Source organism: Camelus ferus, chromosome 17, assembly GCF_009834535.1.
Source record: "Camelus ferus isolate YT-003-E chromosome 17, BCGSAC_Cfer_1.0, whole genome shotgun sequence".
NCBI lineage: Eukaryota > Metazoa > Chordata > Mammalia > Artiodactyla > Camelidae > Camelus > Camelus ferus.
In genome coordinates, this window is record NC_045712.1 from 38471336 (window position 1) to 38534458 (window position 63123).

The following is a 63123-nucleotide window of genomic DNA, read 5'->3' on the forward strand; positions in this document are numbered from 1 at the left end:
ACTATATGGCCAATACTCGGTTCAAAATTGGTTTGTTTTTGGCCACAAATGTTTGACCATTTTCCAGGCTTTTTGATGGACATCCTTTTGGTTACTGACCACACTTTGTGATGTATTTTGAGACTTGTCTTATCTCTCAAAGAACAAAGTCCATCAAGGAAAAAAGAAAAGACTCTTTATACAATAGTGTCACAACGAAGCAAGCTGATGGGCACTGTGAGCGTTGACTGAGGTGACTAAGAATAAAGGGAGAACTGGGCTCTGGATTCAATCCCCCTTCCCCTAACAAAGAGCCTTGAACCTCGTCTGTAGCCAGAATCTCTGCAGAGCCACCGGATTTAACCTCGTACCTTATATCGAAAGCCTTTTGTAAGGCTGCAGCCCCTTTCCTATGCAGACACTAAGAGTCTTTCTCTTTTTGGACTCAAGTTTTGTGCTTTCTCCCCAGGCCTGATCTCACTCCTTGAACCTCTTCAAAGAACATGTGAATTTGTCTTCTTGGCAGCTCCACCCACCTATGCCTAAGGACCCCCAGACCCTCAGCTGTGGTCTCAGCTTTCCTCTTATACCACCTTCCAGCTTGTTAGCAGAGTCAGCTCAGCTGAGGGTGTGGTAACATGGGGCCTGTTAATAACTTGGTGCTGGGTGAATTCTGAGTTCATCTTTCTTCCCTCTTCTTCCTTCAGTGTTGAGACCCTAACTTCAAATTATGTTCCATAGTTTCAGACTGAAATTCTCATGAAGGGAGGACTGATTTCCACTTGTTATGAATGACTTCATGTAAACACCTAAAAGCAAATCTCATCAAATTGAACACAAAGGAGAACCAAATCTGTTTGAAAAAAAAAAAGTTACAGGGGAGAGGGTATAGCTCAGCGGTACAGGGCACACTTAGCATGCATGAGGTCCAGGGTTCAATCCCCAGTACCTCCATTAAACAAACAAACAAACAAACAAATCTAATTACCTCCTCTCCCTAAATAAAATAATTTTTAAAAGTGTTAAAATTATGCTTTTAATTGTGAAATGTAGCATTCATAGATAAGACGAATATTTTAATCCATAATTGTAAAGCAGACACCTGTTGACCCCTGGGGGCCAACAAAGGGAACATTTCCTGATTACTAGAAGTTTTCCCCCACTCCCATTTTTTTCTTGCCTCTCTGATAACCATTTCTTGTTTCCTTTATATTTTTGCTCCCTATGCATCTATTCGTAAGTGACGTAGTGAAGCTTGGGCTCTTTTTGAACTTCATTTAAATGGGCCACACTGAGCCACCTTCTTCTTGCCAGACTCACTGCTAGCAACCCGGCTGCCATTTTCACACCAGCCTCATTCTCCGTATGACCTTTTTTACTTCTGTGATTTCACTTCTCTTTTTCTTGGGTTTTTTTTTGACTCTGGCTGAATATTCTTCTTCCTTCTTTTGCCTATATTATTTCAGCTCAGTATTACAGGTCCTGCTCAAATGCCAGCCCCCCTCCTTTTTAAAAAAATTATAGTCAGTTACAATGTGTCAGTTTCTGGTGTACAGCATAATGTTTCAATCATATGGATACATACATATATTTGTTTTCATATTCTTTTTCATTATAGGTTGCTACAGGGTATGGAATATAGTTTCCTGTGCTATACAGAAGAAATTTATTTTTTAATCTATTTTATATATAGTAATTAAAATTTGCAAATCTCGAACTCCCAATAAACGCAAGCCCTTCTTGAACACGTCTCCCACTGGGAATCCTCTGATCTTCCAAATCTCTCATGTGCTACCTACTTCCCTCTGTCCTGTATTCAGCTGGTTGCCTCTCTCTTTAGACTGCAGTTTTCTTGTAGGTGTCTTTTTACTCATTTTACTAACTACTGCCTGGTCTAGCACTGTAATTGGCTTTAGATGCCTTCAGTAAATACTGGTTGAATAAATGGAGTTAGTCATAAAGAGATTTTAAAATCCTCTTCATTTTAACGAAGATGGAAATTATAATATAACATTAGATTCTTAGTGTTACTGTTAATATTTAAATTTTTTCCCCTTATGATTAGCCAAAAAAAGGCATGTTCTATTTTTAACTTGTGCTTCGTTGCATATTATTAAGGTTCAAAGTATTTCATGTATTATTATGGTTGTTTCCTTTGTGAATGTGTCTTCCTGTCCTTTGCCCATTTGAGGGTTTTGCTATTTCTTTCTATGGATTTGTAGATTCTCTGTATTATTATATTATTATCTTCCTGGTTGTGTATATATTACTGGTACTTTCTCCTATTGGTAGCTTGTCTTTTAATTCTGCCTACAATATCTTTCATTAAACGAAGCATTTGGATTTTTATGTGTTCAATCTGTCAGTGTTTTCCTTTCTACACTTGGTTTTAATAAGAACCTCTGTTCTGTGAGAAGAGAGATCTGGAGGAAGGAGGCCCCCTTCCTGAGAACAGGTATTTTATGGCTCATAAAGAGATCCTTAAGTAGGATGCTGATAAATCTTCCCACGTATTTTAATTTGGAGGTCCAAATTCTTGTATGCACACTATAGGTACATAATAGTATGTCAAGATAAATTTTTTTATGTTTCTATACATTTTTCTTCATCATTGGCTGACATTAGCATTCACCACTTGCTTTTGTAATTCCCTAAATTTTTCAGATGGTTAAATAATTTCTATGTGAATCAGTAAGAACTTCTTCAGAGGTAACCCCTTGAGGGTGTGCATAGTCTGTCAAACTCCCGCTGATCCTTCAACTTCTAATCTAACCAAACTAATCAAAATTTACAAAAGAAAATTGCCTATTTTTTAGGATCCACGGTCCAGATTTCGTGACCATACTCCTGTAGGACTGGGGTCCTTCACTGGCCTGGGGTCTAGTATGGATTTTTTTTTTTTTACTGAAGTACAGTCAGTTACAAAGTGCCATTTTCTGGTGTACAGCACAATGTTCCAGTCATGCATATATATACACACACATATACTCGTTTAATATTTTTTCATTAAAGGTTATTATAAGATATTGAATATGGTTCCCTGTGCTATACGGAAGAAATTTGTTTAGTATGGGTTGTTGTCATTCTTTTTTTTTTTTTTATAGTCAGACGTCATTGTGCTCAGGACCTGTCAGCATAATATTATGAAGATTTAAAAACTGATCTTGCTTTCAAGTTTATTCTTTTATCTCTTTCCCTACTGGCGCAGGCTCACCAGGTCAGGACTCACCCAACAGTACTTGCGCTCATAGCTCCGGACCTTATGACCTTGCATCTGAGGGATGTTCATCTTAGCCACAGGGTGAACAGAGCCTTGGAAAGTGCAAATGGGAAAAATGGGAGTCACTGAGCCGTTCTAAAAGTGTGATTAATTGTTTCATCATCAACTGTAGCCCTCCTTCCACATTCCTAACAAACATTGCCCTGTTGTGGGGGGCATAATTGTATTCACTGTCCTTTGAATGCATGGATCATTTGTATGTTCCTGAAATCTGAATTTGCGTGAGGACATAACCACCTTGAGTGGTTCCTATTAGCTGTTTTCCTTTGTGCTTAACTTGTTTAAATGTTTAACCTGATGTAAATCCTGGGCTGTAAACTCAGGATGGATAACCTGGGTTTCTTCTCCAGCAGTAAGGTCTACCTTGGCATGAAAGGGTGGATCTAGTTTGCATCTGATTATCATTGGAGTTTTGTTTTTTTTTTTTTCTTGTAGCAGCAACCCATAAGAGTAAGAAGTATGATCATAAGACCATCAACAATATTTCCATATTTGGAACCTAACCTAATCATAATAGCAAGCATTTACGTGGTGCTTACTATGTATGTACCAGGCTCTGTTCTAAGTCTTCACGTGTAATAACTCACTTAACCTTCACAACAATCCTATATGGTTGGTACTGCTGTTAACCCATTTAACAGATGAGGAGACTGAGGCTCAGAGAGATTATAGGGAAATGATGGAACCAGGTTTAAAATCCAGATGATTGGCTCCAAAATCAGATTCTTAAGCACTAAATGATGCTGTTTAATTAGTGTTTATTTAGAAAAATTGAAGTCAGGATAAGAAGAAACCCATAAATTGGTAGCCAACACATTGGAGTGGATCCCTCCAAAATTCATTCCAAGTAAAATCTGGAATGTATAATGAAATGATCATAATAGCAAACACTATAATAATAGCAAGGTAGGAACTAGATATTTTTCTAAAGCTCTTAAGATATATTAATAGTCACAACAACTTTATGAAAAGGATACTACCATTTTGCTCAATTTACAAATGGATAAACTGAGGCCCAGAGAAGTAAAGTCATTAGCCTAAGGACACACAGCTTGAAGTGCTTTACTAGCAACTCCCTAATTATTTCTAGCTATCAAATCTTTTGTTCTCTATAAACATTCAAAGTGTTTTTTCACATGTATCTTCTCATTTTATTCTCAAAAATAATAAACAAAGCTGTTCAGTAAGCAGGGTTTACTTTCCTTTAGCAGTTAAAGTGTGTTTTCTATGTTAAGCCATCAGGGGATAATTAAGAGGTTTTTTTTAACACTTAACGTAAACTCCAAATCATTTTTGTTGAACGGGAATCATGGCAATCAATTGTTAGCAAGAATCACAATCCAGGGTTGCAGGGCCTGGGAGGAGACAGATGGAGTCCCCAGATGGTCAGTACAGTCTCAGGAAGCAAATAGAAATGCTTCAAACCCAACCAGGAGGAAGAGTGGGGTTTCACATCCATTCTGCCCTTGGTGTTGGCCTTCTTTTGTGTGCCATGCATTTGAAGGGGAATTGTTTAGGGGATATAGGTGAGTTGGGCCATCTGAAATGGGAAAGAATGAGTAGAAATGAAGAATAACCACTATTTGATTGTGGACACAAAGGGTTAAGGGCACAGGTCAGCTCTGCTTTCCTAGGCCAGAAAGTATGCAGTCCGAGATGGACAGTCCGCTTGGACAGGGTTGCTACATACCGCTGAGCGTACAACCTGCCCAACTGTACAGAGTGGACCTGCTTGTATGAAATACACTTGGAAGAATCTCTTATCCGCTAGGTCTAATTGTAAACAAATCTGCCAAAAGAGATTTTTTGAAATATAGAATAACTTTGCTCCCTTAGACCTTTTCTTGTCCATTTTATTGCAGTGGGTTAAAAAAAAAAACAACAGCTTTGTTGGGGTATAATTCACATACATACAATTAACCAACCCATGAAAAGTGTACAATTAAATTATTTTTTAATATATTCAGAGTTGTGCAACCATCACCATAATCAATTTCATCATGCCCAAAGAAACCTCATACTCATTAGCCTATATTGGACATACCATGAAAGTCAAATCATACAATATGTCAATTTTTGTGTCTGGCTCTTTTCACTTAGCATATTTTCAAGATACAGCCATGTTGTACATTGTACAGTATATTAGTACTTTCCCCCTTTTAACTGCTGAATAATATTCCATTGCATGGATATACCACATTTGTTTATTCATTCATTAATTGATGGACATCTGGGCTGGATCCATTTTTGGCTATTATGCATAATGTTGCTTTGAACATTTGTGCACAAGTTTTTGTGTGGACACATGTTTTCATTTCTTTTCACTCATATATTTACGAGTGGGGTTGATGGGTTTGTTGGGTTTTTTTAAAAAACATCTTTTTTTTTTTTCTTGGTGGAGGAGTTAATCAGGTTTGTTTGTTTGTTTGTTTATTTATTTATTTAACAGAGGTACTGGGGATTGAACCCAGGACCTTGTGCACGCTAGGCACATGCTCTACCACTGAGCTATTCCCTCCCCTCTCCAATTGCATATCTTCTTTGGACAAATGTCTACCCAGATATTTTGCCCACATCTATTCAGATACTTTAGTGGCTTCAGTGTAAATGAGAACCTCTTGGATGTGGTGTCTTTTTGCAGTGAGCACCCTGTGCAACCTTGTGTGGCAGCTCTGACTTAGGAGGACCTAGCATTAAACCAGATCCATAAATACTTGGGGTGTGCCTTTTAGTGTTTAAGGCACTGTGCTTGCCTATAGGCATTTGGGCAAGATTTAGGGGATGGGTGAAGGTGCAGAAATGAATTGTAATGAGTTGTTGAGCATCTACTACATGGAATGCTCTTCTGGGGCCCTGAAATGAGTAACCCCCAGTCCTGGTCCTCAATGAGCTTAGAATCCAGTGTGAGATAGACAAATTGACACTTATAACCATTGTACAAATCAGCTGTCTTTGTGGGTTACGGCCATTTTAGTGATAAAGTCAGAGTCCCTTGCCCAACAGTCAGCATCAGCCCCGTGGCAAGCTGTCCCAAATAAGCACATTATTTAAACCTAAGTGATGCTCCCCTGTCCCTGCGTCCAGCATCCGAATCCCTGCCTTGTGGAGAGGTTCTGGAGCCACCACTGTTCGTAGCACGGACATAGGCTTGGAGTGAGTGGAGTGGATGGTGGTATCTCAGACGAATCATGGAGTGGACAAATTGTGCTGTGGCATCATAGGTAGGGCTCGCAGAAGTGTAAGGTCCAGCCAGAACCTTGGTCTCAAATGAGGGGTTGCATGTTGGGCTTTCAGATGTGTGGACCACGGAACCCTGGCATGGTTCTTAGCTGGGTGCTGGATACAAATACAGAGTCACAGGCTACTGAATCAAAGCCTCATGGACCCAGGAACTTGCACCTTAACAAGCTCCCCAGGTGGGACCCATGTACAGTGAGGTCTGAGAACCGTCTGCTTAACCCACGCTTGCAAGTGCTGTTTCGGCAGCAGTTTCTCCCAGTGACACATCTGACTCCGCGGAATGACCCTGCACTTCCTGAAAAATACAGCCACTCCAAGTTTTCTTAAGAACCCACCAAGCATATTCCTTGGAATCATAAGAGGTGTTGATTGCAGGTTAAAACAATGCAGCAATGCCCAAACGAAGCCTCCCTCACGTGCGGCAGCTGAGTGGAATTAAGGGTCTCCGCCCACCTCGGGATTCCCTGAGCAGAAAATGCAGTCATAGGTTATAAAAGCTCTCTCTGGGCGGCAGCCTCTGCCTGCACGTGGTGGTGGGGGAAGCCAGCCTGTGGGGTGGAGACTTTTTTGAAACCTGCTGCTTGGGTAGCTGTGAGGAGAAGCTTTATGGCCTCTGGAAGGTAAGCCCAGGATGAACAAGTGGATTTGTAGGAAAAGCCGAGTTTCCAGGAATGAAGAAAAGTCAAGGTCAGCTGCAAATCTGGTCTCTGTGCATTTAGTCTGCTCTTCGGAGACTACAACCCCCAGCCCCGGCCCCAGCCCCATCCATCCAAACTCGCTCTGCAGGACCATTTTTTAAAAAAATGCAGTTTCAAAGGGGAAAAGCAGGGTCCTAAGCCGATTGTTTTTGTGGGGTGTCTGAGTAGTGCCATGTTAGGGACTGGGTATTTGCAAGTGCCTCAGTGGAATAACTTTTGGTTTCAAGCTATTCTTTTCTATTTTAGATGGATGGCTTTTCTAAAGTTACTGAGAGGCTGAATCGTAGTTCTGTTTTTAAGCCCTAAGTAGGGGGAAAGCTTGCATCTAACGTTAGTGTATACTTAAGCCACGTAGCCTGCCCAGGATAATGGCACCTGAAGGGAGGTTGGGCTATTGGTATATTTCATGGGTCCTGGAGGCTGTGGTTAGAAACAGAAGTTTGAAATTGAATTGAAAAGGTTAGAAAAAAAGAAGTAAAGTGCAGGACCATGTGGGGTTCACGGGGACCCTGTCACTCTACCCACGGGACAGGCCAGTCCGCAGTGGTAACTGAATCACCATGGCAACACCACCCAGTCACTGTAATTTTGGTCTTGGCTACAAAGAAGCCAGATGGAAGCTATTTTTGTTGATAGTAAACTCTTAGGTGTCTGTTTTCAATTCATTTCAGGTGTTGGGTGTTGACGCTGGTTGCTGGCTGTAACGTACCTGGAGCAGGCCAGGACTGAGTCCTGTCAAATGCGAGCACTACTAAATAAAAGACAGTGCTTCCCTGGGCATCTGCTCTGGTGTGTTGGCCCTTGATTCAGGTCACCTATTAGCCTGGAACACCTCTCTCCTTGGCCACCCAGCCTGGGGCATCAGTGCAGTCTGCCAAAGCCCCCAGAATGACTCTGCCTCACTGAAGTCCTGCCTCAAAGCTCCATCTACTTACTGAGACCTCATGGACTGTTTCTAATTCTCTTCCATGGCAGGCCACCACCGCTCCAAAGAAAATGTTTGGTGAGAGAACCCCCTTGGCTTTGAACCCAGAGATGTCCCTGTTTCTCTTCCCCAGTGTTGGGTTGGCTTAGGAGGCTGCACCTAACTTAGGAAAAGGTGGGTGGGAATGAAGAAGCCAAAGAACCTGGCTTTTCCCGTGTCTGCTTGGGATCTGGATGAAAAGTCGTGAATGCTGAGTTTGATTTTTGATAAAGGGAATTCGTCCCCCACCCCTCCCCAGTTTTTAAGATGCAGTGAATTCCTTGCCTTCAGATGGCCAAACACATTGACAGTAGGGAACAGTTTGTACATTCTCATGACTCACGCTGAATTAACTCAGCGCCTCGTGCGAAATAGCTACTCTGAGTGTTGATTAAAATGAGAAGCAGTTTCTCTGGCATTTGAAAGTCTTCAGAAAATGGCAGGTATGTGTGTGAGAGGACTGTAGCCTCTGCCGAGTGCTACAGCAAGGGTAGGCCACGCGTGACCCTGACTGGGAGGGAACTAAAACAGGCCTAATGTGCCAGGCGCCTTGATCTGGAGAATCTGAGCTGAGAGGGGCTTCGTGGTGGTCTAGCCAGCCCACCTACCACTCTTGCTCTTCAGCAAAACGACAGGAGTACTCTTTTTCCCTTACAGGCGCTACAATTGAAACCCAGAAGTAAAGAGTTTTCCATAATTAGTTAATGATTAGGTGGTGTTGGGAGGCGCCAAAACTGGTCATATGGGCTGTCCCATTTCATCCACTTTCCCGTGGCAGAGACAGCTGTGGTGAATTAGAGAAACTTCAGTTTTATCTACTTCGCACCTTCCTGCAGAAGAGTGCCAGCCCTGGGAGCAGGCGTGGGAGGTAGGAAGAGCTCAGGGGTACAGAGCATGCTTAGCATGCACGAGGTCCTGGATTCAGTCCCCAGTACCTCCATTAAAAAAAAGGAAACGTTAAAAAAAAAAAGTGTAAAAAAAAAAAAGTTGCTAGCCTGGACTATAGGAACAGTTTTCTTTGGATTTTATTTCCAGTTCTCAGTGTGTGTTCTCTTAGGCTCCTTAACAATCAAATGCTTCATGTACAGATGCAGCTGGTAGGGCCCCAACTGGCTGGTTTATTTCTCCACACAGTCTCTCTTTCAGAGGGAGTCACTTCCTTTTGGCCACTCTCCAGCTGTGGCTCCATCAATCTCTCTCGTCTCCACAGGGCACAGATTCAGAAAACCCTAAAAGACTCCTTCGTGATCCCAAAGGCTGTGTTGGTAGAGGAGCCCAGCTTGGTCTGCCCTTCCATGTTGATTAAATTATCATTGCTTTTGGCAGAAAGCCTTCAACCACATTCATTCTTGGCATTGGTCCCCAAGAGCCAGTTGGCACACTTAAAGCTAGAGCTTTGAGTGGCACCTCTGTGGGGAGCTTCAATCCACCTCCATCACCTTTTAATTATAACCTTATGAATTATGCATCCTTGAAGATGGCAAACACTCTGTGTCAGATGCACGATTTTTCTCCATCTGATTTTCTCTAACATAGAACTGTGAATGACAGGTTTGCTCCCTTGCCTTTTACTATTGGTTTGATTCCTTGGTCTTTTTTTTTCTAGATGTCTGAAGGCCATTCTGAATAATAGGAGTAAGAAGATTGAGGCAGTTTGTGGAAGGGAACTTACTTGGTATCTGTTCTCTGCCAGACTTGTGCTAGACTAGATTCATTTTCTTTAATCCTTATAACCCGGTCTGAAATGTCTTCTCAGTTAAGGCTCATAGAGGTTTAAATCATCCTGAGTCTTTTTTCATTGCATCCCTCTGGGAGCAGTGTTTTCTAAATGATTATATATATATATACACACACACACACAGATATATACATATATAAAATAGATATACACATAAAATATATATTATATATACACACACATATTGTATATATAGTCTATGTGTAGTTACTGCATTTCTAAAACTGATTGTGGGGAAGTGTTGGATTATTATGGCACATAAAATAGAAGCCAAAATTTCCACATTTTCCATTTATCTCCTTTATTTTTACTCAAGAGGTACATTGTTGCAGTTGCTGGTTTTAACGTTGGGTTTACTTGAGATCAGTCCACCAAGAGCTGGACTTAGAATCCTTGGCTGTAGCTCTGCTGGTCCTGAGATGGAGTTTCAGGGTCTCTGTTTTATTAAGGTCAAGAGGGTAAGCTGAGTGAACTTTGAGTCTTCTCAACTGGTCGAGACTAGAATCCTCCATCTAGGGACTGGGAGCCACTAGGATTTGTAGCAAACTGTTGAGTTACTGATCCGAATCATTGTGCATGGACTGGCGCCTTTATTGGAGCACACACAGAGCTTATATTTTGTAACAGAGCTTGGAGCTTGCAATTAAGTCCATCTTGGCCCTAAGGCTCAGAGCCTGATGGGAGATGGATTTGAGACCAAGCACACCTAGAAGCAGGTTTCATATTCATCTCTTCCCTTCCTTTGTTCTTTCTTTCTTCTCCTCTTTCCCCTCTTCTGCCAGTAGCATCCACACCGTTTCTTTGGTATCCCACTAAATCCCCAGGATAAAGAAGTTGGCTGTGTGGAAGTACTCACATCCTGGCGGGTGCTGCATCCCGGAGGAAAGTCAGTGGGACTGACAAGTAATGCCAACAAATAGGAAGTCCCATTTCTTCTTCCCACGCAGTGGGCAGGCTGAGTCCCAGCCAGCCAGCAGTCCAGGCACCTTATTGGCAGTTTGCCTATGATTTCCCCAAATCTTACCAAATGTTTTAGAAAATGAAATTAAGTTTTTGGAGACTCCAAAAGGTACTTGGGAATCTGTCGATTCTTTTGAAATTTCAACATCAGATTGTTCCTAGGTACTTGGGAATTTGGGATATTCTCAGTCTTCTTCAATCGAAATACGAACTGTCTTTTCCAGCAAACAGGATATGTGTTGATATTTATTTCCTTTATTCACCTTAAGAACAAGCAGGTCACTCCTATCAAATCCAAATGAACAGTGTGGACCATTGGCCTCTCAAGAAAAATCAACCCTAGAGGAGTAAGAAAGAAAAATAGAACCTAAGAACTCACAAAACAGCTGAGAACCTCCTGGGGAGAGGTGGTGCCCACTGGCAAATGGGGGGGGGTGACTAGGGGTGCTTATGAGAAGAAAGTGTTTTTGGTTCTGCACACCCTTTTCTTCATTGCCTGGGGGCAGTCACTGCCTGCCCCATCCCCGTCGGAACTAGGAACAGCAACCCAGACCCCAGTGAAGTTCAGATGACACCAGGGCAACAAACAGACCAAACTCCTTTCTGCTGTGAGGAGTTGAGGAAATAAGGAGAAAACTGACCAGCTACCCGTGGGCTGTACCCTGTCTATTCTTCGCCTCTAAACACATGGGTAGGGGTTCCATAGCTCCTCTCAAGGCTGCCTCTCTGAGTTTAAAGGTGACAGTTGCCAGGGAACAAGATCATAAGTGGTTCTGTGGTGCCCGGGGTTCTTCTTGGCTCATCCTGTGTGCTCCCCAGAACTCAGAGAACCTTATTCAGCCCTCCCCAGGACCTCTCACCAGGCAAGGTAGCAGATACCTTCAAGGAAATAGCTCACAGCCTCTCTAACTAGACACTGGAGAAGTGCTATTACACAAAAGACCACAAACTGAGTAACACAAACCCTCTGAAATAGAAGTCCTGGAACAGACAGGTCAAGGGCTTGCAATAGGCATGAGCAATACACATGAGATAAGGAACAGTGTGAGCAGCAAGAGCAAGAAATCAAAGAATCAAGGACAAATAGAACAGTACAGATAAAGGGCACAGACGTAGGACAGTCATAGTTGTAGCCAAAGAGTGAGTGATGCAATGAAAGCAGAGAAAAGAAAAAAAAAAAAAAGGAGGAAGTAAACGTAAGATAGGAAAGCTGGCACAACTTTTGAGTTGGGACAAGTTACACTGATCCAACCAACAGCTGCCACGGTCCAGGAGTGATTGATGCTGGGCAGGGAAAGCCCTGAGCTTCCCGGTGGGCTGCAGCTCTGGTCACCCTACTTAGGCACTTTTTTAGCAGAAGGTGTGACTTTCGGGAAGAGATGGGTAGTCAGGCCTGCTGGCAAGCCTGGACAACTGTTCATCTTACTGTTGAAAATTCTAAGTTACCTGGCAGATGGCTGGAGTCTTAATGTCAGTGTATTTCATAAGCATTTCATCCTCTGCTTAGAGCTGTCATACTGCCCAAGGGCAGCCTCCAAGCGCATTTTCCTGGTTGGGAGGAAGGAGAGAGGAAAGCTTGAGGAGGTGTCTGAATGGTACTGCAACTTTAGAGGATGTCAGCTTTTTCTCAGGGGGCGAGTTGCAGGCCCAGGGCAGAGATGAGCGCACACGTGGTGGTGTAGGCTCTGTATTCACCGGTACCGCTTCCCCCAGTGCCAGAGGCAAGGGGCTCAAAACGGGGCTGGGGGTGGGAGGTGCCACCTCACCTATTTCCACATGATCCTGCAACCTTGGGGTTCATGGAAGTAAGCCCTGGGGGGTCAATGAAACACTCACAGTCAAATGTTAGATTTTAAGATTTTGTGTGCATTTTTCTGGTGAACCAGAAACACTGGATTCTCAGAGGTGTGTTTTTGAAACCAAAAATGGCCAAAACCATTTTTTCTATTTGGAGGTCATGGAATGAATACTGGTCCTGAGAACAGAGGAAAGAATGGAAGTTTGTTTTCATCTCCTTTTGCCCTTGTTCAGTGGAAGCACTGCTGCCTCCTCCACTCTTCCTGACCGCCTGTGTTTGTGCATTTGTGCATGGTTGTGCTAGGGCGAGCTGACAAGCCCAGATGGCTTGGTTTAACTCTCTAAAAAAAAAATTATTTTTTTTGGCAGGGAGGTAATTAAGCTTATTTTTAATGGAGGTGCTGGGGATTGCGCCCATGGCCTCTTGCATGTTAAGCCAGCACTCTACCACTGAGCTATACCCTCTTCCCCCAGGGAGCTGTTTATAAGCGCAGGAATGTCACTGGCTCTAACACTGATTGCTGGTGAAGATACTGGAGTGCTTATTCTACATTAGGCATGGGCATAAGCGCTGCACGTGTGAGCACTTTTATCCTCGCGACAAACTTGGGGATAAATACTATTATCCTCACACGAGATGAAGAAAGGTGGTTAGGTTCCTTCAAATGAGGGCATTCTGCACTGCTGTCGTTAAAGTCCAATGGAGGGTCTTCCGTTCAGGGAGAGCCCAGAATGCATCAACTCCCCCTTCCTCTCTTCCAATGAGTTTAAAGGGGGAAAAAAAAAAAAAAGAGCTTTTTGAGTTCTTCCTGGACGCCACTAGATGGCGGTGTGCCAAAGGCTATTTCCCACCAGGATGCTAACTGCCGAGGAACGCGCTTAAGTTTTGCTCCGGAGTGTAGAAAATCTGCCTAATAGTTTGAAAGAAGAATTTTAGGAGTGAGCCAGAAACCTCTCCTAAACTCCTGATCCCCACCCCGCCCCCCTTGTCCCAGAAAAATTCAAAGTGAATGTTTCTGGTTTTGGCTAAATAGTGCTTTCTGCCTGCCCGTCACCTGGCGTAATTCTGGGTTTTCTTCTGCAGAGCATCTGCGACGAGTGTAATCACCGTGCCCTCAGCAAGTCGCAACAGTTTGGCAGTGATGGTAAGGCATTTTATCTTAACATCTTCACAAAATTCCCACGGTGCCCGGGGTCTCTGTCTCTCTGTCTCTCTCTCTCTCTCTGTCTCTCTCTCTCTCTGTCTCTCTCTCTCTCTCTCTCTCTGTCTCTCTCTCTCTCTGTCTCTCTCTCTCTCTCTCTCTCTCTCTCTCTCTCTCTCTCTCTATATATATATGCACTGAAGTCTCGCGATACGTTGTAGTGCAGAGCCCACAAGTGTGTGTGTTGGAAGATGCTATTGCTGAAATCGGTCACAAGACAAGAACATTATGACTGTACCTTTTCCCCATCATGTCCTCTGAAGTGAAATTCTGCTTGGGTATTCCCTGCTGTTATCGGTAGCTTGCAGGCCACCTCCCCAAATGTAGGCTAACAGTCAAAATGTATTTTGTTATCTCTAGGAGCTGACTCTTTCCTAGCTCTGTGTGAATACTGCAACGAGACCAAAGCAATCTCATTCAATTACGAGTTTTTCTTTAAGTAGTAGTACAACTTTAATGACTGTTGTTATTTCCATGGGGCCTTAAATGTATTTTTATTGCACCCTTTCCAGCAGTTAGACATTGAGATGAGTCTCTAGTCTAAAAGCCTCATCTAAAATCATATATAATTCACGTACTAAATGGCTAAACTGGAACGGTGCCCCTTCTCCTTTACATGGGAATTTAAAACAATAGGATTATTAAGTGGTCAGATTGTCACACCTGTGCCAGATGAAAATGTCCTGCAGTCTTGAGCAGTTTGTTTCCAGCAGAGTATTAAAGGCCAAGGATGAATCACTGCTCGTGATCATTGCACGTGACGTGTGTTCAGGGTTCTTTGCAGTTCTGTGACAGTTGTGTAGCAGAGTTTTGGGTTCCGTGGAAGAGGGTCTCAATTCTAACAGCACTGATTTGAGGCTTCCCTTAATGGTACCTGGTATTACTGTTTCTCACAACCCTTCCTTTGAAAAACAGACTAGCAGTATCATGACTTACGGTATTTTTGCATCTACCAGAAAATGTACACTATCCCATTTTGCAAGTGTGACAGTGACTATCAAAATGCTTTCCTTAGCTAAGTATATTGTTATTTGTTATTTCTGCAAAGCACACTGTGCCATTGGACATCCTATTAAACAATTCTTGACATTGTCTTTGTGTGCTGATGACACTTAGCCTCTTCACAGCACCTACTTTCAGGCTCCCGATCTCCAACCTGTTCTCACTTTGTGTTGTCTCCTTGCAGTTGCTGAGTTGAGTATCATTTCATGGTCACATGTTCTTCCCCTTGTTCCTCAAATTCATTCTCATTCCACCCTAACCTTTCTAGTGCATTTAGTAATACGTTCTTATATATGCATGACTCAAGACACAGTGGAATGTATTCCAAATTACATAAGTGGTTCCACATTATGGATCTCAGCTTTTTCTCCACTCAGTGCCTGTTTAAGATGTATGCACAGCTACGTGAATATATTTTATTCATGACAGATAACTGCAACATGGTGTTCGAGAGTATTTTCTTATCTGATTCCCAAGTGATAGTCACTCTATCAGTTAAGGTAATAATAGTTAATGGATCAAACATGATAAATTTATTACTAGGAGTACCAAACAGTTTCTCCTAAGAGCAGGCACCTCTCTTCTAAAGCATGGCTTTGAGGATCCAGGCACCTGTCTTTGTAGCTCTGTCATCGTCAAACGAAGATTTCTGAGGCTGCCGAGGTTTCTGGTAATAAGGAAGGGGAAAGTGGACAGGATTGTACCTGGAGGATTATCTGAGCCATGCCTAGAACAGATCACCTCTATCAAATTCCATTGACCAGAGCTTGGCCACAGGCCACACCTAACGCCAGGGAGGCTGGAAAGCTATTGTAAATGGGATTGGTTTTTACATTTCAGTTTTTCAGTTAATGTATAGATAAGCAACTGTTCTTTTTCAATGTTGATCTTGTATTTTGTGACCTGACTAAATTCACCTGTTCTAGTGGTTGATTTATAGATTCTTTAAAGTTGTCTACACAATCATGTCATCTTTGAAAAGAGGAAGTTTGATCTTTCTCTTCGGATCACATTATCTTCTTTTTCTAGTGTTATTGCAGAGACTACAATTTTGAGTACGAGGATGAATAGACATAATAAGAGTAGATATTCTTGCTATGCTACTGACCTTAGGGAGAAAGCATTCAGCGTTTCGTCTTTGAGTATGATGTTAGCTGTAGGTGTATTGTTGATGCATTTTTGGACTGAGGAAATTCCCTGTTATTCTTAGTATGCCGAGTGTTTTAATTTCTTTTATCATGAATTACTGTAGGATTTTATTAAATGCCTTTTCTACATCTATTGAAATAATCATGTGATTCCCCCCCCCTTTACTATGTTAATATGAGGAGTTTTATCAAATGATTTTCAGTCTTAAACCAACTTTGCATTTTGGACATTAACTCCATTTACTCACAATACATTGATTTGTTAATATTTAGCTAAGGAGTTTTGCATGTGTGTTCATTTGTGATATCGGTCTACATTACTCTTTTCCTGCATTGTCTTAGTCTAGTGCTGGTATCGGGGAAATGTTGGCTTCATAAAATAAGTTGAAGTGTTTCCTACTCCTCCATTTTCTGAAAGAGTTGGTGTAAGACTGATTTTTTTTTCCTCCTTGAATATTGGATAGAATATGCTAATAAAACCATCTGGGTCTGGAGTCTTGTTTTTGAGAAACTTCAATAGTTCATTTCTTTAATAGATACAGGCATTCAGATTTCTCATTTCTTCTTGTATCAGCTTTGGTAAGTTAGGCAGCACTCCTGCCTCTTTACTTGCATCACTGGAGCTCTCACGTGCTTTTTCTTAACATGCATCCAAAGCCTTAACCTGCCTTCAAGACCCAACTTGTATATCCATTTATGAAGCCTTTTGTATTAGGACTGTCAGTTGCAGGTTCCCACCTTTGCGCAAGGAGGAGTTCAGGTGATGTTGATCTAAGGGGTAAGTAGACCCAGGGACTTGGATGTCATTGGTAATCCCCAGCTTTGGTATCTAGCCTTCTTTGCATGCTGACTTTTGTTCTCTCAGGCTTCCTCCCTGTACTGAGGAAGCTGGAACCAAATCTCCAGGCAGCTCCTGACTTAGGTTTTTCACAGCCATATGATCAGAGAGGAAAAAGAGCATTTCCTTGACAACTTCAGTAATAGAATCCCAGGGAGGGACTCCAACTGGCCTGAATTTGAACAGGGGGAAAGGACATGTGACACATCAATGATTAGTTCAGCCTGTGACTGGCAAGTTGACCAGAATTATACGTCTGGAGGTGGGTGGAGGAGCAATCTTCCAAAAAGAGAAGAGAGAGGCATTCCTCTCTGTGCCAAAATATCAATACATGCTCATTGTTCCTTCCCTGGCAGCTGCTACACCCACTGACCTGTTACCCATGGCACCTTTTACATATGCTGGGCTGTTACATAGAGTATGCCTGTGTCCCTTAGAGTCTGACATGGCATAATCTTTTTTTTTTTTTTGGAAGTACCATCAGTTACAATGTGTCAGTTTCTGGTGTACAGCACAATGTCCAAGTCATGCATATACATACATATATTTGTTTTTATATTTTCTCCATTAAAGGTTATTATAATATATTGAACATAGCTCCCTATACTATACAGAAGAAAAAATTTTAAAATCTATTTTTATGTATAGTAGCTAACATTTGTAAATCTCAAACTCCAGATTTACCGTCTCTCATCCTCTTTCCCTGGTGACCATAAAATTGTTTACTAAGTGTGTAAGTTTGTTTCTGTTTTGTAGATGAGTTCATCATGTCTTTTTTTTTTTTTCAATTCTACATATGAGTGATATCATATGGTATTTTTCTTTCTTTCTTCTAACTTACTTCACTTAGAATGACAATCTCTAGGTCCACCCATATTGCTACAAATGGCAAAATTTTATGCCTTTTTATGGCTGAGTAGTATTCCATTGTATAAATATACCACAACTTCTTTATCCAGTCATCTGACCTGGGATAATCGTATTTCACCCAACCAAATTTTCTCTGATAAAACAAGGTTAGAAGTGTTTAAACACCAATGCATCCTGACTCATGTGTGAACCTGGGGCAAAATTAAAGTTGGATGCAAGATGCCTTGATGGGTTGTAGTGTGACTGCTTGGAGAGCTGCCTCTGGGCAAAAGAACAACTGGAAAGGCAGAGCGTGCTTGGGCTGAGTTCGTGGTGACTGTGATGAGCAGTTTCTGGTTTGAGCACTGGATTAGGCTGCTTCTTTCGGGAGTCAGCACCACTACTTACTAGTGACAGGTCAGCCCATGTTGAGGCTGCCTTATAACTTCTGTATGCGTAAGATCCATGACACAGATGTTACACTCAGATACCTACCATCTTTAATGTCTTCAGACCTGTTTGTGCTACTGGAATCACTGTCCTTGTAGGAAAAAAAGATTGTAACAGCTCACCTTTGCTTAATGGACTTGAGAGAGAAAGTACTTAACGGAGTAAGGTTTTAGACTGAGATGCTTGGTGACCAAAAGTGTTTCGTGACTGTGTCAGTGTTACAAAATCACTAGGAATGAAGAATGAAATTAATATGCACTTGTTTATAAGAAAAGAAAGGAGTGAACCTCAAGCTCTTCTTGACTTCATTCATAATTGACTTCCATACTGGGCCAGTGGTAATATAGTCAGAGATTTGGTTACATAAGTATGGTCAGAGGCCAGAGTTCCCCCTGGGGCTTTTTTTTTTTTTTTTTTGCTGCTGCTTATGTGCTGGCCGTTTTGATAAAGTGTTTTCCAAAGAGAAGATGATGGGTTGGCTTTCAAATCTAGTTGGACATAACTTAAGGTAAACCATTCTGATAACTGGAAAAAGCTGAAACATGAGGAGGAAGAGCTTCAGGTTATCAGTGGAATAAATCCATCATTTGCACCTTTGCCCAAGCGAATGTCACAGGCAAAGGCAGACACTTTGCTGCCATCAAAGTGATGAGGGACCCTGAGTCATATCTTGACTCTGCCACACCTTTCCTGGGAGCTGGTGGAGGGAGCTCCACACCCAGGAACAAGAGGGCGTGGGAGAGCAGCCACATCTTCAGCTGAGTCTGACATGGGCTCCCAAGGCTGCCATACAGAATCTGAAAAGATGGGTTGGGCTTGAAGCCTGAGTAGGCCCTCTTCTCTAAAGCCCCAAACCCCAATCTTCGGACCTTGTTCCCTCTGCCCAGCCTCATGGTAACACATCCAAAATTGCATAAGCCGGAGCGTGCACAGGGAAGAAAGAGAGATCTCTGTGGGGCTTATTCTAGAAGTAACACAGAAAGTGACCAAGCTTGGGCAGCAGTCATTTTTAAAAGACATACAGCGTGGTTACTAACCTTCTGAAATGCACGAGGCGCTGTAGGAGAGTGGCAGTGGGAGGGGTATCAGATGCCTTACGCATGGCCTCACATCCCCTCGCCCTGGCCTCTGATTCCAGGCGCAGCGAGAGTGCCCAGTTCCCAGGGGTCAGCACCTCCGGGCAGGGCCACACATGCCCTGGAGCTGCTCTTACCTCCCCGGGGCTGTGGGAGCCCACCTCACATGGCTGTACACACAATCTGCATAGGTGAGGGTTATGGCCCCACGGGGCACCCCAACCCCAGTGGCCCACAGTGTGACCAGCTCAGTGATGAGTATGCATCTGGGGGTGGCTTTCCCTCCTCCTCACCTCACACCGCCCTTCCCCTCACTGCTCATCCCCAGAACACTTGTCAAGTTCACGACCAGCAAACAAGTTTTGTCTTAGCTCCACTTTCAGGGAGCAAAACTGAGGCAGGAGGTCGTCTGGGGTACCTGCTGCAGAAGGCTGTTTTGGACCATTATTCCGGTTATGTTCATTAGCATAGCGACTCACCCTCCACCTTTCAGCTAGTCCCTCAGGACCGTGGCTCTTCTGTCTCTGCCCTGGCACCTCCTCCAGGCACATGCCCCACCCTGAGACAGTGCTCACAGCTCAAATTGAGAACAACTCACCAAACAGGGACCCTGAGCCACTGGAAATGGAGGGTTCCCTACAGGGGGAAAGGGGGCACCAAGCAGATGCAGAACTCTGTTTTGGGAGACTTCAGAGTCTTTTTTTTTTTTTAAATACATTTTTATTGAAGTATAGTCAGTTTACAATCTGTGTCAGTTTCTGGTGTACAGCATAATGCTTCAGTCATACATGAACATACACACATTCATTTTCACATTGTTTCTCACCATAAATTACTACAAGATACTGAACATGGTTCCCTGTGCTATACAGTATAAACTTACTGTTTATCTATTTTATATACAGTAGTACTGCAAATCTCAAACTCCCAATTTATCCCTTCCCACCCCCTTTCCCCAGTAACCATAAGTTTGTTTTCTATGTCTATGAGTCTCTTTCTGTTTTGTAAGTAAGTTCGTTTGTCTCTCTCTCTCTTTTTTTTTTTTTAGATTCCACGTATACGTGATATCAAATAGTATTTTTCTTTCTCTTTCTGGCTTACTTCACTTAGAAGGACATTCTCCAGGTCCATCCATGTTGCTGCAAATGACATTATTTTATTATTTTTTGTGGCTGAGTAGTATTCCATTGTATAAATATATCACATCTTCTTTATCCAGTCATCTGTCCATGGACATTTAGGCTGTTTCCATGTCTTGGCTATTGTAGACAGTGCTCCTATGGACACTGGGGTGCGGGTGTCTTTTTGAATTAAGTTTCCTTCTGAATATATGCCCAGGAGTGGGATTGTTGGGTCATATGGTAAGTCTATTTTTAGTCTTTTGAGGAATCTCCATACTGTTATCTGTAACGGCCACACCAGCAGTGTAGGAGGGTTCCCTTTTCTCCATACCCTCTCCAGCATTTATCATTTGTGGACTTTTGAATGATGGCCATTTTGACTGGTGTGAGGTGATATGTCATTGTAGTTTTGATTTGCATTTCTCTGATAATTAGGGATATTGAGCATTTTTTCATGTGCCTATTGATCATTTATATGTCTTCATTGGAGAACTGCTTGTTTGGATCTCCTGCCCATTTTTGGATTGGATTGTTTGTTTTTCTTATTCAGTTGTATGAGCTGTTTATATATTCTGGAGATTAAGCCTTTGTCAGCTGCATCATGTGCAAATATTTTCTCCTATTCCATAGGTTGTCTTTTTGTTTACTTATGGTTTCCTTTGCTGTGCAAAAGCTTGTAAGTTTAATTAGGTCCCATTTGTTTATTCTTGCTTTTATTTGTGTTGCCTGGGTAGACTGCCCTAGGAGAACATTGCTGAGATTTATGTCAGATAATGTTCTGTATGTTTTCTTCTAAGAGGTTTATAGTGTCTTGCCTTATGCTCAAATCTTTAAGCCATTTTGAATTTATTTTTGTGTATGCTATGAGGGAGTATTCTAACCTCATTGATTTCCATGCTGCTGCCCAGTTTTCCCAACCCCATTTGCTGAAGAGACTGTCTTAACTCCATTTTATGTTCTTGCCTCCTTTGTCAAAGATTAATTGATCAAAAGTTTGTGGGTTTATTTCTGGGCTCTCTATTATGTTCCACTGATCAGTGTCTGTTTTTGTATCAATACCATACTGTTTTGATTACTGTAGCTCTGTAGGATTGTCTGAAGTCTGGGCGGGTTATTCCTCCAGTGTCATGAGTCTTTCTTACTGCCATAACTTTCCCTTCCTTTGTCTGTCTCTTGGATCAGCATCAGGTTTTGGGTTCCAAGGACCGATGCTGGCTAAATTAAGCAGATAAGAAAGTCATTGGCAAGAAAGACAAAAAATCAGATCTGGAGGCTCCATAGCCAGGAGCAGTACCCCCAAATAACATCACAGAACTGGTCCCCTGAAGGACATGCCAGTGGCAATGTGGACAACCACTCAGCAGACCCTGGATTTTGCCATCACTGGCACCAGAAAAGACTTGGCTGGGTCTCCCCTGGCATCTCCCCACAGTGCTTTAGCTGGACCTGGAGGCTTTGCTTGTCCCAGGGCCGTAGAGCCCCAATAACTGGCTATCATTCTACGAAAACAAAATAGACATCAGCGTGGACAACAACACGAAGGGGACCCATTTGACCACTTTCAGAGATTCCAGCTCATGTTACCGTGTGGTTTCTAACTAGGTTTGGTGGGACTTTGATGCCACGTTCCCTCATTTAATCAAAATTGCCACTTGGACCTATTTTGTACATTGGGGTTCTTATAATTTTGTCTTGAGAGTAAGCTGAGAACCACTTCCCTGTGGAAATAAGCATCTTCAAGTGCGAAGAGGCTTTGGAATGATTGCCTACAGGAGGAGGCTCCTAAAAACGTCTTTCCAGGTGTGCGGTCTGACTGTGGAGGGAAGTGGCATCTCTGGAAAAACCCCTGGTAAGTTCTTAGTGAAAGTGACCCTTGAGACAGCCTCCGGCTCTGGCAGCATGGCTGAGCCTCATGTTGGCCAGATACCAGCTCCCACACTTTAAAGTGCTCGTGGCAACTTGAAAGAAACAGATGGCAGACACCACACCCGGGGACTGAAGGAAATTGACTAGCTGTTGTAAAGGAAATTGGCTAGCTGTTGTACAGAATCAAACTTGCAGAGCCTCACGACCCTAGGCTTACTCTAGTGACACAAAATCTTTCTGTTTCTCTTCAAGCCCAAGACAGAGAGAACTTTTCCCCAGATTTTTGGGAGTGATTCTGAGTGGAACGAAGTTCTGACAAGGCCAATGTGTATGTCACAGATTGGATTCTATGGAAAGCTGGTGGCCCATATTCCCCTACCCGTAGGTGTTCAAATCCATCCACAGGGCCAGGGAAGAGCCGTCTCCACACCACCCCCAGCTCCTGCTTTGGTTGGCTTGCTCTCCACTCCTCCTTGCCCACCCAAACCTCTTCCTTTTCCTACCATTAGGAAGCCAAATCTTCTCCCTGCCAGTGGATCAGCCCAGCTCAGCCCATCCAAACACCCAACACTGGTCATTTACTTTGACCTTTTTAACGCTTGACAAAGACCACTCCTCATGAGCTGCCCTTGCCCCGATTCCACAAGCTCACATTAAGTACTTCTCAGCTTTCCTGCTTCCAGCTAAGAGTTTAAAATCAAGCTCAGTCCTGTGTGAGTGGATGCCTTGCCACAAGGTTACCGTGAGCAGTCATCAGAGTGAAGGTGATGTAAATGTACCTTCTTGAGAGGAAGCCCTGTGCTAATATAGAGGAGTCTTCTTAAGTCTCAGGATCTAAAGTGATTTTGTTTCGGATTGTAAACTTTCCCAGTGGAAACAGTTAGCAGGGGCGGCACTGCCTACCACCCGTGACTTGGGGAGGACACTGGCACTGTTTTGGAATTTTGGAAGTACCCTCCTGTGGGATGTGTCTCAAGGCAGAAGATGTAGGTACTAGAAGAGGGGCCACTGGAAATCTCTCCAGAGAGGGCTGGATTCCAGGCTCCCCAATCCCAACCTCTCTCCTGGGTTCTAGGGTCTCCAGTTTGGGTCCACCAGCTTCGTAGACCATGGAGAACAAATGTCAGGAGATGAAGTCTTGGGTTAACCCTTTGATGTTCCAGTTTGTAATCATTTCTGGCTTGTCATTACAGTGAGTGTAGAGCTCTAAGGGATTAATGGCTACTTTAAAAATCACCAAGTGCCGTAATAGTTAGTTCCCAATGACAAGGGGGCAGATGCTAAGGCTCTAGGCAATTAAAAAAAAAAAAAGCTGCAAATGTTCCCCTTTTGTGTTAAAAAGAAAAAAAGAGTGGGAGGGAAGAAGTGACTAGCAAAGATTTGCTGCTCTTAAAAATCAGTCTTTACCTTGAATCACCCAGAGCGTGTTTCTGGGCTGTCCCGCCTGTGGGGCTTTGGCTTAAAGCTGGCCTGGGAACTCTCGGTTCCTGCACTGGCGTAAGCCGTGAAGGCAAGCATCCCTCTGCTGACATGCAGTTCCCGTACAAGATTTGTTCTGTCACACCCAGGAGTGCCTAGTACAGAGCGTGTCTCAGCATCCGTCCCCGACTCTCTGCCTCATCCTCTTCTCTCCCCTGCATCAGCTTCTCTGGCAGACGGTCAGTGGCATCATCTGGGCAGAAAAAGGACAACTCTTCTGTACTTGGCTGCTGGCCAGTCAGCCAGTGCCTAATGTACTAGGTTCAGCACCCACTTCACCTAGTGAGGAGGGGCTGTATCAGTCATCTATTGCTGTGTAACAGATTACCCCCAAACCTAACAGGTTAAAACACCAAATGTTATCTCACAATTTTGAAGGGTCAGTAACCTGGGAGCGGCTTAGCCTAAGGGGTTCTGGTTCAGCGTCTCTCAGGAGGTTGCTGTCAAGCTCCCACCTGGGGCTGCAATCACCTGGAAGACAGTGAGGGTGGAGAATCTGTGCCTCCAAGCTCACGACATGGTCATGGGCAGCCTCAGTTACTTGCAGTCTGTTGGATCAAGGACCTCAGTTCTCCTCTGGCTGTTGTCCAGAGGCTTCAGTTCTTTACAACTCGGGCCTTTCCTAGAACCGTTCACAACGTGGCAGCTCACATCTCCCAGAGAGAGTGATGCGGGGTGAGCGGGAATAGAGCGAGTGCTTGAGACAGAGCTGATCCTCGAAGTGATAGGTCATCTCTTCTGCCGTGAACTATTGGTCTCACACCGACTGGTCCCTGTGCAGGGAGGGAGGGGCCAGCCAGGGTGTGAATGCTGAGGGCTTGGGGATCATTAAGGAGCCGTCTTAGAGACTGCTCACCTGTGACCGTCCGCAGAGGAGCTCAGACTCAAGTCCAGCTATTCCTCCTGACCTTTTCACCTGTACCTTTAACCCCTCTGTAGGGGAGCTGGTTTGAATCTCAGTCCTCAAACCCAGGTATATGAAAAATAACTGATTTTGAGCCTCCACTTTACTGAGTCTCAGGAAACTTTAACCTCCCTTTTTCTCATGGGAGTCACAGTGTTAGGCGGAATCTCCCTGGTTATGGAGCATTTTCCTGGAAGCTCTCTTCTGCATCCAGACTGTAGCTGGGACTCCACCTGGGCAGCCCTGTAGGATAGCACCTGCTTGGAGGTACCACATCCCCTTTCTGGGATCTGGCTGCATCCCAGGTGGTTTTTCCTGCCTTGTTATGAATGGCCTCTGTCATGGGACTCCCAGACCTCTGCTTGTTTTTACCTCCACAGCCCAGGGAAAGCTCTTTCTAGGACAGTCCCTTCATTTCGTGAACCAAACAACTTTCTTGAAAATTCTGCCCTAGGTGCAAGACATTCAGACTTTGGAAACACTCCCTGTGGAGTCCCATGTTGCTTGTGACTTCTGCCTTGAGGCAATGAGCACGAGGCTGCCTGTAGTTTTGAAAGGTGAAAACCCAGGAAGGAAAAGGAAGACAGGATATCTTGCCGCCCCAGCACGCTCCCTGTCCTTCAGTCCCAGTGCGTTGTCCATCCCACCTCCCTGCCTCTGCTGGCCGCACCAAAGTCTGGTGGGCTTACTATGCACACCTGCCTGCAGCTCTGCCTGAGTCGTGTTCTTCAGTCTTAAGACTTGTCTCCTTTCTGACCCCTTCCCTGATCTCAGGCTTGGGGGGGGGGTCATCATTCTTCATTCTGCATTTATAGTGCTACCTTCATCTCATTCCTTTTTTTTCCTTAATTTTATTTTATTGCGTTATAGTCAGTTTACAATGTTGTGTCAATTTCCAGTGTAGAGCACAATTTTTCATTATACATGAACATAGATACATTCATTGTCACATTTTTTTGCTGTGAGCTACCACAAGATCTTGTATATATTTCCTTGTGCTATACAGTATAATCTTGTTTATCTATTCTGTATATACCTGTCAGTATCTACAAATTTCAAACTCCCAGTCTGTCCCTCCCCAACCCTCTCCCCCCGGCAACCACAAGTTTGTATTCTATGTCTGTGAGTCTGTTTCTGTTTTGTATTTATGTTCATTTGTCTCTTTTTTTTTTTTCAGATTCCACATATGAGTGATCTCATATGGTATTTTTCTTTCTCTTTCTGGCTTCACTTAGAAGGACATTCTCCAGGTCCATCCACGTTGCTGTAAATGGCATTATGTTGTCTTTTTTATGGCTGAATAGTATTCCATTGTATAAATATACCACAAATTCTTTATCCAGTCATCTGTTGATGGACATTTAGGCTGTTTCCATGACTTGGCTATTGTAAATAGTGCTGCTATGAGCATTGGGGTGCAGGTGTCTTTTTGAAGTAGGGTTCCTTCTGGACATATGCCCAGGAGTGGGATTCCTGGGTCATATAGTAAGTCTACTTCTAGTCTTTTGAGGAATCTCCATACTGTTTTCCACAGTGGCTGCACCAGACTGCATTCCCACCAACAGTGTAGGAGGGTTTCCTTTTCTCCACAATCTCTCCAGCATTTGTCATTTGTGGACTTTTGAAAAATGGCCATTCTGACTGGTGTGAGGTGATACCTCATTGTAGTTTTGATTTGTATTTCTCTGATAATTAGGGATATTGAGCATTTTTTCATGTGCCTATTGATCATTCATATGTCTTCATTGGAGAATTGCTTGTTTGGGTCTCCTGCCCATTTTGGATTGTGTTGTTTTTTTCTTATTCAGTCGTATGAGCTGCTTATATATTCTGGAGATCAAGCCTTTGTCAGTTTCATCTTTTGCAAAAATTTTCTCCCATTCCGTAGGTTGTCGTTTTGTTTTGCTTATGGTTTCCTTTGCTGTGCAGAAGCTTGTAAGTTTAATTAGGTCCCATTTGTTTATTCTTGTTTTTATTTGTGTTGCTTGGGTAGACTGCCCTAGGAGAATATTGCTAAGATTTATGTCAGTTAATGTTTTGCCTGTGTTTTCTTCTAAGAGGTTTATATTGTCTTGTCTTATGTTTAAGTCTTTAAGCCATTTTGAGTTCATTTTTGTGTGAAGTGTGAGGGAGTGCTCTAGCTTCATTGCTTTACATGCAGTTGTCCAGTTTTCCCAACCACATTTGCTGAAGAGACTGTCTTTACTCCATTATATATTCTTGCCTCCTTTGTCGAAGATTAATTGACCAAAAGTTTGTGGATTTCTGGGCTCTCTGTTCTGTTCCATTGATCTGTATGTCTGTTTTTGTACCAATAGCATGCTGTTTTGATCGCTGTGGCTCTGTAGGATTGTCTGAAGTCTGGGAGGGGTTATTCTTCCAGCTTCATTCTTTTTCTTCAGCAATGCTTTGGCAATTCTAGGTCTTTTGTGATTCCATATAAATTTTATTATGATTTGTTCTAGTTCTGTGAAACATGTCCTGGGTAATTTGATAAGGAATTGCATTAAATCTGTAGATTGCCTTGGGCAGTGTGACCATTTTAACAATATTGATTCTTTCAATCTAGGAGCATGGGACATCTTTCCATTTCTTTAAGTCATCTTTAATTTCCTTAATGTTTTGTAGTTCTCCATGTGTAAGTCTCTCACCTCCTTGGTCAGATGTATTCCTAGGTATTTTATGACTTTGGGTGCTATTTTCAAGGGGATTGCTTCTTTCCTGTTTCTTTACTTTCTTGTTGATTCATCGTTAGTGTAAAGAAATGCAGCTGATTTTTGTACATTAATCTTGTAACCTGCTACCTTGCTGAATTCTTCGATTAGTTCTAGTAGTTTTTGTGCGGAACTTTTAGGGTTTTCTGTATATGGTATCACGTCATCTGCATATAGTGACAATTTTGCCTCTTCTTTTCCAATTTGGATCCCTTTTATTTCTCTCTCTTGCCTGACTGCTGTGGCTAAGACTTCCAAGACTATGTTAAATAGAAGTGGTGAGGGTGGGCATCCTTGTCTTGTCCCAGATTTTAGTGGGAAGCTTTTGAGTTTTTCACCGTTGAGTACTATGCTGGCTGTAGGTTTGTCATATATAGCTTTTATTATGTTGAGATATGTTCCCTCTATACCCATTTTGGTGAGAGTTTTTATCATAAATGGGTGTTGAATTTTATCAAATGCTTTTTCTGCATCTATTGAGCTGATCATGTGGTTTTTGTCCTTTCTCTTGTTGATGTGATGTATTACATTGATTGATTTGCATGTGTTGAACTACCCTTGTGTCCCTGGGATGAACCCCACTTGGTCAAGTTGTATAATCTTTTTTATGTGCTGTTGGATTCTATTTGCTAATATTTTGGTAAAGATTTTTGCATCTATGTTCATCAGTGATACTGGTCTGTAATTCTCTTTTTTTGGTAGTGTCTTTGCCTGGGTTTGGTATCAGGGTGATTGTGGCTTCATAGAATGAGTTTGGGAATATTCCCTCCTTTTCAATCTTCTTTTTCTTTTAATACTTTATTTTTAAAAATTTTTTAAAAATTGTGGTATAGTGAGTTTACAGTGTGTCAATTTCTGGTGTACAGCGTAATGTTTCAGTCATATACTATATATATTCATTTTCATTATAGGTTACTATAAGATATTGAATATAGCTCCCCGTGCTATACAGTAGAAACTTGTTTATCCATTTTACATATAGTAGTTATCATCTGCAAATCTAGAACTCCCAATTTATTCCTTGGCACCCTCTTCCCCGCTGGTAACCATAAGTTTTCTATGTCTGTGAGTCTGTTTCTGTTTTTTAAATAAGTTCATTTGTCATTTTTTTTTTTAGATTCCATACATAAGTGATATCATGTGGTATTTTTCTTTCCCTTTCTGTCTTACTTCACTTAGAATGACAATCTCCATGTCCATCCATGTTGCTGGAAATGACATTATTTTATTTTTTATGGCTGAGTAGTATTCCATTGTATAAATACGTCATATCTTTATCCAGTCATCTGTCGATGGACATTTAGGTTGCTTCCATGTCTTAGCTATTGTAAATAGTGCTGCTATGAACATTGGGGTGCATGTGTCTTTTTGAATTAAGGTTCCCTCTGGATATATGCTCAGGAGTGGGGTTGCTGGATCATATAGTACTCTATTTTTCATTTTTTGAGGAATCTCCATACTGTTTTCCATAGTGGCTTCATTTCATCTCATTACTTACTTGCTGTCCCTTTCTCTCTGTCAATTCAGAGATCACAAATTGGCAATCAGTTTGCTGAATCTGTCCCAAAGATGTAGTTTGATCCATGCCACTTTTGTTTTTAATTGGAATGAATTGCCAATAGTTAAAAACAGAGGAATTTCACATAAATTTGGCTTCTGGCTTGCACTGAAAAATCCTAACTGGCATTCCCAGACTTAGTTTCCCGCTGGGTCATAATCAGGCAGTGCTGAGCAGGAGCTGTCCCCATAGATGGTTCCCGCTCCCTCCAGTCTGCTTCTGCCCACTTCACTCTTACTTATTACCTGCTAGACCTGTGTTTTTGACCCTGCTCTGGTTTCGTGTGTAGTTACCTCACCCCTCACAGGCTGATGGTCCAGGATGCTCATCTCTATTTAATGATCGCCCAGCATGGATACACGCAGAGGAATGTTGAAACCATGTCATCTACATACTAACTATTAGGTAGGGCCTTACTGTGCAATAGGCACTGTCAGCTAATTTCACCCAGAATCCAAGGGCTGCTGAGTAAGCAAAGTCTTCTGTGTGATAGACAATTCCTGACTTATAATTGGTGTATAGCTAATAATTCCAGGCAGCAATTTCCTTTGTTTGTCTTGATATATACATTTTGTAATTCATTTGCAGTAGTGGCTGAAGAGATCTTTATTAGATGGAAATGCTTGTTCTTTCTACTAGAAGCTCAGTTTACTCTCCAATATAGGTCTGATTTACAGAAGTAAGTGCAATGACCTTGGGGCAAGAGTGTGTGGGTGGCAAAGAAAGCAAGAGGTGGGGGGTGGTGGGAGATGAGGCCAGAAGTCTCATCGGAGGATGGCATGTGGCAGCAGCTGATAGCATGTGGTCAGGTTCTGAGTTTGCCAAAGGATGGGCATTTGCATTGGCTCGATCTGATTGAGGTCCCCAATCCATTCTGCATGATGGGGCTGAACAGGACTCAGAGCTCACCTTGGACAACACTCCCAGGAGAAGATGCAAACACGTCTTTGATTTTTCCTGTCACCCTTGTGCAAAGCCTGTGATCTGAGGCCTCGGGAAGCTCAACAACTTGCCCAAGGTCATACTCAGCCATGCCCTGCTTTGACCCTTAGCATCTCAAATGCAGAATTTCTGGATTCTCTTGGGATGATCTTTGCCCCAGAGCACTGTGAGAGAAACACGGCAGCTCTGGGAGTGAAGGAGGTCCTTCCCTGTCCCTTGCTGGCTCTTCAAACGAGCAGGCAATTATACAATAACCCATTTTCTTAATTCCTTCTGCCTGGTTCATTCTGAGCCTTCTGGCTTCTGCTTGTGACATCCATCTCTCTGTCTCGAAAGGCTCCCATGTGGAGCCAGTTTGACTTGGGAGGCTGTTTTGCAAAAATTGAGAGGCTGCTTTGACATGGCTTCAAGGAACACGCCGTGAGCTTCCGCAGCCACGGTGGCCTCATTCAACCCTGGGATACAACAAATGCTCCAAATAGGGCCACGCACGCCCAGCGTTGCACAGCCACCCAGCAAGCTGCCATTTAATCTCAATTGCTCCCCACAGAGCGGGCCAATTAAAGGGGAAACCAGCAGGGCAGGGAGCACTGGCAAATCTTTTGAGAGTGGGAGACCCCAGAGCTGCCTTGCCAGAGGCTCTCCCACTCCATTCACATGCTGTGGGAGAATGCAAACCATGAGGCTGCAGGTTGGATGGAGGGCTGCCCCAGAAATGGGAGCCGAGATGCAGTACAGATGGCAGCGAGAGTGGCAGTGACACAGAATAGTATCCCTGGGGCTCGAAACTTCCAAAATGAGATTTACGGTTCTGGCCCGCCTTCTTTCGGGAGGAAACACCTGCTCCAGCAGCTTTGGGAACAGCCTCTTATTATCAACTTCTGTGTAGGGATCAGATTTTTGCTGCTAACTAGTGCTTGGTGTGAAAGAAAAGCTATTTTGAGGTGGGAGGAGTTCTCAACCTTTTCCTCGTTGCATTTTATGTCCTGATTAATTTCTCTTAAATCCTTTTTTTCTAAGTCTCCTTTTTCCCCACAATCCCTCCTCCTCTAGCTCCTTTCCTACCCTGCTCTCCTCTCTAAAGAGGCTTCCCAATCTGAGCCAGGATTTACCAGGCTTACCTGCCCGTCAGGGTCACCTGGGGCCCCCAAATAATTATGCTTGGGCCACTTGCCCAAGCACTTAGGTCAGAATCTCTAGCATAGAAATATAAATTCCTCAGCTGATTCTAGTATCCTGCCGAGATTCTGAAACACTACCTATGGAAATGATGCTAAAAAATACAACAGATTTGACTGTCCTGATCCACTGGGGTTAGCTTAATGCCCGCACTCGAGTTTCTAGAGTCGGGATTTAGTCCCAAAGACGAGTTGTGAGGAATCAGATTGTTTCATAGCTGTTACCCCGTTGTGCAAATGATATATGTTCCTTGAAGATGATTTAGAAAATGGAGACCAAAAAAGTCTATCATCTAGCCACGCAGTACCACCATTAGTATTGTTCTGTACATTTTGGTGTGCCTCTTTTTATGCACACGTGCAGAGAATTTTCTCAATAAAAGTAAGCTCGCATTATTTAGAGCCTCATAACTCTTTTCTCTTAATATCATGAATCTCTTTCCATGTGAGCACATACATTGGAGAACACCATTTTAATTGATGGCATGGTATTTAATCAGTCTCCTATTAATGGATCTTTGGCTACTATTTTGTGCTTTTATGATAAACACCATGATGTCCACTCTGTTAGGTAAATTTTTGCCCACATCATGGTGTTCGTCTCATCTTTTCTCTATACTCATTCACTGGATCATCTTGTCCACTCTCATGCCTTGCCTTGTGCCCCAAATACTAACACGCCAACACTGATGTGCATTGCAAGTCACTTTTGATCAAAAGGAGCTCTAATGATGCCTCTCTGATGGCCCCAAACCTCATTTCCTATCTACCCACCTCTGGTATATTTGTTTTTTCTACTAGCCCAAAACCTAGGCATCACTCTTAATTCTTCCTTGACCCCCCAGCACAGAGCTGCTCCCCACCAATCCATATGCAGGAGGTGTTGATTCGAGCGCCATATTGTCTTGAATGAATCTACAGCTTTGTCTTCCTATCACCATCTTCATCTCTCAATTCGACTGAACTTTTCACTCTTGACCTTCTCCTATCTTTTCTCCACCTGGCAGCAGAATAAATCGGGCATAAATCAGATGATGGCATTTCCTACCTTGAAGAGTCACTTGGCCCCCTATCTTCTACTTGGCTCCCTGTCTTCAAGAATAAAATTCAGGACTTCTTACCATGATCCACAGGACCTGCAAACCTGACCCCTGTTTTCCTTGCTAATCTTCTCATTCGACTTCGCCCCTTGATGACGAGGCTCCAGGCGCACCTGTATTATGCCTCGTCTTAAATGTGCTAACTGCCTTTCCCACCTTGGGAGTTCGGTACCTGCAGCGCAGAATCCGCCTGATGCAAGGAGAGCTATGGAAGCATGCAGCTCATGCTTTTGTTCCATGAATAACAGAGTCCTTTGATCCAAGCGTCTCATCTTCCGCTGTGAAACTGTGGTAGGCTAATTTGTTAGCTTGCAAGTAGGGTAAAATCTGAGACCCTTCCCAGCTCACCATTCCCATGTGCTTGGGAACAACCTACCTTAGCAGAGATCAGACAAGCTTGGCTACTTGTTAAATACACTGCTATTGAGCAGACCTGGCAGTTCACCTCCCATACACTGCACTTTCCCCCTCCACCCTTAACATCATATGTACCTTTTTTTTTTCCAAGAAACTGAAACAGATTTTATTTCTGATCGTGTAATAACTTAAAGATTACTTCGTCTGAGTCTGCCTTCTGTTCACAATGTCAGGTAACAACTTGCCAGGTAATTACATCACTGATTTCCAAGCTCTCCTTCCACTGTATTTTTCCCCTTTAACTGAGATGTACCTAGAAATAACTCAGATGGCTGTAATGGCCTTCAGTAATTCTCGTATCCTAATTTGTTGATCTTAATCCAGTGAAGGTTAATGTCAAATTTACCCAATAGTCTTTTTGTTTTTGTTTTTTTCGGGGGGGTAATTAGGTTTGTTTATTGTTTATTTTTAGAGAAGGTTCTGGAGATTGAACCCAGGGCCTCCTGCATGCTAAGCATGTGCTCTACCACTAGAGCTATACCCTCCCCTACCCAATAGTCTTTGATTTCAGAATGACTTATAATAGTAGACTACTGCATCATATACGGAAATCTTGATCAATAATCGTCTATTTGTATCTCATAACCAATTATCTTTCTAAACAAACTTTACAAATGTAAAATATACAATATTGTTTAAATATACAATATATAGTTTCTACGTTCTCAGACAGGCTTAAAATATCATACACACTTTAAATTGAATATTAAATACTACTGCCTTATGGGATGGCATTCAGAAATTTCAGCTTTAATACGTGGAAGAAGCAGGAGTGATTCATCTCTTTATCCTCATAGTAGTCCTATTTGGCCCACGCTAGACACAGTGATGGAGTGGGTATAGCTCAATGGTAGAGCATATGCTTAGCATGCACAAGGACCTGGGTTCAATCCCCAGTACCTCCATTAAAATGATAATAAAATTTTTTTTTAAAAAGCTGAATGGAGTGAAAACTGTTTAGGAAGTCCAACCGGCTAAAATTAGACAGATTCTGACTAATGCTTGCTTTTCTGTATGAATTTTGCAAGGAGCTCAGGCCAGGCACAACTCACTTTCTTACAGAAGGAGTGTATTATACCTTCACTGTCTTCCTGCAAGGGTGCTCAGGGCTCCAGTAAATGGTCACAACCCCGTGAGAAGAGGTTCAGATTTGATTGCCATCCAAAGTAAGTTGTTTTTCACACTGATGGTTTTGTGACGGTCTCCGTCTCAGAAAAACTGTCGGGGAAGATTGGAGAACTCCCATAGCACATAGGACCAGCTAGAGATGGTTACTGCACCTGGCTAAAATGCAGCGCCAGTCAGTTCAGTTCCTAGGAATTACCGTGGGCCAGGACCATGGGGATATGGGACAGAGCTGCTTAGGATACTTTCAGTTGCTTGGAATTGGTGTTTTTTCCCCAAAGGCAACAAGGGCTGGATAGAGACATCATCTCTTATGTCTAAACCAGGATGACTCTAAACGCTGCCCAGCTGCCTGTTGGTACAGTTCCTTTGTCCTTTGCTTTTCTAACCCTGTTCCCAGCTCCTTCCTTGTAATGGCCAAAAGGAGAAGTTAGGACGAGGCCAGTCCTGCTGTCTGTCCCGTGAGTGGGCAGTATGGCTGAATCCAGAGATGCAGGTTCTCATTATCCATCTCAAACCAGAAAATGTATGGACAGAGTGGGGAACTGTGGCAGATGGAAATGGAGAAGACAAATGGATAATGATACTGGGAAAGGATAATGTATGTTGTCCAAAGTTTACATCTTAGAGCAAGACAATAATACTCTTAAATGTTGGTGGTGCCAAACTGTGGCAGATTCTGGGAGAAACCTCTGAATTTCCTTTCCTTTGAGAAGGAGATTTGGACTGAAGTCAGAATGCAAGATATTCTTTAGAATTCTGTTTGGTTGATTGAGACAAATGACCTCACTCAGTACGTCCCGATGACCAACTGGGATAACTGTAGACTGGATTGGGGTGGTTTTCATTTTGTTTGTTTTGGCTACGTTTGTGGTAATGGTTTTTTTCTGGCCTTGAGAGAAATCCTATCTTTGAACTTGGATGGACACGTTGTCTGTTGTGCCTGGAAGCTGATATGCTGTACTGTTGTGAGCAAGGATGGCATCTCTTAGGGGTGTAAGAGAAGCCGTGTCTTGCTGTTCACATAATATCTCAGAATCACCTCTGCCTTTTGACTGCACAATTGTGAATGTGGATAAAAGCCATGTAAGCAAGCATTCATGGAGTCATAGTGGTGTCCAAGAGTGTGACTGTGATATGGTGGCCATGCCCCCATTGAATCCCCTGGCACGTTGGAAAGGCAGGTGAGTGGGGCTGCACAGTGAAACCTGAGAGCCTGGGTTAGTGAAAACTTACATCCTTGTGTCTGGGATATGGTCGTGCCCCAGACCAGATGGGAGGGACCCAGAGTTGGCTGAGCAGTGGCCTCTAGTGATCACCTTGGTTAAGGGAAATAAATGGTATATGAGAAAAAAGGGTCTTTTTGCTTGGAAAGCTGGAAAGATGGTACCGTAATATCAACTGATGTGTTAAGCACTACTTTAATCTCTGGGCTGCAGTTGCAGAGTATAGTAAAAGATTTTTAGCTTCACATATAGAGCTAAATGAATATCAAGCCAATGGAGAAGATGATCTCTAAGATGAAAAGATGTTTTGGGACATTGACTTAAGACACCCAATTGATGTAATTCCCATGGAAACATGCCAAAGGACACTATGGAGTTGAATGAATGCCTCTATCAACATCTATAAAAGGGGGCAAACCATGGAGGGGAGATGGGGGAGTGGAGGAGGGAGGAATGGAGCATCTGGCAAAGGCATATAGTATATCAGAAATCTTGTGAGTGGAACAGTCTTGTTAACTTGTTTTGGGGAGAGAATTCCAGCTCCTCAGTGGCGGATACAGGTCTTTGTGGCTGTCTACATTTTAGTACACAGGTATATATATATATTTTTGGACAACAGATATTGTAAAAGTTGCTGTTCTAAGAATAAGAAAATGCTTCAAGTTTGTATCAAGGAGATTTTAACAGAGTTCAGGAGGCAAACGGGAAGGAAGGGGTTAACAGCCGCTTCTGTGGTCTTTCCTCTAGCCTCAGGGTATCTGAGGATTTGACTCTCGGTCTTTTCTCTGGGGAACATTAACTCAAAGTATTGTTGGGATGATAGGCTACTGATTAAATAGAATCTGGTGGAGGATTATAGTCTGTACATGCAGGCTGTCAAAATTGGTTATTGAGGAATGAGTAATTGACAATGATGAGATGCAGCTGCCCTGAAGAAGGAGGGATGGGGTAGGGTAGTCAAAGGGAGGGAAGGGGCTGCACGACCAGCTGGTGTAAAGCTGAAGGGGGCTCAGAGCTGATGGCTTCCCTGAACTGAGGTCATTTGCGCTCAATCTTGTCTCTTGTGAGCACACGTGTCCCACGCTCAGGATCGCTGTGCCTTGGAGTCACGGGACTTCGGCTGTGCCACGGCTGCGCATGCCAGGGCATAGCATGTCCTCTATCCTTTAGCAAGGCTAAGTAAACTTGATGCTGGGTGGGGTCTATTTTGTCTTGAGAGTTTGTCTATCTGAATCCAAGTCCCTTGTGGCTGGTAGAGCAGAGTGGACAATGCAACTACCTTAACCATTACATCATATGTTGTAAATTTTTAGATTCTTAGTCATAGTGTTTAATTCACAGCCGTGATAAACACTTGATGGAAGGTTGGAAACATGAGGCTCATTGATGTTGAAATATACGTTTAAGAAGATAAAGGATAATTCCTTAGATATGCCTCAAGACGTTCTTCCCAGATATGTAAGTTGCATTTATCTGATCGAGATCTTTATCTTACTTAAGCAGCCAGTACCAAAGAAAAATATGGTGGAAATGACTCCCATTTGGCTTTCTATTTATTGGGAATAAATACTACCCACATCTGTAATGTGTTATTTGTAGAGCCATGCTTGCAAATAGCAGCTGAAAACATTCTCTCTAAATTTGTCATTTGAAAAAAAAAATTCATGAAGACTATAAAAAGAAGCTAGTTGACTTTCATCTCAAAATATAAGAATTCTGAGCATCTGATAGATTGACTTCTTTTTGTCACTAATCAAGACTATCTACAAGCACTTGAAGAATTGAACGTAAGTTATGAAATATTTTGAGAGAGCAAAAGTGATTTCATTCAAGTCCCAGCTCCACTGTCACCTCTTTGGGGGCCTGGCTGAACTACTCTACCTAATGTCTTCCTCTGGCTCCTTCCCTCTGGGTACTTTCCACCCAACAAGTCAAGGTTCTCCATCTCACTACCCTCATTTATTTTGTACCCTACCACATTCCCCTCTAGAATGTAAGCTCATGTGGGCAAAGTCTGTCCTGCTTGATCACCGTGTCCCTCCAGTGCCTAAGAACATTGTCTGGAACATGATAGCCGTTCAATTGGAAGATATCAGATATATTTAGATTTTATTTCAGATATGAAAGGTGGTTATTTGGTAACAATTGGCATAAATGGAGTATGGTGAACATTTTTCCTGCAACATGGTATCTTGACAGATGTACTATACCAAGTATTTATATTGTGAAGGAAAAGCCCAGCTGGGCTAACGAGCTAAGTCACAAATCTAAGTGTGATAAGTGTCGGTTTACTGATCTAAGTTCTGCTGGGCTAACTCATAAATCTGAAGTTTAGTGTCAGTTTACTGGGCTAACAAGCTAACTCGTAAATCCAAGCTCAACAAGTGTCAGTAACGTGATCTGTTCCAAATTGATAAGCTCCAGTGTACTGATTCCTTGCTTTTTGTTGTTTGACCTTATTGGCTAATAGCCCCATACTTGTAATTAACCGTATAAAACCTCATGCGCACGTCTTGGAGGTGCTCAGAGCTTCGGAGCAGAAGCCCCTCTGAGCCCACCGGCGTAATAAATCTGAGTACTCCAACCCTCCAAGTGGTGCTTGTTTCTTGGCTGGCCTGTCATTTCCGTAACAATATAGTCAGAGTATATGCTGTGCTTTGCAGTTAGAGACCCCTGGCGATGCTGTACCTGTGACTTAAATATAGATTGAGTTTTAAAACCAAAGGTGGTGACTGTGGAAACTGGCTACTTAGATCTCCTGCCGAGGGGAAGGTAGTTGACTGGCAGCTCCAGCTGCTGCTGCTCCGGATTCATCACCGTGTTTGCACTGAAATTTTTCTTCCCCTGGGCTGCTCCCAGCCAACAACCAAGCATGGTGGGCATCCTAGTGGGATGTGGGACTCCTCATTGGCTGGGTTAAAACTTCCTTGGAACTACACTGCAGTCTTAGACTCTTCCTCCCCAATCCTCCTTCCTTCCTTCCTTCTTTCCTTCTGGGAGGTCCAGCCAATGAGAAGCATTGGCAGAAGTTTGGAGAATTGGAGGAAAAGAAAAGCAAGGGTCTTTCTCCTTGATACCCCTGCTTCCTGTGATACCTCCAGCAGCATCTCCTCCATGTCTCCATCTCCCTCCATGTAATATATCCCTTCTCTCTGTGGTCCAGTCCCCTCCAGGCTGCCTCTACTGAACCTGTAGCCCCATCCAATGGCCACTGCGCTCAAACAATTCCTGTTGGCTTGGGGATTGACAAATGCACAAATTCCAGGGGAAAATTCAGAAAGAGATGCTAATTTCTAAGAATTTAATATTTCAAAGAGTTAGTAGGTTTATAATAGATTATATAATAAATGTTGCTCATATTGGAAAAAGTATGTAGACGTATTTTACTCCATATAAAAATTAAATCCAATAGATTCAAGACTTAAAATGTATTTTATTTTAAAGTTAAAATATAGGAGGGTACAGGTATAATTTGGGATAATGGCAATGGTTTGTCACTGCATTGCTTATCTATTGCCGTGTAACAAATTACTCCTACACGCAGCAGTTTAAAACACTAAACATTTATTATCTCACAGACTTTCTAAGGATCAGGAATCTCAGTGGCTTTGCTGAATGGTTCTTGTTCAGAGTCTTCCATGAGGTTGAAATCAAGTTGTTGGCAAGGGCTACAGTCACCTGAAGGCTCAACTGGGACTGGAGAATCTGATTCTAAGTGCACCCATGTGGTTCTTGGCAGGGTCCAGTTCCACACCGGTCATTGGCAGGAGGCCTCCATTTCTCCCCATGTGGACCTTTCCATAAGGCTCCTCACATCATGGTAGCTTGCTTCCCTCAGAGTGAGAGATGGGGGGGAGAGAGATAGAGAGAGAGGGAGAGAGGGAGAAAATGAATGAGAATGAATGCACCCAAGATGGAAGCCTCAGTCTTTTTCTAACCTAATTTTAGAAGTGACGTCTCATCACTTCTGCCATATTCTATTCTCTGGAAATCATTAAATTCAGCCCACACTCGATGGGAAGGGAATGAAACTCTACCTCTTGATGGGAGGAGTACCACAGGGTTTGTGGGCACATCTTTAACACCACCACAGTAACCAAAAGGAGAATAAGCCACACACACACACAAAAATACGGTTATATGAAGATATAGAACATTTGCATGGCAAAATACTGTAAAAGTTAATGGACAAGAGACAGCTTGAGAGAGTTTGTAGCGCAGATAAGAGTAAATCTCTGATATATAAAGAATGTATAAAATTTGACAAGAAATAGACAACCTGCTAGACAAATCTGCAAAGGATATTGAATCAGTAAGGACTTTTGTTTGACTGCTGTTGACAGAGACCCGCCTGTAGTGGCTTACAGACTTGAGGGTTTGTTTGCTTTTGTAACAGGTCCAGAGGGAGGAGACTGCTGGCCCTGGTTCAGGGCTGAGATGTCTTCATTCACTTGATCTTTCTCTTATAGTTACAAATGGCTGCTAGAACTTTATTTTATTGAAGTACTGTCAGTTACGATGTGTCAGTTTCTGGTGTGCAGCATAATGTCCCAGTCATGCATATACATACATATATTCGTTTTCATATTTTTTTCACTAAAGGTTATTACAAGATATTGAACATAGTTCCTTGTGTTATACAGCAGAAACTTGATTTTTATTAAATCTATTTTTATATATAGTGGCTAACATTTGTAAATCTCAAACTCCCAAATTTATCCCTTCCTAGCCCCTTTCCCCAGTAACCATAAGATTATTTACTATGTCTGCAAGTCTGTTTCTGTTTTGTAGATGAGTTCATAGTGTCCTTTATTTGTTTGTTTTAGATTCCATATATGAGTGATATAATATGGTATTTTTCTTTCTCTTTCTGGTTTACTTCACTTAGAATGACATCCTCCAGGTCCAACCATGTTGATGAAAATGATATTATTTTATTCTGTGTTATGGCTGAGTAGTATTCCATTGTATAACTATAGCACAACTTCTTTATCCAGTCATCTGTCAATGGACATTTGGGTTGCTTCCACGTCTTGGCTATTGTATATAATGCTGCTTTGAACTTGGGGTGCATGTATCTTTTTGAATTAGAGTTCCCTTCTGATACATACCCAGAAGTGGGATTGCTGGATCATATGGCAGTCTATTTTTAGTTTTTTGAGGACTCTCCATACCGTTTGACATAATGGCTGCATGAAACTACATTACCCCCAGCAGTATAGGAAAGTTCCCTTTTCTCCACACACTCTCTAGCATTTATTGCTCATGGACTTTTGAATGATGGTCATTCTGACTGGTGTGAGGTGTACCTCATTATAGTTTTGATTTGCATTTCTCTGATAATTAGTGATATTGAGCATTTTTTCATGTGCCTATTGGCCATTTGTATGTCTTCATTGGAGAATTCCTTGTTTGGGTCTTCTGCCCACTTTTGGATTAGGTTGTTTGGTTTTTTGTTATTAAATTGTATGAGTGGTTTATATATTCTGGAAATTAAGTCAGTCACATCATTTGCAAATATTTTCTCCCACTCCATAGATGGTTGTTTTGTTTATGGTTTCTTTTGCTGTGCAAAAGCTTATAAGTTTAATTAGATCCCATTTGTTTATTTTTGTTCTCATTCCTATTGCCTGGGTAGACTGCCTTAAGAGAACATCGCTAAGATTTATGTCAGAGAAGGTTTTCTTCTAAGAGGTTTATAGTGTCTTGTCTTATGTTTAAGTCTTTAAGGCATTTTGAGTTTAGTTTTGTTTATGGAGTGAGGGAGTGTTCTAATTTCATTGATTTACATGCGGCTATCCAGTTTTCCCAACACCACTTGCTGAAGAGACTATCTTTTCTCCATTGTATATTCTTGTCTCCTCTGTGGAAAGTTACTTGACAGTAGGTCTGTGGGTTTATTTCTGGGCTCTCTGTTCTGCTCCATTGATCCATATGTCTGTTTTTATGCCAGTATCACGCTGTTTTGATCACTGTAGCTCTGTAGAACTGTCTGAAGTCTGGGAGGGTTATTCCTCCAACTTCATTCTTTTTCTTCAATATTGCTTTAGCAATTCTCAATCTTTTGTGAATCTGTATAAATGTTAGAATTGGTTGTTCTAGTTCTGTGAGAAATGTCCTGGGTAATTTGATAGGGATTGTATTAAATCTGTAGATTGCCTTGGGAACTATGGCCATTTTAATGATATTGTCTCTTCCAAACCAAGAGAATGGGTTATCTTTCAATTTCTTTAAGTCACTTTTAATTTCCTTAGTGAATGTTTTGTAGTTCTCCCCATATAAGTCTTTCACCTCCTTGGTCAGATTTATTCCTAAGTATTTTATTGTTTTGGATGCAATTTTAAAAGGGGTTATTTCTTTACTTTCTTTTCTTGCTAATTCATTGTTAGTGTAAAGAAATGCAACTGATTTTTGTATGTTAATCTTGTATCCTGCTACCTTGCCAAATTCTTTTATCAGATCTAGTAGTTTTTGTGTGGCACTTTTAGGGTTTTCTATATATAGTATCATGTCATCCGCATATAGTGACAATTTTACCTCTTTTTCAATTTGGTTCCCTTTTATTTCTTTTTCTTGCCTCTTTGCTATGGCTAGGACTTCCAAGACTATGTTGAATAGAAATGGTGAGATTGGGCATTCTTGTTTTGTTCCAGATTTTAGTGGGAAGGCTTTTCAGTTTTTCACCATTGAGTATTATGCTGGTTTGTCATATTATGATGAGATATGTTCCCTCTATACCCACTTAGGTAAGAGATTTTATCATGAATGGGTGCTGAATTTTATCAAATGCTTTTCCTGCATCTATTGAGATGATCATGTGGTTTTTGTCCTTTCCTTTGTTGATGTGATGTATCACATTGATTTGCGTATATTGGACCATCCTTGTTTCTTGTGTCCCTGGGATGACTCCATCTTGATCATGGTATATGATCTTTTTTATGTGCTGTTGGATTCTGTTTGCTAATACTGGCTGCTAGAACTTTAGATAAGACATGCATATTCCCAGTCTCAGGAAGAAAACGGCCAGAGAAGGACAAAAAGGGTTTTGTTACTGGTTTTAGCAAATGATTTCTCTTTATATCCAATCCAAAAGGCCACTGGAAACAAACAAGATTACCTACTATATCAGATAGGATGCTTTTTGGTGCAAACAGCAGAAGACCCAGTTGAAAGAAAATTTTCTAAAAACGGGGAAAATTCTTTACAGACGAGTAAAGTTTGAGAATTAATTCAGTGGCTCAATGTTACTAGATTATTTCCTTTTCTTTTTTTTTTGGTTTTGCCTCCTGTAGAGTATTTGCTTGGTGCTCCTAGGGTGTTACCCACGGTTACAAGACGGTACAGCTCCACGTGTCACTTACTTATACAACAGTAACCAAAGGCTAGAAGAGGCAACTCTGTCTTCCATACTAAAAGCAATCATGGCAAGGAGAATGGCGTTATCATCACTGGATGGTTGACTTGGACCAGAGACTCCTAGCCGGTGGGCAGTGCTGCAGTGGGTGACAGTCCTGAGACTGGGTGGCGCCTGGGGTGCCCAGAGTCTCTCAGGCTGATTGCCTCCCCGGGTAGATAGAAAACAAGTCAAAGTTATCATATAAAAAGTATATCCTACGAGGGCACTGATACAAAAAAGGACAGGAGGCAACGGACAGGAAGCAATGGCTAAGAGTAATAGAGCCCCTGGGTCTAGATAGAAGACCACACACCCTGACCATCAGAAATCTGAACAATACTCTGGTTCTATCAGAAGGAAAAGGGGGAGGCAATGGAACGTTTGCCACAGCTATAAAGGAGCTGGAATCAGACTGCATTAAAATTCAAATCAGTATCTCTAGAAACAAGACAATAGGACCCCGGCTTTGAAGCGGGGAAGGAAAAGAACTTTGACCGAGAGCTTTCCATGCAGTAAAACCACTCCAGGTGAGGCCCACAAGGGAACGGATGCGGAGATGGAGGGCAGCCTGGGGAGTTTGGTCAGGAACCAGCCCTGTCGGGGGAAGGGAAGGAAGCAAGGTTAGGTGAAGAGTGAAACTGGACTGCACTGGAGCCCTGGCAGAGGCCACAGCAGACCCCAGCGGGAGCTCTCAGGCGGGATGGCCTTCAGAGTTGCCCTGCATTGTGTGGGATCTTTCTACTCCCATAATATGGACCAGTCCCTGGGTGCAGGATGCCCCCAGGAAAGGGGATGCAACCTTAGATGAGGCAGCTTCGTCCACCTGGGAGCCATTTCTGGAAAAGTCTGAAAGGCGGGACTCCTAGCTGCTGGGAGACTAAGTTCTTCAGTCGTAAGGGAGGGATCTGAGGGTCACATCCCAGCACAGAGCACAGAGATGAATATTTATTCAACAGATATTTATTCAGCAGGCATGTGGCAGGCATCCTTCGAGGCACTTGCTTACCGGCAGACAAATCATAAATGTAATAAATAAGAAAGTTATATAGTTGGGCATCGATCAGCGTTCAGCCAAGAAAATCAAACCACCCTAGGATTTTCAGATGGAAGGAGTTTTATACAGAGAATTAATACAGGTATTGAAAGAGTGAGGGAGCCAAACGGGATGTCATGTGCCCAGAGTCAGCAACAGCAGGACGCTGCTACCATCTCTAGGGCCAGAGCCACAAAAGGAAGGTGCAGTTTTATCAGAGCCTAGAAGCTGAGGCTGCGGGTGGGGGCTGGAGGCTCGGTGAGGGCAGCCTGGAACGCACTGGATCACAGAGGAAGGGGACGCATGCAGGGAGGTGGAGTCACGGGGAGGACATAGATGTCGTAGGAGGTGCCCCAGGAAGCAGAGGGGGGAGGACCCCAGTCTTTTTCACCTTTCCATCCTCAGCCTCCTGCCAGTACCTCTCATGGGCTGGATCCCCCAGAAGCCAGAGGGCAGTTGAATCCGGGAAACTTAGCTCCCTGTGCCCAGGGCAGGGCAGGAGAATGGTGGGGACTGATCTGTGAGCAAACCACCGTTGAACATCATAGTATGTTTAGAAGGCAATCAGTTTAAGGTTTTTTAATTTTGGAAGTGAAAGAAATTGGGGAGCAAAGTACAGGGAACCAGGGGTTTGAGAGTAGAAGGAGGTGATGTGAGTGGCCAGCGGTGTGGCTGAGAGGAATGCGAACCAGGTCTCGGTGGCACTGAACAAGTGTGACTTCAAGTAAAATCAGGAGCCACTGCATGGTTTTAATCAGAGGAGGGACATTCAAATGCATGGTTTAAATGTAGGCTTTACCAAACCTATGGATTTCTCAGCATGCCACCCACAGACTTTCTGAAAAAACTACTAGAGGCTGTAATTCAGCCAGAGGAAAAATTAGTTCAGGAGGAAGTGGAGAGATGCAATGGTAAGGAAAATCTCGAGCTCTCTAAATAAGTCCTAATTGAGGAAATGTTTCAGAAGAGTGATCTGGAATTAGAATTCTAGATGATTTCAGTATGGAAGTAGGGCAGCGAGGGGTGGGGGCGAGCAGAGGGGTAGAAAAACACACGCTGCTGCTTGCCCTGTCTTGAGGAGAAGTTATAAAGAGGGACCTCATTCGAAAATAATATGTGAATTAAACATTTAAAGCTTAAAATTCAAGGCTCAACATTTAAGGGTAAATCACTGAGAGAATAAATATAGACTATACAACTTTCTAACTTATGGGGGAAAAAACTGGAACTGAGGAGGTTTAATTCAAGAAAAGGCAAGAAAAACGTGTGTGGGTGGTAGGCAGTACTGATAGAAGAAACAGAGAGCTTGGAAAAGGAAAAAACAAAATTAGGTAGCAGGAATCTGTTAAACATAGTTACCATTTGACCCAGCAATTCTCCTGGGTATCCACACCAAGCTGTACACAAATGTTTACAGCAGCATTATTTGCAATAGCCCAAAGGTGGAAACAACCCAAATGTCCATCAGCAGATGAATGAATCAACAACATGTATATCTACATACCAGAATATTATTCAGCCCTAGAAAGGACTAAAGTGGTTACTTTCATGTTACAGCATGGATGAACCTTGAAAACATTACAATAAGCAAAAGAAGGCAGTCGCAAAAAGACCGCATATTACATGATTCGATTTGTATGAAATGTTCAGAATAGACAAATGTATAACTAGAGAAAGTGGACTCAAGGTGGCTTGTTGGGGGGCAATGAGGATGAAATGGGGGTGACCGTTGAAGGGTAGGACTACAGAGAGAAACTGACAGACACGGAGTGGTGACCAAATGGCTGATTTCTCCATGAGCTCCCTTGCTGTTAGGTGTGGTAGGTTCCCCTGCATCTCTGATAGAGTTTGCACAGTGTTGGGCATTTGACAGATTTATTCAACGATGTTGACGGGCACTGGTGATGCCATAGTGAGTGCCATGGACCCCTGCCTAGCCTCACAAAGCACAGGATGGCCACGGTCACGTGGGACGTGTTTGCCTGACTGAAAACCCGGGGGAAGCGTATTAAATCAGAATGGACCTCCCCAGAATAGGATGCGGGGAATGACCTTGAGTAGAGAGAAAACCAGGCTTCCATGTTAATTATGCATTCAGTGTTGGTGAAATGGAATTAATTATCTTTATCTTCGGAAATGCTGCAGCGCACTTCCTACCTTTTGTTTCACATTCCTGGAGCTACAGGCATCCTCACAATTACTTGCAAAATATTTAAAAACAAGGGCTGTGATATAGTGGAGAAACAAATCTGATGGAGATTTTCTGAGTTTGATTACAGTTGGACTTAGCTGATCTGTGGTTTGTGTGTGTGTGTATGTGCATGTGTGTATGTTTTTTTCTTTTTACTGTGTTGCTTTTTGTTTTTCCAGCTTTGAGATACTATTGACATGTAACATATGTAAGTTTAAAGGGCACAATGTGATGATTTGATGTGTGTGTGTATTGTGAAATGATGATATGTTTGGTATATTTTGATTTCTACTTTGAAATGTGGATTCAGGTGTCTGTAGGCTTAGTCCTGCCTCTGTCTCTGATTTAATGTCTGTGACTTTGCAAAGGTGACTTAATTATTCCTGGATGCTGAAGGCCGTATCAGACTGTTTATATTGTCAGCACCCCTTTGAAAAGAGAAAATGTGAAAAAACATTTCAGACGAAAACAATAGATTATTTTTCATTACCCCTAGCCCAGGGTTCATCAGCTGACCATGAAAAAGGATCTAGCCAATCTCTTCTTTCTTTAGGGAGTCTACCAAGTCTTTATAAGAGATCTGGGTCTAATTTGGTTTTGGGTATTTCTGCCCCTCCTTCTGTTGATGGTGAGACTCTTTCATAGCCCATGACTGTGCATTTGCCACGTCTGTTCCGTCTGACACCACCTCTCTGGCCATGGCTGTCTGGACATTGACTAAAGCTCTGACCCAAGGCAAGTCCAACTACACACCAGCCAGTGACCCAAGTGGCCTGATTTGAAGGCATCAGTAGAGTCAGTCAGATTCCCCTTTGTGGGGAGTGTGGAGTGAGCCAACAGAGACCGAGGCGGACAGTAGGAGGAGGCCAGAGGTGAGCAAATGCTATCAAGCTGCACAGGGGCCACGACAAGCCCATGGCAAGGCAGTTAGGACTGGGGAGAAGAGGAGGAGTTCAAAGGATTGAGCTGGTGTCATTCACCAACCTACCAACCTTAACCAGTCTGATGGCTTGGTGAAGGTCAGGGGTGTGGTTGGTATGTGTGTGACAGTGTCACAACTGGCAGCCTCACCGCTTCCTACGTCACAGATCAAATCTGGCCCAGTGTTCTGGCTGTGCTAACAGAGGTCTCCCAGCTTGTCTGGGGTGGGATGAAGTCCCCCCTCCCTCTCATTCTCCTCTGGTTGTTCGACCAGCACTTGTATGAAAGGAACCTTCCCAAGCAGATGGGACGCCTTAAGGTGGGAGGTGGCAGTAGCCTCCTTAAAACAGACCAACCCCAGAGGAAAGGCTTCTATCCCCTGTGAGATGCCACAGGATCAGTGGAAAGAAACAGACTCGGAAAATGAAAATAAATTGGGGAGAGTGATGTGACCAGCATCTGCAACAGGGTTACATGAGCCGGATGCCTGAAAGCATCTGTGCCTGCCTCTGTGTGGGACAGGCAGGCAGGAGAGTACTGGGTCCCCTGCCTCAGGCACCAGAAGGGATATCCACGTTTACCTGCTGGAGAAGGTCAAAATCTCTGCACCACAACATAGTAAAGGATTGGGGCATGACGCCAACATTTCAGCAGGTGAATTGTAGGACTTAAAAATGTTTTGAAACTACATTTTGAAGTAGAGAAAATAGCATTTATTATTCCAAGAAATTGGGAGCTATCATTCCATTCGTCCTCTCGTTCTCAGCTGTGGGTGATTTCGTAGCTGTACTACGTCCCCCTTCCTCTGGACCTGATCTGGTTCATCCCCACTGGCAAGTGAGTGGAGATCCAAAGGGTGAGGCCAATGGAGCAGTGACGTGCTTGGCTCTAGATGGATGTTGGCTAACAGGGGTGATGAAAGAGGCTGACTTGAGGGGAGACAGGCAAAGCAGGGAGGCTGCTTTCCTGGAGACAATGCAGGGTTTATGCAAAGGGAGGGCAGGAAAAAACCCTCAGCGCTACTCCTACTGCAAATCATTAGATCTTACAGGCAGGCTGGCAGAGTTGATACCAAATGAGAACTGTAAAAAAAAAAAAAAAAAAATTAAAAATTCATGTCCACAACCTATTTGAAAACCTCCTGAAAATAAAATACTTAAAAAAATTATTTTTGAAGGATATATATTTTAAGGTATCACAGACTTTCAGAAATTCCCAGTTGGGACTTCAATATAGATAAAGACAAGTTGACTAGAAATGAACTCTCTTGCAATATGGATGGAAACATTTATTCCCATCCCACATATTTTAGATAACTTTGGTTACATCATACCCTGACTGTTTAGGATGCAGTAATTTAAGTAGCAGTAACATAAATGATCCACGCCATTGACAGTGTTTAGCCTTGCTAGTGCTCCGTGTTGCTGCTCACACATTTTGCATTTCAGAGATGCATCCAAATAGATTGGGAAATGTCACGACTTCTCCTCTACAGGGAAATCAAAATGCCAGGCAAGCATTTCATTGCTTCTCTGAATTACAGATTGTCTGCTGACCCCAGCCACGTGTGTACGGAAGCCCCACTCTCCACAGTCTATTTCCTAAAAGCCAGTTAACTTGCTATGTGTTATTCTGGTTCAGTCCAAAGAGAACTTAAGCCAAGTGTTGAAAATTACAAAGGGAAATATCAGCCTGTGTGCTGGTGGCCACTTATGTGGTCTGAGTGTTCCCTACTTGGACTTCTCCAGGAAAATGGAGAGAGGGAAGACTGGTAGTCATTTCATCAGACCAACAGACCCCTGGGTAGTGCTTTAATTTTATGATGAGAAAGTAATTTCTGAGAGGTTATATATCTTGCCTAAAATCACTTTGTAATGAACAAAGTCACGAATCCAAACCAGACCTTTCTGACAAAAACTCGATTTTTTTCACTCAGTCCCTGTACTGCCTCACTGTAATCCAAGCCCAACCATATGAGCACTTCAGCTCTTCAAAGCAAATACGTAGGTTTTGATTTTCTGGGAGATGTAGTTGTGGTTTAACTCTGAGCAAATGACAAACTTGGCAGAACCTTGCCTAGGTCAGCTAATGAAAAACCGTCTGAAGCAGGAAATGTCGTTAACTAGACACAGTGGAACAGAGATGAAAGTCTTCTGTCTTGTAAATCTTGTTTCCAAGGGTGTTTTGAAGAAATTGGTATGGATATCTGGGCAGACCTCATGTTTTGCGACCAGGCTGGTCCCAAGAGAACTGTGTGTTGCTTCCTCCAGTGGGAATAAGAAAGCCTGTTGGCTGGTAGGGAGAATCCAGGAGCTACAGCAGACGCTGTCGGCTGCCAGCCTGACGTCCGCCCCCATCACCTCCCACACACTCTTCCTGTGTTCCCAAGTATGTACCTCCTAATGTGCATACATCCTGGGTTTCAGACGAGGCTAACCCACTCTGTCCCCGGGGACGGGGGCAGTTTGATGGAGTAATCAGAAAACACCTCTTCCTTTGCAGGTAATTGGATCAGGCAGGCAAGGGTAGGGGGTCACGATGAACATGAGGAACAAGGGGCTGGGGTCTTGAAGGGTAGGCTCTTTCTTTAGTTGCCAGAAAGAGGCAGAAACTCTTCGGCCTCTGGCTGTTAGCCTGCTTGAGATGCCTGCAATGGTGATAACAACTGTAGGGTGAGAGCGAGTTAGATTGAAAGAGTTGGTGTGATTGAAAAGGTTGACTATGAGCCCATCATTTTTTGAGCCTGTCCAGGAGCTGTCCTGCTTATTGGGGATTCTTTTGTGTGAAACAATCTCCTTGCAGTTAAAGCCAATTGAGTTGGTTTTCTGTTACCTACAACTTCAGGTGTTCTCCTTGGAAAGGGGGTGAAGGAGAACCCCTGGTGTTTTGGGAGGGCCTTGGGACAACCTGACAGCTTTAAAATGCCCGGTCCAGTTGAGAAACACACCTGGACAAAACGAGTGCATCCCATGGCTCCTGGGTTCTTCTTTATCCCCTGATTTCCAAGAGGCCGTGGGACCTCTCAGGTGAGTTCAGTGATGCTGTCTTTGATGGTCCTAAAAGTGCTTTCAGTTCTGAGAGGACATTGTCTTCCAAGGACTCCCTGTTGATTGGTGGTTTGTGTTTTCTGATTGTCCAAGTTTTACATGTTAATGGTGGAGAACATCACAAAGGCTGCACAGAAAGAGAAACACTTGCAATCGTAGCATTCAGTTATTTTGGCCTATATGCTGGGTTTGTGTGTGTGTGTTTCTGATTCATTTTTTCCCTTTCAAAAATGTGCACATATATATTATATATGTAGTTTTATATCCCATTACTTGAACTTGAAACCATAACGTGAAGTTATTTTCCATGTATCATTAAATGTATTTTAAAACTTGCCTAATGATTGCACATTAATTTTTTTGCATGAATATGTAATAAATAGTAAATTGGTAATATTTTACGTGAAGGATGCACTCATGACCATCTTGCATAATTCAAGACTTTTTCATAAATAGGAATAACTCAGGTGTTTTCTCTCTATATTAATAACAAACACTACTGACATTCAGCTCACCAGCTTTGGACCATGATTCTTGAAGAAGTTAGAATTTGGAAGTGATTTACATTATTTCAAAATTTGTCAACAAATGTTGGAATGCTTATTATGTGCTGGTCACCTGTCTAGGCTTTTGGGACTCTGAATAGGAGTTAACATTATAGTTGAAGACAAACAAGAAATATTATCAGATTTTCTTATGGTTATTACATTAAAAGGTGTGGTAAGAGGTATGGGAAAAAGAAAAACACTGAGGCAGGGCAGGGGAGATCGGATCTGAATGGACAGAGCCTTGAGAACCTGATTAGCTTTCCTATCAGAAAAATGCTTTGCGTTATGATTGATGAAGCCATTGACTGGTGAGGATTAATTTATCATAATGGTTGGTCAAAGAGCCTGGCAAGAGAGATGCTCAACTGATATCTCCTTAATTGGGATAGATGCTGTCTGTCCAAGGAAATCGTATCCTTATGGCTCCCAACGACGGCCAAGTCTCACAAAATGGAGCGATGTGTCTGAAGTCACTGGCTGCCCTTCCTGGTCCTCTTTGCAGGCTCCTCCTCCTCCTGTATCCAACCTCTAAACATCTGCAGTCTTCAGGGCTCAGTCCTGGGTCCTCTTCCAGCCTCCACCTGCTCTCTTCCCTGGATTTCAATCCTATCTAATTGCAGGCTGTTCCCAAATTTCATCTCGACCTTTGGCTTCTCCTCTGAGGCTTGTCCTCAACTCTCTAACCACCCACTCGACATTTCCACTTAGATGTTAGCAGACAGATCTCCTCCTGCCTCAGTCTTCTCCTCCCTTAGTCTTTCCAATTTCAACAAATGGCTCCTCTCGCCACCCACTTCCTCCATCCAGAAATCAGCTGTCCTTCAGCAATCTATTTAAGAAGCAGGGAAATCTTTTAAAGATTTAAAAGACATACAGATTGGAAATGAAGACATAAAGCAATCCCTATTTGTGGATGACTTGCTTTTCTACGTGAAAAAAAAAAATTCCAAGGTATCTACGAAACTCCTGGTATAAGTGATTTCAGCAAGGCTGAATGGTACAAGAGAAATGTACAAAAATCAACTGCATTTCTGTTTACTAACAACAAATATGTGGGAACTAAAATTTAAAACATACCATTTACAATCACTCTAAGGCAAATGAAATACTTAGGTATCAATCTGATAAAAACACATCCCGGGATCTGTAGGCTGAAAATCATAAAATGCTGATGCACAAAATCAGAGAAGCTCTAACTAAAGGGAGAGACATCCTGTGTTCATTCATGGATTAGGAGACTCCGCATAGCAAGGATATCAGTTCTGTCCAAATTGGTTTATAGGTTTAACGCAATTCTGACCAAAATCCCAGCAAGTTTTCACTATTATTTTTTGTAGTTGCACATACATAAGCTTATTCAAAAAATTTACCTGGAAAAAGAAAGGAACTAGAATAGCTAAAACAACTATGACAAAGGAGAGTGAACTGGGGAGCCGTCGGTCGGCCTGACTCCGAGACTTGCTGTGTGGCTACTGGTATAACTGGTACAACTGGTATAACAGTGCGCTACTGCAGAGTGATGGCTGCGGAGATCAGTAGAACCGGATACTGAACCCAGGGACCCACACAAATATGCCCATCTGCTTTATGACGAAGGTGCAAAAGCAATTTAGCAGAGGGGTGGAGGGGACACCAACGGATGGTGCTGGAACAAGTGGACCTTCGAAGGCAAAACGACCAAGAAACCCCAAAACCAACCTAGATCTGTCAGCTTACACAAAAAATTAGTCAAAATGGATTGTAAACGTAAAAACAAAACATAAAATTATTTAAAAATTTAGAAAAAAAAAAAAAAAGAAAAGAAAATCTTCAGAGCCCAGGACTAGATAAAGAGTTGACTTAACACCAAAAGCCCAACTTACAGAAGGAAACAGGGATAAATCAGACCTCATCAAAATTCAAAACTTTGGCTTTGTGAAAGACCTTAAGAGGATAAAACTACAAAGTATGGACTGGAAGAAAATAGTTTCAAAGCACATATCTGATGAAGGATTTGTACATGGAATATATAAAGCACTCTCCAAAGTCAACAGTAAGAACAATCCAGTCAGAAAATGGGCAAAAGACATGAACGGACATCTCACCGAAGAGGATAAACAGGTGGCAGATAAGCCCCTGAAAACATGTGCAGCATCATTAGCCCTCAGAGGGATGCAGTTAAGTCCGCAAGATGAGGTATCACTACATACCTTCCAGAGTTGCTAAAATAAAAATATGATGAACACTGAATGCTGGGGAAGACAGAGAGAAAGCTGGGCCCACTCACACATTGCTGGTGGGAATATAAAATGTCCAGCCACTCTGGGAAACGGTTTGCTATAAACCTGTTTGTTGTGAAACTACACATGCAGCTACCTCACAGCCCAGCCATTGCACTCTTGAGCGTTTATCCCAGAGCAATGAAGACTTAAGTTCACACACAAACCTCACTCAGGGTCTTCCCTTTCCTCTCACTAGAAAAGACTCTCGATCACAGGGCGGCTAGGGGGCTGGCGTTGGTGAACACGTTTGTAGTAAGATGGTAGCACTGGATTCTTTCTCCCTCATTCCCTTCTGGGAACACTGAGTTCCCATGAATGTTATTCATTGCAGAACCTGCAGCCCACCTGACATATATTTCTTGGCTGGCAGTAAAAGCAGACCTTTTCATTTCTGATCCCATGATCTGCTCATTTGCTTTATGATCTCTCTTAACATTTGGGGGCATCTCTGATCCTTCTCTGCTGCCCTGTTGCCTCCACCATCTACTTGGTATATGGCAGGGGTGGGCTGCCCCTTGCCTGTTTTGAAGGTCATACCTGTCAGCCTCCACCTTGGCTGAACAACTTTTCCTTTCCAGAAAGTGCAGAAGGTGACTTCCGTTCATCTTTAAAAAGTGGGTGTGCTTTTATTTTTCTTTTTTCTTCAAAGACACTTTAAACTCTTTGGTCAACATTTTTCATCATTTTTCCCTTTCAGATACCCAAGGTCAAGCACTATTTTTAGCCATTGTTCTCCCCAATAGGGTTCTCCTCAGAGCATCCTGGCTACCGGGGCTGTACTTTTATAAGCTTCTTCAAGGGATAATACATACGTAGTTACATCTCATTTCTTCCCCTTTTAAGTAGGTTAAATCTTCCACAGATCATTTGCTTGTTGCATGTCTAGCTAGTCTTAAATAAGAATAACTATTGGAAGGGTAGGAACAACACATAACGATGGCTGTTTTGAAAGAGTGCGTTATTTGGCAAATGTTCTTCTGGGAAAAGCACTGGATGTATTTGAAAGAATTGCTTTTTAAAGTCATTGGGAAGCAGGTGAGACCCCGAGGGGCTTGGGTGAGAACGGAATAGTCTGAAAGAAAAAGGCAAGGATTTGTGAATTGATTTGGGTTTGGAGAAAGGGGAAGTGGAGATGTTTGGAAGAGAGAGGGAATAGCCAGCAAGGTGGCTGAAGGCCATAGTCTGCAAGATGTGACCCTATGACATGGTCTCTCAAATCCCTGAAGTGCAGCTAAATCACGAAATACCTGCCATGCGTACGTTTCTGTGTGTGAACTGGTGAAGCCAGGTTGACGTGATGCAAACTTGGAACAACATATGCTGCCAGGTTGAAAGCTTTGAGAAATACAAGGGTGTAAACCACAGGAACGTACAGAAATTGTGAAGAGGGTAAAATTAAAATCAGAAGCAGAACCTCCCCAGTTGGCTCCAAGTCCGTGAGAGAGAAATAGTATTCAGGGCTGCTTTGTTACAGCCCAGTTGTGCAGCAGTCGCTGACTTGTGTCACCCTCCTCCTGTTTAAAGACCCAGCTCTGCCCCACCCTCTATAAAAAGCCTTCTCTCCTAAGACTCATGTTCTCAGTGCTGTCCCTCCCCTCTCAAATTCTACAGCCTTTCCCATCTTTGGTACACAGGTTAGTGCTTGCGTTAGTAAAAAAAAAAAAAAAAAAAAAAAAAAAATTCAAAACAGAAAGCCTTCAGTGGCCTTGTGAGAATTCTCTAGAGATGAGAGACTCTGAGTGGGTCAGAGGGATGCAAACAAGTAGGGACAGCAGAGAGTCGTCCTTGGTACAAGCACAGTGGGAAGAGGCAGAAAGGTCAGTTTTCTGGGAGTAACAATGAGGACAGCATTAGTGGTGATCAGGCGCGGGGCGGTTCCCAGTGACCAACACTGTGCAGGGGGGCTGAGAGGGAGTCCCCGGTGGGTTGAACTTGGGCGTTGTTCAGGTTCCATAACCTCCCTCTTCAGCCAGGTTTTTTGGGCATTCATTAAGCCACTCAATATCCCTTTAAACATGTATTTTCTGCTTAAATCAGCCAGATGTAAGTGAAAACAACCAGATTTCGTTGCTTGCAAAGAATAACGTAGAATATATAACTTTTACAAGCACTGTTGTGATGAAAATCCTTGAGTACACGGTCTCAGCGCTTAGCTTTGATTGTTTCTCGAGGATAAATTCCTAAACTCGGCCTTCAGGTTGAGTAGGATGGAGTGAGCATGCGACCCATCACTCCCAATGATGTGACTATAAAACCTGTGCAGGGGGGTGGGGTGGCTATCTGAGGACTTTGAAAAGTAAATGGTAGCAGGCAGATTGGGGAAGAACGCTAGAAACCAGAGTACCATCAACCTGGCAGGGATTTTAACTTTTTCTTTCCCTGCAGAATCTCCAAGTTGAACTCAGTGTAGCCAGAAGCTCAGAAGTGAGCACTGCAGCAGAGAAGGGTGCCAGGAGAATTCCTCAATCCTTCCGGCTTGAGATGCTGGGAAAGGAACTCCTGAGAGAGAGAGAGAGAGACAGAGAGGGAGGTGGGGTGGGTGGGGGAGGAGACACTCCCAAGAGCAGCTGAGCAGAAATCCTCCTGGATTTAATCTTCTTCTCTTCTCTCTCATCCTGCAGCTCCCAGGCAGCCCTGTAGAGTGGGGGCAGTGGTGGACCTTTGATATCAAGAGGGTAGACCAACCTTTGTTGACCTTTTTTTTTTTTTTTTCATTTTTCAGTTTTATTAGGTAGAATTGTTACAATTTGACGGCACATATACAATATATAGCATGCAAATATACATATACAATAACCACACATATTTTTAAAAATGTACATATATGTCCTGTTCATTGTCTCTAAGAAGTTTATAACTTTAGCTCCTTTAAAAAATTGAAGTACCATCAGTTACAATGCATCAGTTTCTGGTGTACAGCACAGTGTCCCAGTCATGCTATATATACACATGTTCGTTTTCATACTCCGTTTCATTAAAGGTTATTACAAGATATTGAACATAGTTCCCTGTGCTATACAGCAGAAACTTTTTTTATAATGTGTTTTTATATATAGGGGCTAAATTTGTATTTGTAAACCTCAAACCCCCAAATTAATCCCTTCCCACCCCCTTTCCCCAGTAACCATAAGTTTATTTACTGTGCCTGCGAGTCTCTGTTTTGTAGATGAGTTCATAGTGTCCTTTTTTTTTTTTTTTTAGATTCCACATATGAATGATATATGGTATTTTTCTTTCTCTTTCTGGCTTACTTCACTTAGGATGTCGATCTCTAGGTCTATCCATGTTGCTGCAAATGGCCTTATTTTATTCTGTGTTATGGCTGAGTACTATTCCATTGTATAAATATACCACAATTTCTTCACCCAGTCATCTGTAAATGGACATCTAAGTTGCTTCCATGTCTTGGCTATTGTATATAGTGCTGCTATGAACATTGGGGCGCTTGTATGTTTTCAAATTAGAGTTTCCTCCAGATACATGCCCAAGAGTGGGATTGCTCAATCATATGGTAAGTCTACTTTTAGTCTTTTGAGGAATCTCCATACTGTTTTCCGTAATGGCTGCACGAAACTACATTCCCACCAACAGTGTAGGAGGGTTCCCTTTTCTCCACAGCCTCTCCAGCATTTATCATTTGAGGACTTTATAATGATGAACAGTCTGACCAGTGTGAGGTGATACCTCATTGTACTTTTGATTTGCATGTCTCTGATAATTAGTGATATTGAGCATTTTTTTAATGTGCCTATTGATCATTCATATGTCTTCATTGAAGAATTGCTTGTTTAGGTCTTCTGCCCATTTTTGGATTGGGTGGTTTGTTTTTTTCTTATTCAGTTGTATGAGCTGCTTATATATTCTGGAGATTAAGCCCTTGACAGTTGCATCTGTTGCAAATATTTTCTGCCATTGTGTAAGTTGTCTTTTTGTTTTGCTTATGGTTTCCTTTGCTGTGGTAAAGCTTATAAGTTTAATTAGGTCTCATTTGTTTAATTTTGCTCTTATATCTATTGCCTGGGTAGACTGCCCTAGGAGAATATTGCTAAGATTTATGTCAGATAATGTTTTGCCTGTGTTTTCTTCTAAGAGGTTTATAGTGTCTTGTCTTATGTTTAAGTCTTTAAGTCATTTTGAGTTCATTTTTGTGTGAAGTGTGAGGGAGTGCTCTAGCTTCATTGCTTTACATGCAGCTGTCCAGTTTTCCCAACCCCATTTGCTGAAGAGACTGTCTTTACTCCATTATATATTCTTGCCTACTTTGTCAAAGATTAATTGACAAAAGTTTGTAGATTTCTGGGCTCTCTGTTCTGTTCCATTGATCTGTATGTCTGTTTTTGTACCAATATCATGCTGTTTTGATCACTGTAGCTCTGTAGGATTGTCTGAAGTCTGGGAGGGGTTATTGTTCCAGCTTCATTCTTTTTCTTCAGTAATGCTGTGGCAATTCTAGGTCTTTTGTGATTCCATATAAGTTTTAGGATTATTTGTTCTAGTTCTGTGAAAAATGTCCTGGGTAATTTGATAGGGATCATATTAAATCTGTAGATTGCTGTGGGTAGTATGGTCATCTTAACAATATTAATTCTTCCAATCTAAGAACATAGAATATCTTTCCATTTCTTTAAGTCATCTTTAATTTCCTTAGTCAGTTTTTTTGTGGTTCTCCGTGTATAAGTCTTTTACTTCCTTGGTCAGATTTATTCCTAAGTATTTTATTTTTTTGTGGATGCAGTTTTAAAAGGGATTGTTTCTCTACTTTCCTTTTCTGATATTTCCTTGTTAGTGTAAAGAAATGCCACTGATTTCTGTATGTTAATCTTGTATCCTGTCATAACATAATCCTTAAAATGTCATGATGCAATACACAATTATTCAGCATATGGGGAACCACAAAAAATTCAAGTTGCACGGGAAAGGACAACCCATAGATGCCAATGCAGAGATAACACAGATGACAGAATTATCTGACAAAGATTTGAAGTCAGATGTTATAAAAATGTTCAAACAAGCAACCAGGAACACTCCTGAAACAAATGCTAAAAATGGAAAGTCTCAGCAAAGGAATAGAGCACCTAAAAAAGAAATTAATGCAAATTTTACAAGTGAACATCACAACCACCAAAGTAACTCACCGGCTGGACTCAAAAGTGGACAGAAGAGTCACTGAACTTTGACTTAGAGCAATAGAATTTATCCAATCTGAAAAAGAGAAAAAAAAAAATGGGGAAAAAGTAAACAGAATCCTAGGAACTTGTGACAAAAGGTCCAAAAGAAAGATCAGAAAGTAATAAAAGCAAAACAGAGAAACAGTAGATAAAATCAGTGAAATCAATGGCTGGTATTTGGAAAAGGTCAGTAAAACTAAACCTCTAGGAGGAACTGAGACAGCAAAGCGGAGAGATGACACAAAGTACCAACATCTGGAATAGACAAGAAAGATGATCTCACCACCAACTTCACAGCACACTATGAACAACATATAAATTGCAGAACTTAGACAAAATGGACTCATTCCTCAAAATCCACAAACTATCAAACCCTGCCTATGGTCAACTGAATCATCCTATAACTATTAGAGAATTTGAATTTTTAGTTAAAAATCCTTGCAAAAAATAAATCCTTAGGCCCAGATGGTTTCATAGGCAACTTCTACCAAATATCTATTCCGAATACTCTCTTCCAGAAAATAAAGAGAAGGAACTATTTCCCAACTCATTGTGTGAGTCCAGAATTACCCTGATACCAAAACCAGACAAAGAGAGCACAAGAAATAAAAGTACGTGTCACCACCGTTCAAGAATGCAAATGCAAAAATGCTCAAGAAAATATTAGCAAATTATAAAAAGCAATATGTAAAAAGGATAATATGCTGTGAGCAAGTGTGGGATTTATTTAGTTTGGGAATGAAGACTGATTCACTATTCAGAACTCAATCCTTGCAGATACTAATATATATAAAATAGATAAACAACAAGTTCATACTGTATAGCACAAGGAACTATATTCAGTATTTTGTAGTAACTTATGGTGAAAAAGAAATGTGGAAACGACTATGTGTATGTTCATGTATGACTGAAGCATTGTGCTGTACACCAGAAACTGACACAACATTGTAAACTGACTATACTTAAATAAAAATACATATATAAATTAAAACAAATCAATCCATGTAACTCACTCTATTAATAGTCTAAAGAAAAAAAAAAAATACCCACATGATTATATCAGTAGATGCAGAAAAAGCATTTGACAAATTCCAATATCCATTCCTGATACACATCTCAAGAGACTAAGAATAGAAGGTGTGAAATTGTGATTTATCATAAGAAATATACATTTGGTCTTTATCCCCTTTCCTGGCACAAATCTCCTAAAAACCCTTGGAATTTCCTGTGATGAAGGTCTCTTTGGTTATGTTAATGAGGTGACTTGTGGCCAGCACCGAGGGATGGGGGCTGGTTGCCAGGAGAACCAACCACCTGATTAGAGGGTTGGAACTTTTAGTCCCATCCCAGACTTCTGGGGAGGGGAAAGGGGCTGGAGATTGAGTTCAACAATCAATGGCTAATGATTTAATCAACCATGCCTATGCAGTAAAGTCTCCATAAAAACCCAAAAGGATGAGGTTCAGAAAGCTTGTGGGTTGGTGAACACATGGATATTTGGGGAGAGTCGTATGACTGTTTCTGTATACTTTCCTTTGGCTATTCCTGAGGGCTAGTCTTTTAAAAATAAACCAATAATCTAGTAAATAAAATGTTTGAGTTCTATGAGCTGCTCTAGCAAATTGATCAACCCAAGTCAGGGGGCATTGGAACCTCCAATCTGCAGCTGGTCAGTCAGAAGCAAAGGTAAGCAGCTTGAACTTGCAGTTAGCCTCTGAAGTGGGCGGGGGCAGGGGCAGTCTTATAAGTCTGAGCCCTCAGCCTGTGGGATCTGATGCCGTCTTCAGGTAGATCAGAATTGAGTGGGCTTGTAGGACACCCAGCTGGTGTGGGAGAATGGCTTGGTGGCATAGAAAAAACACATCAGGACTGGGTGCAGAATTATAGAAGGGCATCTCCTCAACCTGATATAGGGCACCTACAAAAAAACCCCTAGACTTAACATCATACTTGTAAAAGACTGAATCATTTTCCTCTAACAACAGGAACAAGGCAAGGATGTCCATTCTCATCACTACTATTCAACCTCACACTGGAAGTCTTAGCTAGTACAATCAGGAAAAAAGAGACAAAAAGTAAAAACAAACCAAGAAACTACAGAGATTGCAAAGAAAAAGATGATCTCCTTTCACAGACAACATGATTTTCTAAATCACAAGGAATTATTTTTAAAAAATCCCAAAGAATTACTAAAAAAAATCTCTAAAGCTAATAAAGATATGCAAGTTTGCAAGATACCAGGTCAACACACAAGTCAGTCATACATCTGTACACTAACAATGTACAGTTGGAAAGAAGAATTTTAAACAGACCATTTTATTTTTTAATTTTTTAAAAATGTTTTTTCTTTTCTATTTCCTTTCCCCCTCTTTTTTCTTTTTTTTTTTTGGCTAGGGGAGGTAATTAGGTTTGTTTACTTTTTTTCTTTTAATGGAGGTACTGGGGATTGAACCCAGGAACTTATACATGCTAGGCATGCACACTACCACTGAGCTATACCCTCCCCCTAAGCCATTTTAATAGCACACTTTCAAAATAATATATATATATATATATATATATATAAATCTGAAAAAATATGTGTAGGGTCTGTGTGCTGAAAATTATAAAAAGCTAATGAAAGAAATCAAAGAAGATCCAATGAATGAATCAGAGAAGATCCAATGTCTTCGTGGATTGGAAGACTCAAAAAAGTAAATATGTCAGTTTTGTTCAAATTGATCTGGAGGTTTAATAAAATATCAGTCAAAATCCCAGCAAGGTTTTGAGTAGATGTAGACCAAGCTATGATAAATTTTATGGATAACAAATAAATTGGAATAGCTAAAACAATTTTGAAAATGAGGAATGTAATTAGAAGAATTACACTATTTGATTTTAAGACTTCCAGTAATCAAGAGAGTATGAGATTGATGAAGAGATGGGCACATGGATCAATGAAGCATTGATTAGAGAGTGCAGACATATGTCCACGTAAATGTGTCCAACCGATTTTTGACAAGGTCTCAAAATAATTTAACAGGGAAAATGATAACTTTTTTTAAATAAATGCTGTTGGAACAATTGAACATCCTTAGGCAAAAAACAAAAACAAAAACAAAAAACTTTGACCTAAACCTCATACCTTATACAAAAAAATTAACTGAAGAAAAAAATAGATCTAAATATAGAACATTAAACTATAAAATTTCTAGAATAAAACATAGAAGATAATCTTCATGACTTGAGGTTAGGTGAAAAGCTTAGACATGATACCAAAAGCACAATCCATTAAAGAACATACGATAAATTGGACTCGACTAAAATTTAAGTTTTGGCCTGCAAATAACACTGTTGAAAGAACGAAAACACAAGTTATGGACTGGTAGAAAATACTTACAAATCACATGTCTTACAAAGGAATTGTATCCAAAATATATTTTTTAAAAAAAAACCTCTCAAACTCAACAATAAAAAAACCAATTAAAAAATGAACAAAAGATCTTGATACTTAATGGACAATGATAGACAGATGGCAAATAAGCACGTGAAAAGACACCTTGGTCAACATCATTAACCATCAGGTAAGTGCAAATTAAAATCCTGGTGAGATCACATTACTCATCTATCAGAAGGCAAAAATAAGTAATCCAGTTCTGAGTGTTGATGAAGACATGGAGCAACTGGAACTCGACACTGCTGGTGGGAATGCAAATCTTAAATAGTTGTGCTGTTTGCAATAATACAAATTCTTAAAAAGTTAAACACGTGCATAATATATGGCCCAGCAATCCCACTCCTGGTTATTTACCCTAAAGAAACAAAGACTTATGTTCACACAAAACCTGAGTTTGCAGCAGCTCTGTTCATAATCGCCAAAAACTGTAAATAATCGAAGTGTCATTCAGTTAGTAAACGGATAAACAACCTGTCGTTCGTCTATACAATGGGATTGTACTCAGCCATAAAAAGAAATAAGTTATTGATAAATGCGGCAGCTTCGAAAAGTCTTAAACATTGTGCTGAGTGAAAGTTGTGTGATTCCCTTTATGTGACATTCTTGAAAACATGACTATAGGGATTGAAGAACAAATCAATGGCTGTTAGGGATTGGAAGGGGGAAGAGGGTGACTAGAAAGGAATAGCACAGGTGAGTTTGTTGATGTACCCTTACTGTGCTGGTGGTTACCTGAATCCACATATTTATTAAACGTCATTGAATTATACACCCCCCCAATTTCCTAAACATTGATTTTTTTTTTTTTTTGAGGATCACAGAATATGCAATGATTTAAGTCTTTTGAAACATATTCCCTATGGACCTTCAGAAGGGTTGTAATAGTTGACGTTCCAAGTCGGCAGCACCTAAGGGTGCCCGCACTGACCATCGCTGGGACTTACTGTTGTTGACCATCTTTTCCAATTTGATGGGTATAAATGTTAGATGAGATTTTAAAAAGTGGATGTGTGTCGAGCAAGCCATCTTCAGCTCTATTTTGTTTTGAGTTGCGTGTCCATCTCAGGCCGTATTGTTAAGTGGCTTTGAGTTTTACAAAAAGCCTGTGCTTACTCTTAAGTAGGTATGGAGCAAATCTGCTAACAGTGTCATTCCAGGAATAAGATGATTTCTGCTACTGGATTTTTTTTGTGGTGAATGGGGAATAAAGGGCCCTAACAGAGATTCTCATAAATTGCTTACTCTTTCTCTCAGGACTTAGAGAGACCTCTGAAATAGAACCTTGTCTATCAATGTGGCTGCCACAAGAATGCCATTTAAGACCCTTGAAATGTAAGATAGAACCATAGACATGTCCAGGTGGAGGTGAGAGGTGTTTCCTATGTGGAGGATCTCACGAATAGGGGCCACGAGTAATCACCTGGCAGCTCCTGGCCAAACTTGGAGAGAAGGCAGATCTTGTCAGCATCCACCCAGGTCCCCTTAGATTCAGATACCATTTTAAAAGTGTTTTTATTTATCTTTTTTATTTTATTTTTAGGGGGGGGGAGGTAATGAGATTCATTTACTTATTATTTTTTGATGGAGGTACTGGGGATTGAACCCAGGACCGCCTGCATGCTAAGCAGGCACTCTACCACGGACCTATACCCTCCTCCACCTCATGTACCATATTTCTGCGCTTGGCCTCCCGGTGTGTGCTCACTCCCAGCGGCCAGCACTGATGCCTGCATGTTAGACGGCTGCCCGCAGGCTGCTGGACCTGCTCTGCCTGTGCGTGTGGACAACCTGAAGTACCAGGGGATTTATGCTCATCTGAGGGCGCCCCTCGATTGGCAGGTGCAGGGTGTGTAAATTCTCCAGCTCTCTCGCCTGTAATTGTGCCCTGTACTGTCCCCGGAGCTCCCCAGAAGGACAGAGCTGCAGGTACCCGCATGGGGCTTTATCTGCTCTCACGCCCTTGCTTGGCCGTCTTCTCATCTTACCCCCAACTCCATTGCCAGTTTTCCTGGGAGTGCTTTCTACTGACTCGTAAGTCACTCTGACCTGGAGCCTCATCTCAGGGTCTTTTGTGGCAAATCCGACCTAACAGAGACACTTTGCTCTTTATCCGTGACAGTTTGGAATGCAGTCTCCTCCTCCCCTCTAAGGAATTTTATTCTTCAGAATATTGGTATAATTGCTCCAACAGGAACCCAAAACGACTGGGCTTACGTGGATGGAGGTTTCTTTTTGTTCATGAAACAGGGATACTGAGCAGCGGGACCCTGT

The 63123-nt window shown here is 42.1% G+C and overlaps 1 long non-coding RNA gene across 1 annotated transcript; it reads left to right on the plus strand.

The window, feature by feature from the left end:
- Positions 1-21349: 21349 nt before the first annotated feature.
- On the plus strand, positions 21350-41537 carry LOC116657242. The gene is made up of 3 exons (XR_004312312.1): positions 21350-21466; positions 26698-26706; positions 41528-41537. It is a non-coding gene; the product is annotated as an uncharacterized LOC116657242 (long non-coding RNA).
- The last annotated feature ends 21586 nt before the right edge of the window (positions 41538-63123 follow it).